This window comes from Onychostoma macrolepis, chromosome 25 (assembly GCF_012432095.1).
Source record: "Onychostoma macrolepis isolate SWU-2019 chromosome 25, ASM1243209v1, whole genome shotgun sequence".
NCBI lineage: Eukaryota > Metazoa > Chordata > Actinopteri > Cypriniformes > Cyprinidae > Onychostoma > Onychostoma macrolepis.
In genome coordinates, this window is record NC_081179.1 from 4,740,422 (window position 1) to 4,812,510 (window position 72,089).

Sequence of the window (72,089 nt, forward strand, 5' to 3'; positions counted from 1 at the left end):
TACATTTATTAATCTTAGTTCATGTTAATTTCATAATAATAACTAATTCAAAGTTAATAACTAATGCATTATTAAAATCAGAGGTTGTGCTTGTTAACATTAGTTAATGCACTGTGAACTAACAATGAACGACTATATTTTCATTAAATAACATTAACAAAAATGAATAAATACTGTAATAAATGTATTGTTCATTGATGTTATTTAATACATTAACTAACATTAACTAATGGAACAGCCATTGTAAAGTGTTACGGTTTGTTTAAATCACTCACTCAATATGAGTCAATTAGACTGAATGCCACTAAAATAGAACGGAACTCTATAAAAGGTTGCAAAAATGCTGTGAAAGCTTGCGCAAGCATTACTTCTGTTTTTAAAAAGTTGCGTGTTGTTGGGAAATGCGGACCTTCTGTATTCATTAATGCTTTTGTAGTGAAAGATGTAGTTTTGATTTGGATTCAGATGTTGTGCCAGGATAAATGTTTTTTTTAATGTAAAAGCAGTGAGTAGAGTGATTGTTTACCTCCTCTCTCTCATTTCCCCAGTAGTCGGTTCAGTGACCGCTGCCAGTTTTCTGATCTTTGCTCTAGTTCTTGGGTTTTTCCTTGAATTTTGTATTGTTTGTGTATTTCTAAGCAGTGCTTTCTCTTTTTCTTAGTGTTTAGCTTTTCCACTTTCTGTTAATTTATAAATAATAATAATAATGAAAAAAATGCTTAAGGAAAATAAAGCCTTTTTTTTTTGGAACCATTAGATTTTTTGCACTTTGGCATTATTTTCATAAAAATTAAATACTTTACTGTTTAAATAATAATGTATTGTTTTTTGCATTACTCAGTGAAGATAATTTGTGGGGAAAATGTGGTTAATTATAATAAAATAATGTCACAACATTATATTCAATAAAATTGAATATGTTATAATTTAAATTAAGGCATCATTATTTTTTTTCTCACATTGCAGTAATGAGAATTTGTGGGAAATGTGGTTAATTATCAAGAAAATAATGACATTATTTTAATTAAAATAATATTTTTTCAATTTAAATAATGTATGTATTTTTTATTGCATTGCAGTAATGATAATTTGAGGGAAATGTGGTTAACTATCAAGCAAATAATGACACATTATTTTAATTAAAAAAACATTTTTTCCATTTAAATAATATAAAAAAATTCTCTCACATTACATTAATGGGAAAAATGTGGTAAATTATCATAAACATTGTCACGATGTTTTCATTAAAATTAAATATATATATTTTTTTATTTTAATAATATAGAATTGTTTTATTCACACATTACCGTAATGAAAATTTGAGGGGAAAAATGTGGTTAATTATCACAAAAATAATGTCACAATGAAAAAGCTTAAATTTCATCATGCAAAATATAATTACATTTTTTTTTTTTGAGATTTACTCGTTCTCTTTCCACTCATTTTTATGTTTGTTAATGGTTGTTATTGTGTTGTGCAACCAGTGATTTACGCCTGAAGTAGAAGAAAAGAGTCAGACCGTTGAAGTGCTATTAGTCATTGAGAGGTAAAAGGTGAAGCTAATATCAGATCAGTAAGATCAGTGAGCTGGTGTCCATAAGTCAGTGTTTGCTCATTTGGCACGCGGCTCGCCTTCCCCGCGTCCTGTGCCAGCGAGTGAGTCAGTGTGTGTGTAGGCTGGGATTACTGTATGTTTGCATATGTGCGTTGGCTGTGTGAGCTCCAACAAGAATCCCAAATAATGCATGTGTGTGTGTGTGTTTGTTTGTTGCGGCAAATCTCAGAAGACTGCCAGCGCTCTGACAGCTGCTGTTCTTTCTACTGTTCTGCCTGTTACACTGCAGTAAAACATCACATGCCACCCGAAGCCATCTTAATGTTTATATGTTCTGTCTAGTGTTTGCATAGAGTGAGAAATTAAGACAAATAAGAAAAATAAATGGACAATTACTTAATAAATAAGTCATAGTAACAAAAATGAACAAAACATTCAATGAAATGAATAGTGTTTCATTATCTTACTAATTTATTTAAATAGTTATATATATATATATTTTTTTTTTTTCTTGAATTTTTTTTTTTTTTTAGTTAGCTGCACTCTGCAATTAAATTCAAAATGAAATTAAATGTCAACGGTAAACTAAACAGTGAATTTAACAAAATGAATGAACGATAATAAACAAGTAGTATTAGCAAAAATACACAAATTGAATTAAATTATTAGTGTTTAATTATCTTTATAATTTATGCATTTTTGTTAAATAGATTGTTTAGCTTAGCTCTACTCTGAATTTTTTTAAATTAAATATTAAATTAAAGTTTAAATTGAATGTGGATAGTAACAATGTATTTAACAAAATAAATAAAAAATAATCACTTAATATGAAAATAAAACATAAAATGAAATACAGTATGTTTAATTATTTTCTTAATTACATGAATATTAATGATGTACACTGAACAATGTATTTAACAAAATGAATAATAATCAACAAGTAATATTAACAAAAATACACATTAAATTAAATTATTACTGTTTAATTATTTTCTTAATTTATTCATTTTTGTTAAATAGATTGTTTTCTTTAATCAGTTACACTCAGCAATTAAATGACAGTCGACTAAGCAAAATATTTAAAAGTGAATAAACAATAAAAAATATTAGCAAAAATACACAAATTAAATTAATAGCATTTAATTATCTACTTAATTTATTCCTTTTTGATAAATAGATTAGTTAGCTGCAATCTGCAAAATATGTACATACCATTTTATAAATATGTTTCTGTATGAAGAGTTTATTTGCAAAAACAGATATTTTTTATTATGTTATCATGTTTTTATTGTGTTTTATTGCATTAGTTGGCTACTATTTTTAGTTATTTTTACCTAATCAAAATAACCCAACTGCAGTTTGATTAAGATTAATTGGAATGCACAATAAAAACATGATTTTTAAAATTTTTAACAGTTATCTGTTTTTGCAAATGAACTCTTCATATATAGTTTGCTAGGCAACTTACAGTGCAAATAGTCTCAAGCAACACATTGAGGAAAATAGCATTAATTAAATAATTAATTCAAAAGGATAAAGATGCAAATAAGACTGTCTCTGTGTCTTGTCTCTCAGCGGTACGTGGACGGTGGCATCAGTGATAATTTGCCACAGTACGAGCTGAAAAACACCATCACGGTGTCTCCGTTCTCAGGAGAAAGTGACATCTGCCCGCGAGACATCAGCTCAACCAACATTCATGAGCTGCGCTTCACCAACACCTCCATTCAGTTCACACTGGCCAACCTCTACAGAGTCTCCAGAGCGCTGTTCCCACCTGACCCGCTGGTAACACACTCACACACACACACACTCACACACCTCATTTAATGCTGTCTGTGTCTGCTGGACGTTCCCTGTTCAAACAACCTAAAAATACACACTGGCTGCTCTTCTTCTCCTCAGGTGATGAAGAACATGTGCAAGCAGGGATACAGAGATGCTTTACACTTCCTGAAGAAGAACGGTGAGCCATTTGTAAATGTTTCAGTGATCAGATTTGTGGGGGGTTTTTACGTCAGGATATTTCACTAAAACAAAACAGTTCATGGCAGGTATTGCAGTTATCACGGGATGTTTATGGAATGGCGTTTATTATCTGCTGGCTTACAGCTGTGCTGCTGAAGATTATTTTTTATCACTGCTGTAGTGAAACGGATAGTTGGGCTGATGCTGAAGAGTTTCACTGGTGTTAGAGAGACCTCTAGTGACCAATACTGATATTAAAGATTTTATATATATATATATATATATATATATGTGTGTGTGTGTGTATGTGTATGTATATATATATATATATATATATATATATATATATATATATATATATATATATATATATATGTAATGTATTTTAGATATTTATAATTAAATATTTATAAATTTAATTTATACACACAATTTTGAAAATATAATAGTATATATGTTTTTCAAAATAATAAATAAATAAATATTCAAATATTCAAAATTATATAAAATATAATACAATATGAAAATTAAATATATTGTACTTATGTGCATATACTATATATATATATATATATATATATATATATATATATATATATAGTATATATTTTATTAGTTTAATTTATACATTTATTGTTTTCAAATATTATTATATAACTTTATGTAATATTAATTAATATAATTGTATATATTTAATTATTTATATTTTTAACTTTGTATATACAATTAATTGTGTAATTTTTTTTATTCATTATAAATTTCATTTATACATTTAATTTTTATATATAACTATATAATATAAATTAAAATAATTCTCTCTCTCTCACTCTATATATATATATATATACATATAGAAAAATACATCATTTATATTTTATTTATTTCTCATTAATTTATAATTATATGTAAATTTTATTATTTATTTATTTATTATTATTATTTTACACACACACACAAATAAATATTTTATGTATGTATTTCTATACTTTTTTTCTAAATAACATTATGCAAATGTTTGACAAAAAGTATGACTCATTTAGTAGAATGTTCCTCTACTTTCACAACTCTTAAGCTCTATAAATGACATAAAGTGCTACAAAAACACAATAAAATCATCCATACAAATTGTGTGTTGTTTGAACCACCGCTTCAAGAGTAATCTCAGATCTCTTCCTCACTGTGTGTATGTGTGTTTCAGGTCTGTTACAGTATCGAGGTCCACACCGTATGCTGGCCGTAGCTGGCGGAGAGGCTGAGGAAGAGTCTGACAGTGAGGATGATGAAGAGTCAGAGAACAGGGTTGACAGAGAAGCACAGGATCACTCCAGCATCGAGGAGCACATCTTTGAACACTTGCCTCCTAAAGTACATAAAGGTACTGACAGATAGCAGGACTATGTTAACTAGTCTGGTATTCACTGAAGCACCGTTGTAATGTGTTAGATGCTCACTGTGTTTTTGTTGTTCTCTCTTCAGCGCTGGTGGAGGCCTGTAGGGAGAGGCGGAGTCTGTTGCAGTCACTAAGCAACATGCTGCCCGTTAGATTGGCATCTGCCGTCCTGTTACCGTACACACTTCCTCTAGAATCAGCTCTGTCACTGAGCATCAGGTACAGACTTCATCACAACTCTGGACATGACCAGAGCAGGTGTTCATGCATTACTCATCTGATATAGAATATAAATGAATTCATGGTATAAATAAAAAATAAAGTATATATATATATATATATATATATATATATTATTATGTGTATTATATTATTTTTCACACTGGTGATTGTCATTACACTTTGAAATCTATTTTCTTGAACTCTCTCTGTCTCAGACTGCTGGAGTGGTTGCCAGACATTCAGGAGGATGTGGGCTGGATGAAGGAGCAGACAGTGAAGCTGTTGCAGAGTGTTTTGTCACACGCGGGGAGGAGTGTGTCACAGCAGGTGTCTGCACGGTGAGAGATGACACACACACACACACACACACAGTCTGACCAGAAGTTCAGTCTCCAAGTCATTTCATATCATGCTAGCAGTATATATCACCATAGTTATTTTTGTTAGAATCCCCCAAATGCAACCATGTAGCAGTGTATAATATTCTACAGTCTAGTGACTTTCAATTGTTTATTTCATATTTTTCTGCTTGCTATCTTTTTTCATAGTTTTGTTCTCAGATAAATATATTTTAAGGATGTTTAATTTTTTACCATTCTTCTTTAAGGATATTTAAATTCCAAGTACCTATTCAGTTAAAATTAAAAATAAACTTTTGTACAATCTAGTGACTATAGAAATGGTAGTGAAGTGTGTGTGTGTGTGTGTGTGTGTGTGTGTGTACGTGCGTGTGTGTGTGTGTATATATATTATTTTTTTAATATAATTTTGTAAGTTATATGTAAATTTTCATAAAATAATATTACAAAAGCTAATGCCTAATCAATTAAAATGTTAACAATATTTAATTTTATAAGTAAATGTTTCATAAGGATCTTAAATTAATCTTAAAGTTAATTAAATATAAACATTAATTCAGTTATGTTTAGTTATATATAATATAATATATAGTTTTTTATATTTATTTTTAATTTCATAAGTTACCTATATATATATATATATATATATATATGTGTGTGTGTGTGTGTGTGTGTGTGTGTGTTTTTCACATATTATAATTTATGTAATATAAATTAAATATAATTATATATATTTATTCATATTTTTAACTTTGTAAATACAATTATGTGTAATTAATTAATTTTTGATTAATTATTAATTTCATTTATCAATTTCAAATATTATCACTTAAACTTTATATAATATAAATTACAAATAATCTACATATTTAATTCTTTTTGTTAACTATATATAAAGATTTACACATTTAATTATATATAATGAATTTTTAATTAATAATTTTTAATTTTATAAAATTAATATATTAAAATATATATATATGTGTGTGTGTGTGTAACTTATGAAATTAAAAATAAATATTAAATAATTAATATATTTAAATATATCATAAGTAAGTTTAAAAAATAAAAATAAATATATATATATATATATTAATCCAATTTCATATGCCTAATCGATTAAAAATAGCATTCATGAATTATAAAGGAGCCTAAAATGCTCAAATCAGCTTACTGTAATACACAACATTCTCACAAATATTAACAAAAATATAACCGGAAGTGTTTATTTTTCTTTCTCTCTCAGCTTTTCATATCAGCTGGAATTGAAACATTCCCAGTCGGTCCCGGCCAGCTTCAGTCCAGCGCATCTGCTGCCTGGCTGGGTCTACGGGGGCAGCTCCACAGTCCTGGACGCCATGCTGCGATTGGACCAGTACCAGCGCCAACTCCTGCCAGGCCTTTTCTGTGTCAATCTGGACCTCAGAGGGTCTTTCACCACCAGCTCCAGCTCCCTGAGCCACCAAGACGCAATAGAGGGTCTCACCATGCGTCCCATTGGAGCCCCAAACACCTGCAAGCTCCCTTAACCACGGGGCCTGAGAGACCATTATATCCCACAATGCACTGCGACAATGCACAGGAACTTTGTGGTGAACATTTCAGTGTCTGATGGTCAGCAGAAAGAAAACAAATGCTTTGCAAATTTTTGTGAGAAGTTTGATTCTGTCGCACAGTTGAAAAAGGAGATTTTGAGAATTACAATTAAGAAAATGTTAAAGAAATGCAAAAAGAAAACACAGCCGGAGAATGTATTTAAAAGATATGCTGCACTTCACTAAATGTTCTTGGTCCAAGACAATCTAAGCATTTTTTACTATAAAGTATACACACACACACACAAACAAACAATTAAAATAAATAAATATATATATTTATATATGTATGTATATAGTCATGTAATCTGGAATCTTCTGCATGACATGCAAGGAAGTCAGAAAGGAATTTTTATTAAGATGGGGCAAAATCCACTTACACATGAATCACGTCAGTAATATTTCATAACCAGAAGTTCATCCACCTAGAAAACAGGTTTCACCTCAAAAACATCCTTTACAGCTTAAATAATAAACTTTTTGATGAATAATTCATGTAAGTGCATTAACAAAAATACATGCTTCACATTTTTTGCTTACTTCAATTTTAAATGCATTACTGTATTTACTAAAGAACAGGACAAAAATTGAGCTAAATCTGTATTGAACCAGAACATTGTTTAAAGGCGGAACAGAAAGAATCTGAATTTCTCTCAGAATGTCCCTGAATGTGTCTTGGTTGATCAGTATTTGTGTTTTGAAGGCACCTCAGCATAGTTTCAAACCTGAAAAAGTCAAGTGATCTGAGGCTGTTTCTGAAGGTTTATGCATGTAGACTGATTCAAAGCAAACCATGTGACCATATGCCCCGGCAATGCAACATCAATGCTACTACTGTACTGTACTGTCATGTGTTTATGTCTAAAGCGTATTTCTTGCTACTTTTTGTACTTCTTGTAATGCACCTTCTTGTTTTTTTTTCTTGTTTGAAATGGTTGCCAGACACAGATTAAGGTTAGTGCTGGACTAAACTAATCTGTTAATCTATTGTAAATGCTTCAAAATCTGGGATTTGGCTTTAAGTGTGTGCCAGACAGTAAAAGACACCTCCTAATCTGCATTTCTGCTCAGTTACAGTATTCTAATGTGAATGTTTAACAGACCTAATAAAGTTTTGACTTAGAATTCAACTGTATTTATTGAATATGTATTCTCTTAAATATATATATATTATTTTGCATTATATCAGCAAAGAACAATCTTATTATGAAGCTTTTCACATGCTAGTATTTTTTTGAACCTTAAAAGGTTCTACAATGCAAAAGTAACGTTAAGAGGTTCTCCTTTGTTGGCCTTTATTTTTAGATGCTCGTTTCTTGTAGTTTTATATTTTCCATTGCTGTTCCAAACTGTAAGTGTCTGGGGAACCTTTGCAAACATCTCTTGAGTTTTACAGTGCTGCTTTAATAGCAAAGCGATCCTCAACCTACTACGCCACAGCACCGTCAAGTTCAAGTGCGTGGGAGTGACTGCGTCATTACGGCCTTGCGTTTCTATTGGCTGATGAAGTTGGGCCCGACTCCAGCGCTCCGCGCGTCTTCTTTTCGCGCCCGGCAGAGGGCGCCTCTCCTCATCTCTCTCCCCTCTGATTCCTTTTAGTGAATCGGTTCATTCGAACGATTCGTTTTAGTGAACACTCCAGTTCTTCTGTTGCGCTATTACTGGGCGTTTTTTTGTTGTAAAATCGCTGTTTTCGATTACTGATAAATGTGACCCTGGACCACAAAACCAGTCATAAGGGTCTTTTTTTTTTTTAAATTGAGATTTATACATCATCTGAAAGCTGAATAAATAAGCTTTCTTAAGATAAATATGGGTTTATTGTAGTACTTGGACTGAACTGAAAAAAAAAATAAGGAAAACACATCAACTAAAACGAAACTGATAATATAGAGTAGCCTATTTGTGACCCTGGAGCACAAAACCAGTCATAAATAGCGCAGGTATATTTGTAGCAATAGCCAACAACACATTGTATGGGTCAAAATGATAAATTTTATGCCAAAAATCATTAGGATATTAAGTGAAGATCATGTTCCATGAAGATAATTAAAAAAATTCCTACCATAAATAATAGGTATATCAAAACTTAATTTTTGATTAGTAATATGCATGGCTAAGAAATTAATTTAGACAAATTTAAAGGCAATTTTCTCAGTAGGTGTATTTTGATTTTTGCACCCTTAGATTCCAGATTTTCAAATAGCTTCAAATGTCCTATCTTAACAAACCATACATCAATGGAAAGCTTATTTATTATTTTTTTTTTTTAAATGACCCTTATGACTGGTTTTGTGGTCCAAGGTCACATTTATATTTTGTCGAACCTTCTCAGCGATTCCCTCCCTCCGTGATTGATTCACAAACCGAATCAGTTCGAATGAATCATTTCAAAGAATCGGTTCAAACGAACGATTCCTACGTGAATCGGACATCACTTGTCTGATACACTGAAACTCCCCGGGAGAAACCGAGGGAGGAAGATGGCGGCCACTGACCGTTCCCGGTCCGAAGCGGCAAAGCAGCGGCGGCAGGATCAGCTGCAGCGGTGGCAGGGCTCGGAGACGGATCGGACCGGGGCGGAGGCGAGGAGCCAGTCCTCCGCTCCCGGAAACCGACGGGCCAGAGTGCGCTTCGCCCAGGGCGCTGTGTTTATGGCCGCCTGCTCCGCCGGGGACCGGGAGGAGGTGGCGGAGCTCCTGCGGCAGGGAGCAGATATCAACCACGCAAATATAGACGGGCTGACGGCGCTGCATCAGGTAACGTATCCGGAGCATGTTTGCTTCTTCACACTGAAGTTTGACTCGGTTTGGAAACTTTTGCCAAAGTTCACAAACTTTTCTCGGCGCCGTTCTCAGCTTGTGGTTCGATGACAAGCAAGGATGTCTAGAATCATGATAAACAGGAGAAAACTCTTAAACATCTAGTTTATATCTGCCAGAAATGCTATCTTTGTGTTCATTTTTTTCATACGTTTAAAAAAAAAAAAAATACCGCTTTATACCAAAAATATGACCTTTAATAATGTCAATGATGGAAGCATCAAGTAAAAAGTAGTGAAATATGCTACTAAATACATGGGTGTGTACACAGTTTATTGTTTTTAACCATATTTGATTCAAATTATAAGTACTTTTTAAAGGTTATTCAATTTGGCCCAAACAAAAGGTGGCTTTTTATAAATAAGTTATAATATGTGATTAAAAACCTAAACTTATAGGGTCTAAAGGGGTCCTCTGTGTTTTAGGGGTTTGTTGTCACATGACAAAAAAGCCTTCATGGATGTTTGTTATGCCACACTGACTTCGATTTGGCGGACGAATGTTTTTCACATATTAATAATATTTTGAATCAAAACTGGTGCTTATTTTTAGTGACGTAACATTAAAAAATAACCCAAACTACTTCATTTAAAGAAATTTTTCGATCATTTACGCTACCTATTGTGACTTTTTACCTCACACTTCTGATTTTCTCACAATTAATATAAAATATATACTCCCAATTCTTAGATGAAAAGTCTGATTTGTGAGATATAAACTCGCAAAAGTCAAAATTGTGAGAGAAAAACTCGTAATTACCTCTTTAATTTAAACATAAAAAAAAAAAAAAAAAAAACAACAGAATTTGGAGATTTAAACTCAGAATTCAGAGAAAAGAATTAGAATTCTGAATTTTTCTGTTTTTTTCCCTCCAGAATTCTGAGTTACGTCTTGTAATTCTGTGTTTAAGTTGCAGTTACCTTATTTTTATTGATTTATTCCCTGGCAGAAACCGGCTTTCTGTACATTTTTGACGTAAAGCTGCACAAAACAAAAAAAATTACTTAAATTCACGAATGAAAACATATTAATTGTAGAAAAGGTGTATTCGAGCAAATTCTTAATGTGTTTTTGATCATAATAGATCCTGACAAAAGAAATTAGCATCACTGATCTCTATACAATATACCAAACATGCTAAAAAGTATTATTTGTTTTAACTGGTTCATTGTAAACATGCGTATTAAAGTGGAGATTTAAACCTAAAGTGACTTTGAAAGTCAGTTGCAAAATGCCCAAAGTCTAGAATCGCATTGGGTGTTTTAGGCCTGAAGTCTGACATTTTGACGTGTGTGTACTATTATAATATCACAAACTGTATTTCCAGGACATATTTAGTTTTGCACTAAGGCCAGTTGCTAGGTTGTCTTGCTGGTGTGGTTTTGCGTTCCTCTGGTGCAGATGAATCTGGACTCTCTGTGTAGTTGTTTGCGTGATGTTTTTGCAGTACCAGGGTTGCTGTTGTTGTTTTAATGCCGCCCAGGGAGTGTCTTGGGCCCGTACCGAGGCTGTCACGTTGAATGTGGCGACTGCCCACTTCTGACTCCGCCGTACCAGCATCCAGACTGAACTGGCATAGCAAGACTTTCCTCATATCTTCTGAGCTGTATCAGAGAATGACTGGAATTCACACCGGCCCTTTTCATTCGCTGTTTGTTTTGTTCTTTTTTTCTTTCTTCCTCTGAGCTGTGTATGTTGTTTTTTTTAATGACATGTTTAGGAGGGGTTATTTTTGGCTTTTGTTGTCTCAGCCTTTTGTTTCGACAATAACGTTTTCTTCAGAAACCAGCTAATCCTGATATAGAGCTTTGAATGAGAAAAGGCCTGTTTTTTGGTTGAAAAATGATAGTATGTTTGAGGTAATTGTTATGTGTCTGCTTGAATCTATTATCACAAGCTTCTGTTGAAGAGAGCCACTTTAAAAAAGCTGCAGAAGGTTTTGCTCAAATCCACTCTAGGCTTGAAAAAATATGAAGTGCACGCTTTTTTTGATTCAGACAGGTGGTCATGTGGTTAGATACGAGAGCAGCTATTGGCTGGCGCTCTGCTGATGTTTGTAGGAAGCTCAGACCGAAGTATTCTGAAGTTCTGAGGAAGTAGCGGCTTTGACGTGAGCTCTTTAAAGTGAGTGTAGTCACCTGTGTACCACGCATTCTCTAATCTTATCGTACAACCAGGAACAAGTCGTATTTATTTGGAAGCCTATTTCTGCCATAGGATATAAGGATATAAAAATAAAAAAGGCAATGATGATTTTTTTTTTTAAGCTCACAATGGGAATAGAATTGTAAGATATATTTTTCTCGCAATTCTGAGTTTGCATCTTGCAGTTTCTGACAATTTTTTCAGAATTATTACTTTATATACTTAAAATTGCAAGGAAAATAAGTCCAAGTTGTAAGATAAAGGTCGCATTCATTCATTCACTCACAAACAAGCTTCCATATATTTCACCACAAAGTAGAACGGAATTACATTTTTCAAATGGTTTGCTATATACAAACAAACACAAATGTTACAAATATACAAGTAAATGTTAAATTATATAAATTGAGTCTTTTTTAGGACCTTTAGGATTTTTAGCATTATATTTTTATGACAGTTAAACACATTTTCCTCTTAAATTTCTCTTTCCATAGTGTAAGAAAAAAAATGGATACATTATTTATGTTATACATTTGTATGATATACATCTTGATAGTCTATATTGTAGTGCATTTAATTTGATATTTAATTTATAAAAATGTTGGAAATGAATTACAATGATTTTAACAATGAACATAATTATAATAATAATTAATGTGTAATCTAAAAATAGGCTATTTATATGTATGTATAAATTAAATTAAGAAATAATGAATTATTAAAAATTAAACATTAAAATAGTTAAGGTTTTTACATTTTATATATATATATCACCCATATATATATATATATATATATATATATATATATATATATATATATATATATATATATATATATATATATATATAATATATATACACACACATTAATAATTACAATTTTATAGATAGATAAATAGGTTTTATCACTACGAGACATATTGAATGTTTAGGTTAGATTTATGAGATACAACAATACACTAGTCACTGTCTGAGTGCGTTTCTGTCAGCGTATCTTAGTGTCTACTGTGTTGCCATGACATGAATATGCAGAATTTCATGAGAGCATAAAATAAAATGAAACCACAGTTTCTTGATTGCTAACTGGGAACACAGCCTGTGTGTGTGTGTGTGTGTGTGTGTGTGTGTTTGGCTCTGGACAGAATCAGTGTCACATCCTGTCAAAGACACTGCTTTGGCCTCTACACACACACACACACACACAAACACGTCCCCTCCGTCACAGATAGTTACAGCAATGGTTTACCTTCCAATGGTCCTAAAGTAAACAGTCGTTCGGTACACAGATGGACAGGCAGGACGGAGGATTGTGAGCAGATCTTCTCTTAAAGGTTCCTCAGAAGAAACACCAGCTTGAGTCAGTCCTTGGCATTTATATATCTTATGTATTTTGTATGTCTCAGCAATGCAATTGTCAATTCAAAATGTATAATAATTTATGGAAATTGTAGCTTTGTAGCTATAAAGAACACTTTATAGCCAATTGAATTACCATATTAATTTTAAATTATACCATTATTAATAAATTTATTATACCGTTATATTTATACCATATTAATATATTTTGGAAAATTTGGACGCTGCTTGTCCTGGCTCATATTCATTTTCATATTTATAAAATGGAGAGTTCTGGTCCTAAATACTGATCGGTTAGTAGTACATCTTTGTAGTTTAATTATGTTGCTTATATTTTATTTAGTTATATTAATTATTATTATTTAGCATTTAATTTTTTTCATATTTAGATTCCTGTTAGCATGAATGCAAAAACATATCAGTTTTGATTGATAAGTAAATAATTATTTTCATGCTATGGCTTCTGACCAATAAGTGGTAGATATGTAAACTTACACTTTTTGTCCAAAATAAATAAAATAAAGGGTTAAATTTATCCTGTAATCTTGTGCTACACCTTTAAAGTTATCGATAGGTGTTAGATAAAGTGATATTAAGTCTTGAGATATATATATATATATATGTATATATGTATTTTTTTTTGTAGTCATATTTGTATTTGCATATATAATTATATTCATATTTTTGGTATTCTTATTTATATTCAGATTGTATTTATGTATTGTACATTCCAGTTTTATTTTAGCCTCATTATAGTGTTCCTTAATATTTTGGATCCATTTTTAGTTTTAGTAATTTTGTTGTATTTTACATTTTTAGTAGTTTTTTAAATATATTTATGTCTATATAGTTTTTATAAATTTGTATCGCAGTTATTTTAGTAAATAAAAATAAAGTTTTTAAAATATTTTATTTCAGTTAACATTTTCATTTTATTTCTAGTAATGAAAATGGTTTTATTTAACTATAATTACCCTATAGTACATTAATATTCATGTTTATATTACGTATTTATTTTATTAATCGTTGCATGTGTGATAATGCTCTGTCGTTGCTCATCCCGATCTTATTCCTGTTGTCCCGTTGTTGCTTGGTAACAGGAATTAAATATAGTCAGTGCTCTTTAAGTTTTTCCATGCCTTCCATCCAAAGGCTTTCTCTCTCTGTCATTCTCCAGTGAGCGCATGGAAAACATTCTTCATACAGTACAAGCGGCTGTTGTCATAGGCAAAGGCCAGTCGCTCTCTGAGAGACACACACACACACACACACACACACACTCATTCAGTGACCCTGTTGAGAACTTCACACCTTCTCCATACAGAAGTTTCCCAGTGTTCCTCAGAAACCCACACAAACACACACAATGAGGAAGGGGTCAGGAACAGAGCGGCCTTCTGTTCTCCTGCACACAGAGAGCAGAGCGAGCACAGCGTACGTGGAGATTTCTATAGGCACTCCTCTGGGAGCCGCTCGCTTTGGCTGTTAAGCCTTTTTCCCCCGTCGTGCCTAAAAACAGTGGTATTTCTCAGTGGTAAACTCACTGTAACGTGGCCTGTCTGCTGTCTGCAGTAGCATAATGTCTGCAGATTCTTAGAGATTTAAAGTAGCTAAACAATGTATAAGCTGCACTACGATGTACTAACAAACAGTGTTTTAGTTATGTAGACATCATTAGATATGATAGCTATATAAATAAAAATATAATTAAAAAGTGGCCTCTTAAATAGCTTGAATGTTGATGGCTTCTTGTTAGTGACTTTATATTTATACACTACCGTTTAAAAGTTTGCGGTTGGTAAGAATTTTTAATGCTTTTTAAAGAAGTCTCTTCTGCTCATTAAGGCTGCATTTATGTGCTCAAAAATAAAAACAGTAATTTTGTGAAATATTCAAAATGATCAAAGCTGAATTTTCAGCATCATTGCTCCAGTCTTCAGTGCCACGTGATCCTTCAGAAATCATTCTGATATGCTGATTTGCTGCTCATGAAACATTTCTGATTAATATAAATGTTGAAAATAGCTGATTAATATTTTTGTGGAAACAGTGATACAGGGTTTTTCCTACCAAAAGAACAGCATTTATTTGAATCTTTTGTAATTTTATGAATGTCTGTACTATCACATTTGATCAATTTAATGAGCCCTTCCTGAGTAAAAGGAAATTTTTAATTAATTAATTAAAAAAAAAAAATCTAACATAATTATATGGTTATATGTATTTCTTTCTTTGTTAATTTACCTTGCATTACTTATTTAACTTACTTTACTTACTAACTCAGGTCAGGTTGACCATTCAGTTACTCACTTTACTTAGTTACTTTACTTACTAACTCGGGTCAGGTTGACCGTTCAGTTATTTACTTTACTAAGGTTACTTTACTTACTAACTCAGGTCAGGTTGACCATTCGGTTACTCACTTTACTTAGTTACTTTACTTACTAACTCAGGTCAGGTTGACCGTTCAGTTATTTACTTTACTTAGTTACTTTACTTACTAACTCATGTCAGGTTGACCATTCGGTTACTCACTTTACTTAGTTACTTTACTTACTAACTCAGGTCAGGTTGACCGTTCAGTTATTTACTTTACTTAGTTACTTTACTTACTAACTCATGTCAGGTTGACCATTCGGTTACTCACTTTACTTGCTTACTTTACTTACTAATTAAGGTCACTTACTTAATTCACTTAATTAGTCACTTACTTGCATTAGTTGCTTTACTTACTAACTCAGGTCAGTTTACCATATAATTACTTAATTTACTTACTTAGTCACTTATTTTACCTTAATTTACTTGGTTATTTTACTTACCTTACTTAGTTACTTGACTTACTAACTCGGGTCTGGTTGGATCTTAGATACGTTCTTACTTTACTTACTAAGGTCAGGTTGACCATTCGATTACTCACTTTACTTGGTTACTTGGGTACTTTACTTACTTTACTACCTCAGGTCAGTTACTTAATTTACTTACTTAGTCACTTATTTTACTCAGTTAGTTTACTTAGTTATTTTCTTTACTTACTAACTCAGGTTAGGTTAACCATTCTATTACTCACGTTACTTAGTTACTTTGCATACTAACTCGGGTCAGTTTACAGTTCAGTTACTTAATTTACTTAGTCACTTACTTTGCTCAGTTAGTTTACTTAGTTATTTTCTTTACTTACTAACTAGAGTCAGTTTATCATTCAGTTACTTAATTTTCTTAGTCACTTACTTTGCTCAGTTAGTTTACTTAGTTATTTTCTTTACTTACTAACTCAGGTTAGGTTAACCATTCAATTACTCACATTACTTAGTTACTTGACTTACTAACTCAGGTCTGTTTAGGTCTTAGATACGTTCTTACTATACTTACTAAGGTCAGGTTGACCATTCGATTACTCACTTTACTTGGTTACTTAGGTATTTTCTTACTTTACTAACTCAGGTCAGTTACTTAATTTACTTACTTAGTCACTTACTTTACTCAGTTTACTTAGTTACTTTCTTTATTTACCTTAGTTAATTTACTTACTAACTAGAGTCAGTTTATCGTTCAATTACTTAATTTTCTTACTTAGTTACTTTACTTACTATCTCAGGTCAGTTTACCGTCCAGTTATCAAACTTGAACAGAAAAATTGGCACTAAATACAACAATCTAAACAACTTGATTTATTTTATAAAACTTTATGTAACTATATTTATAATCAGCAGCAGAGTTGGTGTACTTGGACTCGGACTGCAATTAATCTCGGACTCGGTTGGACTCACTTTTACTCGAACTTTACATGGATTCGGACATTTTGGACTCAAGAGTGCAGATGAATCCACGTCATATGTAACATGAAAGATAAATAAGTAACGACATAAAATTATAATAAAAATACATTAATAAATGTCTCCCACTCATACTCAATTGGTTTAGGACTAGGACTCGATTCGGACTCGACAATGTGAACTCAGACCGAACATTAATCAGCAGGACTTGACTGATGATCAGTATTCATTGTGCATTAAATTATGACTTGAATAAATCAGTGAATCTTTTTTATTATTTCATTGAAATGAACTGTTTTGTTAACTCAGTCAAAACGGACAGGGTCAATCTAAGTGTGTACACTCATTACCTCATTAGCTTTCTTTGATGTTATAAAGTGGTGTTGTAGTGTTCAGTCATGCTACACAGCTGCCGACAAAATAGCTTTTTATTGGAAAAGCTACAGTTTTGTAAAAACACATGCAGTTGAGTTAGTAATGCTGCTGGTTTTAGGATGTTACTCCTCAACACTGATTACAACCTGCACATGTACAGTATGTGTACAGTAACACATCCATCATGTAAACGCTTCGCTGACTAATTATTGTTTTGCCTGCAGCCAGTGGCAGCTGTGTCTGACTGAAACTCTAGGGACATGAAAACACAGATTTCCCATGATGCAACAAAAGACTGGCACCAGCAGTGTCGTAAAGATGATGTCAGCAGGAATGTCATGATGATTTGTCAGTAGAGTTATTCAGACAAGAGCGCTCAGCTGATAAGAGTCATGCATCACTTTGTGTTCATTTTTTACACGCTATGTGTGTGTAATTGAAGGTCAAAGGTAAAGGGCAGTGTCTTATGGTTGAAAAATACATGTACAGACTTAATGATGAATGATTTATTAGTAGGATGCAATAAGGTTATTATACTAAAACAATACAAAAAATAGTATGCTACTTAAAATAAATAACTGAAATTAAATAAAATATAAAAAACCTTTAACATAGCTAGTTGCCATTTTTATTTAGTTTAACTTGATGTACTAAAATAACAAACTAAAATATAAATTAATTAAATTATATAGACATAATTAAAAATAACAAAATATTAAAACTTGAAGTAAATGAAAAAGAAAATGGACAATATAAAAATGAAACATAATGCAAAATATTGTTTTCATTTTAATTTGAGTTAATTTTAGTAGTTTTTTTTAGTAAATTAGTTTTTGCATGTATAGTTTTTATGAAGTTTTAGTTATTTTAATACTTCAACTTGAAGTATGAAATCAGAAATGTTGCCTTAGCAACTAGCTGAAATAAAATAAAGTTTTTTATGTATATATTTTAATTGATTTCAGTGAATGTTTATTTATTTTCAAGTATTGAGAATTGAGTTAGTTTTAGTTTTAGTTAACGACAATAGCCCTGGTCTAAACAATAAACATTTTTAGCATATTGATTATCAGCCATAACTACATTTTTACATTTTCAGAAGAGAATCTGAGTTTTGGTCAGAATGACTATATTAGGAAATTTCTCTTTAAACGCATTTTCTCGTTCTCTCCTCAGGCCTGTATTGATGAAAATGCAGATATGGTTCAGTTTCTGGTTGAGAGCGGCAGTGACGTGAACCGAGGAGACAACGAAGGCTGGACGCCCCTCCACGCCGCGGCCTCCTGCGGCTTCATCCAGATCGCAAAGTCAGTAACTCACTTCCACAGTCTAGTGAGCTGCCTACCTAGACGACATGCTACTGCCTTCTTAGATGCCCTGTGCCTGAAATTCATATTTTCTTCAGAGTACTGATAATTTTAGCTAAGTCTCATTAAAATGCATGAAATATTTGTGTTCTATGTGTTTTTAATCTTGTCAGATTCTATTGGAATCTCCTGTAAGTTGAGTCGCCACTGTTCAAAGTTTACCGTTGCAACATTGTAATGTTTATATTTCTCTCTACCTTTTGCAGGTACTTGATTGAACACGGCGCTCATGTGGGAGCGGTGAACAGTGAGGGTGAACTTCCTCTCGATGTCGCTACTGAGGACGTCATGGGGAGACTGCTTAAAGCAGAGATTAAAAAACAGGGTGAGAGATTCAAACCCTAGAAAAAGAAAAATATGATGGAGTGAAAGAGAGAATTTGAGATTGTAGAAAAACAGAGAGACATCATTGTTATTATTGTTCTCATTGTTAACTAAATCTAAAACGATTAAAAAGGTTTTCAATAAAATAAATATTAATTATTAAAAATAAAAATGATATGAAAAACTTAAACTTGAAGAAGTTAAACCTAAAAAAACATTTTAAAAAATTAAATTAACAAGAAAAAAAAAAAAAATTATGCCTTGGCAAATAACTGAAATAAATATATTAAGTTGAAGTGCTAAAATTACAGAAACTAAAACTGGGGGAAAAAAATAAAGCTAAATAGAAATATGAAAAATAAAATTAAAATGACAAAAGCACATAACAAGATTTCTAAAATTTAAATATTATTAAAATATTAAAATAAATGCTAATGCAAAATATTAATAAATACTATAATGCTATATAGATAATACTAAAATAATAACACTTGTTTGCACATATTATCGGTGCTAAATGTAAGCCTAATTGTTTCCAGAATGTTTTGTGCTTCATTCACTGAAGCTGCTTACAGATGTAGTCAGAAATTCATGTGATCACATTGCATTTTCTGTGTAACCTTAATTTATTCTGGTGCATCAGACACAACAACAGTAAAAGACCACCTACTTGCCTGTCAGTCATTCTTGCTAAACTTTACTGACTGCATAATTGTGTTTATAATAAAATCATTTTCTGATCAAAAAACAAAAAGTCCTTTCCCGAGGACTAGAGATCCTTTCTCTCGCCCACTTCACTTCCTGTCTGATCTTTCCTGTAGCAATAAAGGCAAAAAAATGCCAACAAATAAATCTTTTTAAAAAGTGCTTTAAAATGGACCTAATTTTGTACAAAATATAATTTCTTATTTTTCCTTTCGAACTGCGTCATTTCTTTGCAAGATTCCCATTTGAACAAATACAGGTTCACGTTATCTGTCTTAAACGCTCCATCTGTCTGATTGTGACCTGCTGTGTTCACAATCCTATTAAAACCTTAGTCGACTCAAAAGCGCTCACAGAAGCTCACTGTAGATGTGTGTGTGTGTGTGTGCGTGTGCTTATAGGATGTTTGGCTTTAACAGTAACAGTATGTGAATTTCCCACATCAAGAACTTAATTAAAAACACTGGAGCTGTGCAGGGATTTTATAAACTTCCTCTTGTTGCTTGTTAGATGTGATCGCTTTTGTGAATGTGGGTGTGTCTTTGTGTCCTGAAAAGAATAGTTCACCCAAAAGTGAAAATTTGCTAATAATTTACTCTCCCTCAGGCCATCCGAGATGTAGATGAGTTTGTTTTTTCATCAGATTTGGAGAAATGTAGCATTACATCACATGCTCAGCAATGGATCCTCTGCAGTGAATGCGTGCCGTCAGAATGAGAGTCCAAACAGCTGATAAAAACATCACAATAATCCACACCACTCCAGTCCATCAGTTAACATCTTGTGAAGCAAAAAGCTGTATGTTTATAAGAAACAAATCCATCATTTTAAGGTGCTTTAACTTCAAACTGTTGCTAAAATACAAGTCCTCTATCCATAATATTACTTCCTCCAGTGAAAAAGCCATCTCGTCTGAATCAGGAGAGAAATATGCACAGATTAAGTAGCCAAAACATACATATACATATATATATATTCTAAACAAATATGTCGGTGGATTTTGATGTGAGGCGACAACATAGGATGGACTTTTTACCTGGAGGAAGTGTTTTTATGGATTATGGACTGTTTTTATCAGCTGTTTGGACTCTCATTCTGACGGCACCCATTCACATCCATTGGTGAGCAAGTGATGCAATGCTACATTTCTCCAAATCTGAAGAAGAAATAAACTCATCTACATCTTGTATTGGGCTAAGGGTGAGTACTTTTTCAGCAAATTTTCATTTTTGAGTAAACTAAAACTTCAAGTCCTTAAGAACAAACTGATCTTGAACAACAAAGACTCATGGTTCATTAAATTACCAGTAATATAATAATATGTTATATACTAAATCTGGCCTGTGCTGCCTGAGAAAGCATTATAATTGCTGTTTTTGAATGAACTTTCAGGTATTGATGTGGATCAGGCCAGGAGAGAGGAGGAGAGAGTGATGCTCCAGGATGCCATGGCCGTGTTGGAAGGAAGTGGTTCTCTGGTCCCTCATCTGAACACTCAGGCCACAGCGCTGCATGTCGCTGCTGCTAAAGGATACATTGAGGTGTTAAAGTGAGTGCGAGACACTTCACACTAAATGAGTGTTTTGAGTCTTCAAGAATCATCATGCATCTGTTTTTTTTTTTTTTTCTAACTCTCTTTTTAAAGCATTGTAATCTTTGTGTTTCTCTGCTCGTCAGGGTGCTGTTGAAGTGTGGGATAGACGTGGACAGTCGGGACAGTGATGGCTGGACAGCTTTTCACGCGGCGGCTCACTGGGGACAGGAAGAGGCCTGCATTCTGCTGGCTGAGCACATGTGTGACATGAACGCAGTCAATAATGTGGTACGAGGGTCTGTTATCACCCTAAAGCCCAAAGTATACTTCACTTTTTACGCGTACGCGAGGGACAGCGTACAGTGTGCGTGACGTGAATTTTGTCATCAGATCTCCGCCAGATTTTTGTAACCGCACATGCGCATTTAACTCAGTAATTAGTTTATCCACAAGGTGGCAACCCTGCCGTGGGGGTATCGATTAGCTGAAGAAAAACTGCATAAACTGAACAAAACCGGAATGCGGGGTTAGCTACAGCGACAGTGGAGACCTACGTAGACAAGAGATTGTGCGAAGAGGTTAGAAAATATCCTCATTTGTACAACTGTAGCATGAAAGAATACAAAGATATTTATGTGAGTTTTAACTCGTGGCGAGAGATCACGCAAACACTGGCCCCCGTTAGGCCAGGAGAGGTATTGCAATTTGGCGGAAAGCGCATGCATCAAAGAAGTATACTTTGGCCTTAAATGGGTTTATTTTACAACGACGACAGGCTAAGTGGACATTTATGGTGCCTACATGAAAAAATACTAAAGTAATTTATAGTAAATACTATAGTGTTTTTGAACCATACTATTGTAAAGTGTATTATACTGTATATATTATAGTATTTACAACACTTTAATGAATGCTACAGCATAATGTAGTATTAACTATAGTGAATTGTAATAAATACTATAGTATACTTTAGTTTTTACTACAGTAAACTAGTGTATTGTAGTATAATATACTCTATAGTTATAGAAAACTTAGTAAAGTTTTGGGTAAAGTAATTTGTTTATATTACTAATGTTGTTATATTACCACAGCAACTATATTATTACCACAACAAATCAATTCAAGTACTTTACTATAGTATGGTTCAAAAACACTGTAGTATTTTCAAAATAAGTAAATAAATGGCTATAAATATAAAGTCTTGTAAGTAACCAATTACAATCAAGTATTCATTGTGTATGTGTGTATCATAGGGCCAAACTCCACTCGACGTAGCCGATGAGAACATCGCTGATAACTTGGAAGATCTGCAGAAGAAGCAGAACGCTGTAAGTTTGGCTTGTGTTTATATGTCCGCTATCTTATCACCTCTTTGGTTTATGTTCAAAGAACGCTTTCACTCGGAGCAAATGAGCAGATATCTTTGCTGCATGAATGTTTAAAAACAACAGTGTTTGTGTGGTGTACGGAGCCAAAGTTACCAAACACACCTCCGTTCGTACTTGACAGAACTGCGTGTTCAGTATGAGGATATTTCAAGGAAGTGTGTGCAGTTAAGGTTGAATGCATCAGTGGTATTTTTAATAGGAATTTTACAGGGTTTGTGATGTCAGATTATCAGCATTAATGGCCCTATTAATGCATAAGCTTGTCCTACTTTATTGCAAGTTGCTAGCTTGACAGGTGAGTAATGAGTAATGTAGAGGAATTGAATCTCACAAAGTCACAACTGAGATAAAAATATAAATATTAATAAATACATAAATTGATAAATATATGTACAAATATTTGGGATGTGTATGTATGTGTATATGTATGTATATGTGTGTTGTCAAATAATTAATCACGATTAATCACATCCAAAATAAAAGTTTTTGTTTACATAATATATGTATATGTACAGTCTATATTTATGTGTATATAAATACACACACATGCATGTATATATTTCAGAAAAATTTTATGTTTAGAAATTAAATATATTTATTTATAATATATATTATATGAATATAAATATAGACATGTAAATACATGTAAATATTTTCAAAATATACTGTGTGTGTAAATAAATATACACAGAACACGATTATGCAAACAAACTTTTTTGTATGCGATTTATCTCGATTAATCGTTTGACAGTGCTAATATGTATGTGTATATATATATATATGTATGTATGTGTGTGTGTGTGTGTGTGTGTGTGTGTGTGTGTAAAAAGGCAAATATGCTTAATTTTATTCATGCAGAATATAATTTCTTCTTTTGTTGTAATCTGTATCTTTTTATATGACTAATTATTTATCAAAGTCGTGAATCTCACAAGGTCACAATTGAGGTGTATTTTTAATTTTTTTCCAAATAATATATAATAAATAATAATAATAATAATAATTAATATTAATTAATATATAAATATAAAAAGGCAAATATGCTTCATTTTCGTCATGCGGAATGTAAATTATTTTCTTTTATTTTGTTGTGATATATGACTTACATATTTTTGACACTTCCTGTGAGATTTACCCTTATTTATGGTCAAATAAATTAATCATTGATGAATTGTATTGTGAAAATAAAAAATTAATAATAATCAATTAAATTATAATACTGAAGAAATAAAATACAAACAAGTACTGTAATAAATATTCAGTTATTATTATTATTATTATTATAAAATATTTTTAGTATTCATAAAGAAATGCAAATTTGCTTCAAGCAGAATATAATTTCTTTTTTTTTTATTTTGTGGTGATATATGACATATTCTTGACTCTTTCTGTCAGGTTTACCCTTATTTATGCTAAAATAAAAAGATGAGGGATAGTTATGGTTGAATCATTTGGGAATTGATGTTTTAAATTATTAACAGCTGCTGTTGTTGTTTTTATCTCTTAAAGATGCGTTCAGAGAGACAGAAGATTCAGACGCCCGTCATTGAGACCAGCCCACCTGTTTCCACGGCGCCAACTCGCCCTCGCAGGTAACATCACATACGGTGTCCGATAACGCATCACTTCCTGTGTAACAAAACCCAGATTGATTCACCTTCATTTCATAGTTATTTTTCAGTAATGAAGCAAGTGAGTCGTTGAATAAAAAACTGATTCAATATCGAATATTGTGAATGTTCAGTATATAGTGTTACATCACATGACTTATTCTCAGCTCTCACTGATTGGCTGATTTTCATGTCACCTACAGGACGTCCATCTCTCGTATGAGCAGTAAAGAGAAGATCACCCTGCATGAGCGAGAGAAACATGCTCCGCCCACACTCCAGACTCTGCCCACAGAAGAGGACGAGGACGAGTCGACGCGCACAGCCGGCCAATCCAAACCCTCCAGCAGCTCCAGTTCAGAGGAAGAGAGCGAATCAGAGAGTGACACAGAGTCAGGTGACCAAACCCCGCCCGGTTTTGTTCTGGAAATCAAAAATCACATTAGCTAACTGATGAGTTTTTTTGTATCTCTTCAGAAAAAGCAAAAACTCGAGAACTGATCAACAACTTGAACAACAAACGCAATGCAGCGCCCGGAGCGAGCTCTGTGACCAACACTGCCCTTAACCAGGTTAAAAAGGTGACCAGAGAACTGCTAATGCTAAACTGCTTCAAAGCGTTGAAATTTTTGAAAAGTCGGCTGATTTGCAGAAAATTTGATGTCATTTAGAGCTTGTATATCCAAAACGATCTGGCAAATTTCTGGCTTTCAATGAAATTATTGATTCTGATTTTCTGAATCCAGCCACATTTTCTGTACAGCACAACTGTTTAACAGCTGTTTAACACATTTTCTGTAGTACAAAGTGCTAATATATACTAAAATAGTCACAAATCAATTCAAATGGCCACTAACAGCCAATTCAGCAGCCAAAAATGATTATTTCAATGGCTGATGATAATAAAATTATCACTAAAAAAAAAACAATTATTGCTGTGGCTATATTTGAAAATTGTAATGAATTTATTCGAAAATGAGAAATGTTGCTTTGGCAACTTCCTGAAAAAATATGTTTAGGCTTTGTTTTATTTCAAATAATGAAAAGGGAGAGCTGGTTATGTAGCCTAATGGGTCGCGTTTCAGTCACTATTTCATATTCATTCGGTTGTCTGACAACAGAAACAGTTAAATATATCAATGAAAACAGTTTTATTGAGAATTTAGCTGCATCAAAATACAGTATGTGGGCACAGAGAGGCAAACAAATGTAATAATAAATAATACATGTAGATTTTGCATGTTCAGAAGAAGTGAGCTGCCCTGTCATGCAAAAATGTAAACGGGTTTGTGTAAGTAAATTGCTCAGTGCAAAGAAAGAGAAGTAATGGGAACCTGGTATTATCTTTTTTCGTGTGTCTAATAGACATGAACAAGTTCTTTGGAAAACATCTATGACCTTTGAAACATGTCTAGTCTTCATGCTCTATGTTGACTATGGTTTCAATAATAATAAACATACATTTGCATAAAGCATCCATATTTGTCCATGCCCATGTTGATTAGAGTATTAAAAACTTGAAAAGTATTAATTTAAGGTACATTTAGAACAAATAAAAATGTGCGATTAAGTTGCAATTAATCACGAGTTAACTCATGACAATCATGTGATTAATCGCAATTAAATAAGTTAATCGATTGACAGCCATAGTATTTATATATACACAGTACACAGTTTACATTATGTAAACAAAACTTATTTTGGATACGATTAATCGTTTGACAGCACTAAATAGAATATAATATAATGCATGTAACATTGATCAAAAACAGACCCATCATAACCACCCAGCCCTTATACATATTAATGTGTAAATTAACAATAACGTACAATATTTGAATGTGTTTTTAATAATATAATATAATGTGTGGTGTGCTTGTAGGCTGAACCCGTCCGGGCCCCGGTGACAGAGGCTCCAGGTTCCTGGAGGACGTCTCTGCGTAAAGCAGGAAGTTCTGTGACACTGGGCTCGGCCGGGGCCTCTGATCCAGCCGCTGAGGCCCTCAAGGACACCGAAACTAAACTCGGAATGACACGCTCTGCATCCAGTCCCAGACTGAGCTCGGAATCCGACAATAAGGTAACACACATATACTGTATGTATACTGGATGCACTGTATGGGTGTACACAGTAATTTTATGTCACTGTAATTATATCAATAAATCTAGTTATTTTTAAAATAGAATTTTTTTTTTTTTTTTTTTTTCAGTTGAAAGGTGTTTTATATATTAAATATTTTATATATTAAATAACTGCGTGATGAGGCCTATTGTTGGACAGTCCAGTAAATAAATTTTTTTACAAAGTTAAGATATTTTTTTTTTACAAATTTTTAAGAAATTAATACTGTTATTCATCAAGGATGCATTAAATTGATCAAAAGTGACAGTAAAGACATTTATAATGTTACAGAAGATTTCTATTTGAAATAAATGCTGTTCTTTTTAACTTTCTATTAATTGAAGAATCCTGAAAAAATATTAAAAGTGCTAAAAATTGCAAAAGCATTAAGCTGTTTTCAGCATTGATAACAATAAGAAATGTTAGAAAGACTGGAGTAATGATGCTAAAAATTCAGCTTTGCATCAAAGGAATAAACTTTTTTATTTTATATATTTTAAATGGTAGTAATATTTCACAGTATTACTTTTTATACTGTATTTTTTATACATTTTTGGACCCTTTTTCTTTCAAAAACATTTAAAAGTATAAAAAAATGTAAAAATTATGTAAATGGAACTAATTGCTGTAAAGCAGTAAAACTAATATTGCAAAATAGATAGCTGATATAAATTGTTCAAAAACGGTACCATCATAACCATTATACATATTAATGTGAAAATGTATTATATTATATTATGTTATATTATACATTACCTCAAATTGATGTCATTTCCTGTGTTCAGGAGCCCAGGTTGGCCCGTGTTCAGCCCACTCCGTCCAGACGCCTTTTCAGCATCAGTGACACCAGCACCAACCCCGACAACCCCAGCAGGTGAGAGACACAGGAAACACTAAGACTATTTCCTGAGACTGAGAGTCTTCCAAGCTCATCCATCCTCTGTGTGTGTGTAGCTTGTTGAGCCGCAGCTCTTCGTACACGCGCCGATTGAACAGCCAGTCCAGCGCTGAAGTGTCAGCTCCGAACCCCTCGTTACCTCGCAGCTCGTCTTATGGAAGGAAACTTGATGACCCTTCAGTGACCTCTGTAACCACGGCAACCTCTGGACTGAGTCGCCTCAGTAATCTAGTGGCTCAGAGGTGCGTGTGTCTCCGATCGTGTGTGATTTGACTGTGTCTTTGTTGTATTTGTACGATCTGGTGTGTCTCTCGCAGGTCAGCTCAAGAAGAGGCCGAAAAGAAGGAACCAGTCTCGAATTCTGTAACCACGACAACCACATCAGGCGAGCCAGAGACCAAACAGAGACGCAAGTGAGTGTGTGACGACTTACACACGACAGAGTGCTAATAAACCTCTATTCTGCTGGAAAAAACACCTCACACTAGCCTGAAGTGACTTTTGACCCATTTACTTCCTTAAAACACTGTGAATGATGGATGTGTAGACATACATACACATACACATACACACACACACACACACATACATATATATATATATATGTATATGTGACATGTGACATGTGACCCTGGACCACAAAACCAGTCTTAAGTGTCAATTTTTCGAAATTTAGATTTATACATATAAATAAATAAGCTTTCCATCGATGTATGGTTTGATAGGATCGGACAATATTGAAAAATCTGGAATCTGAGGGTGCAAAAAAATCTAAATACAGAGAAAATCACCTTTTAAAGTTGTCCAAATGATGTTCTTGGCAATGCATATTACTAATCAAAAATGAAGTTTTGATATATTTACAGTAAGAAATTTACAAAATATCTTCATGGAACATGATCTTTACTTAATATCCTAATGATTTTTGGCATAAAAGACAAATTTATAATTTTGACCCATACAATGTGTCTTTGGCTATTGCTACAAATATACTCCAGCGACTTAAGACTGGTTTTGTGGTCCAGGGTCACATATAAAATTCGATCATTTACATTTTTTTGATATTTTTGATACATTTTCTCTCTCTCTCTCTCTATAAAATAATAAATTACATAATTTACTTCAGATTAATTTTAGTGCTGTCAAATCAATTAATTGCGATTGATCGCATCCAAAATAAAAGATTTTGTTTACATAATATATATGCGTGACACATACATGTATATATTTACGTGTGTGTGTGTGTGTGTGTGTGTATATATATATATATATATATATATATATATATATGTCTATATATATATATATATATATATATATATATATATATATATATATATATATATATATATATATATATATATATATATATATATATATATATATATATATATTCATTTATGTTATCATTTTATATATTACATATATTTCTTAAATATAGGCTTGTCTTTTATTTTGGATGTGATTAATCATGATTAATTGATTTGAAAGCACTAATTAATTTATATTATATTTTTATATCTATGTTTACATGTAGAATTTTTTTATATATTAAATAATATTAATTCAATTTATAAATATTTATCATTTATTTTTATATTTAATAGTATTTGCATACAGTTTGATTTCATTTTAATTAAAATTAAATAAAAGTTATTTATATTTAATACTAATTTATAATAATATAATCAGTTTATATATAATAATGTATATATGTAATATAATAAAATAATAATACATTTAATTTATAATATAACATGTAATAATCAGTTTATTGTTGGTACAAGATGGTCTACCAGCTCTAAACAGCTTGATCAAGGTCCAGCAGCTGGTTGTCTAACCCATCTAGACCAGTTTGGTCCAGCTACAAGCTAGTTTTAGCTGTGTTTTCATTGTTTTAATCATCTGAAGCTTGCGTTTATGTATGTGTAGGTCCTATCTGACTCCAGTGCGTGATGAGGAAGCAGAAGCTCAGAGAAAAGCCCGTTCCAGACATGCCCGTCAGTCCAGACGCTCCACGCAGGTCAGTCTGGCATTATGACTGTTAAAAATCATTTTCATTGATTGAAATAAAATAAAAAAAATATTAGTTTGGCAACTAATTTAAATAGAAATAGAAATACTGAAAAAAATATTGGAAAAAAGGAAAATATTAACTCGCATGCAGTAATTACTAAAACAAAATATAGTTGTATTTTGTTATTTATTTTTGAAATATGTAAAAAAAAAAAAAAAAAGTAATAAATTCTATAATAGTATATCAATAATAAAGTAACACTGCTTTTCACATTGAAACACCCATTTTGACTGGAAAATTGACCAAGATTGATCTTTTTGACAAGCAAATCAACCAACTCTGTTTGTTTTTATGTAACATTTATTGACGGGTAAATCAGAAACCAGTGGTATCACAATGATAGATCTATCTATTGGTGCTTTCTCAGAAGTGCTGGAAAACAGGGAGATTTTCATGTGGAATATGCATTAAACAGTCAGTGGGCGGTGCATCTAAGACTGTATGACCTTTAACCCTGAGCTCTGACCTTAACACAGGGCAAAAGTGTGTGGAGTGGTTTTGTGTTTGTGCGCAGCTGGAGTCCAGACATCTCCGTGTGACCGTTGTGTTTGCTCTTCAGGGTGTTACTCTCACAGACCTGCAGGAAGCGGAGAAGACAATGAAGACGGAAAACAAGGGGAAGGAGAAGAAGAAAGAAGAGGAGGAGAAAGAAGCGAAGCAAAAGAAGGGAGAGGAAGGGGTGAGAAAGGTCGAGTTTAATCCAAATATCTGCATTTGTTCTGCACTCAGAGAGATAAACCAGTCAGAAATATTAAAGGGTAAAGGTCAAGTGTGTCTTTTTTTTTTGAAGTTATAGTACTTTCTAAAACTAAACAACTTAATTGATGTCTGAAAAATAGCAGAGGAAGAGAATGTTTGAGAAACCTGTTTGGAAACAGTTATTACCTGTGTGTTTGTGTGTAAATATATGCATAATAATACATACATATACATATACATACACTGCCGCTCAAAAGTTTGGGATCAGTAAGATTTGTAATGTTTTTTTAAAGAAGTTTCTTCTGCTCATCAAGGCTGTATCTGTTTGATCAAAAATACAGAATAAACTGTTATTTTGTGAAATATTATTGCAATTTAAACAGTTTTCTATTTTAATATACTTTAAAATATCATTTATTTCTGTGATCAAAGCTGAACTTTCAGCTGAACTTTCAGCTGAACTTTCATTACTCCAGTCTTCAGTGTCACATGATCCTTCAGAAATCATTCTAATATGCTGATTTATAATCAATGTTGGAAACACTCATAACAACACTCATAATAAATCAGCATATTAGAATGATTTCTGAAGGATCATGTGACACTGAAGATGCTGAAAATTCAGTGCTGTGTCACAGAAATAAATTATATTTTAAAGTATATTAAAATAGGAAACCAATATTAGAAATTGCAATAAGATTTCACAATATTACTGTTTTTTTCTGTATTTTTGATCGAATAAATACAGTCTTGATAAGCAGAAGAGACTCCCTTAAAAAACATTAAAAATCTTACTGATCCCAAACTTTTGAGCGGCAGTGTGTATTTATATGTGTGTGTGTGTATACACTGTGTGTGTGTGTGTGTATATATATATATATATATATGTAATGTTTACTTATATGAAACATAATTTATGTAGATTTATTTAGATCAACATTTATACATGTAAGAAATAAAACTGATTATATAAATTATATATATTATTAATCATTATTATTTACATATGTTAAATTAATAATTTATTTATTTTTGCGCAGGAAGTGAGCTGGCGGTCTCGTATCGCTAACCTGCAGAAGTCAGATTTGCTGGGACTCACACACCCTCCTGGAGCTCCACGTCCTGACAGACAGGGTGACCTTTCACCTTTGACCCTTATCACTGGATTTCATGATACCACACTGATGTGTTTAGTCGTGTCATTGTCCGTAACACTGTTTCTGACTTATGTGTCAGATGCAGACAGCGCAGTCGCAGACATTGAGGAGCGAGCGAGGGAGCGCAGGAGAGCCAGAGCTCGGAGGAGAGGAAAAACAGGAGAGGTGAGGAAGATGAGGACACGTGATTGAAGCAGGAGCTCAGAAATACAGATTTAAACATTTACTTTTGTGTTTTCAGAGCGATGACAACGACCCCAGTGGAGAGGAGGAGAGTAGCAGTGGGCGGGACCCACAGGTCTGGCCAATCGGCATGCACTTTTTAATTGATTGACAGTGATAGGACTTTATGAGGGGGAATATATATATTTATTTATTTATTTATTATTTTATTTATTATATGTGATAATTATGTATATAATACAATACATTTTAAAAACAGATATTTTTAATGTCAAAATGTGTGTTAATGTTTTTAAATATTTGCGTATAATTTATTCTGATTAGTGTAATTTAAGTTTTTGCATGTGTTTATGGTTTCTTGCTGACGTGAAATTTTGTTTTCCTCATGCAGACAGACAGACACACGAGCAGCAGGTACGAGTCTGACCTTTGACCTTTCAGGTTGTTTGGCGACGTCTGCATCCTTCTCATTCTCTCTCTTTCCTTCCTCTCAGGTCTGATTCGGTCTTGAATGACTGTATTCTCTCGAGGGGATCAGAGTCCAGGGACTTTAAGAAGGTCAGCAGGGGTGTGTGGTTTGGCTGATTGGTTTGGCTAATTGTGTTGGCAGGAGGTGTGTGTGTGTGTGTGTGTGTGTGTGTGTGTGTGTGTTTTACGTCTGTATCCGTGTGTGTGTTTCAGTTGTTTGACGAGATGTCCAGGGAGAACCGCCGTCTGCAGTCACAGTTATCAGACACACAGAGAACCATTTCACTGACCCGGGTGGAGCTGGAAAAGGCCACACAGGTACACACACACACACACACACACTCACACATCACAGCTGCACACGTGTGTTGGATTACTATGATAGCAGTTTCAGAAATACTTTACTTGCACATATACTTTTTTGTTTTCTAATATGAAAATTATTATTTTTGATCAAGCATATAAAAACATATCCTGACATTCATTTGTCTTTTTTTTAAAGGGGTGGTTGATTGCGATTTCACTTTTTTTAACGTTAGTTAGTGTGTAATGTTGCTGTTTGAGCATAAACAATATCTGCAAAGTTACGACACTGAAAGTTCAATGCAAACAGAGATATCTTTTAAAATTCTGGCAGTTTAATGCCAACAAAATGGCTCGTAGGGACTACAACGAGCTACTTCCCGGGTCTGATACGTCACTGACCCAGATAAACCCCGCCCTCAGGAACATGCAGCAAAGGAGGTGAGGCCATGCTGCGCTGCTTTAGAGAAGAGGAAGAGAAAGCTAGGGGTGCACGTAAAAATCTATTCATATATGAATCGCAATTCTGTCTTCTAACGATTCTAATGAATTCACAAGTTTCAAAATTAATGTTCTATAGCAGTGGTTCCTAATCATGTTCCTCGCGTCGCCCTGCTCTGCACACGCTCTGCATCTCTCTCTCTCAGATCATCAGCTCAGCTCCAACAATGAACTGTTCCATTTATACACTTATTTTCACATAGCTATGAGAAGCGTTAAACATGGACGCGCGTGCGGTTGCCGCACTGTATTAAAGCTTTAATCAGAATAAAACCATGTATTAAAAGCTAACAGAAGCAGTAGCATTTAAAAATAACAGCGTATCTAAAAGAGCCGTGCTTCTGCGTGATCCTCTTCACTAATATTCTCTGGGTCTCAATCAGGCTCAAACTGATAAGCAATATTGACGACGCCATTGTTTACAATACAACCGGAGCACATGCCGCTGAGGAGAGGGGCGGGATGTTTAGACTCGCGCTAGAGTCGGTTTAGCCAATCACAACACACTGGACCAGGTAACCAATCTCAGCCCATCGCGTATTTCTGAGGGAGGAACTTCATAAAAGCAGGAAATGATCAGCGCATTTATAGGAGAAGAGACAGAGCAGTGTGAAATAAAGGTAAATTATGTGGAAAAATAATCAGTTTTTTAAAAAACTAAGCATTAACACGTTAGACTGCACCCCATAAACACAATCAAGCCTAGAGAAACCAGTCACCCACCCCTTTAAGCAGAAAATCAAAGAATTCAGTACTAGCAGTATCAAATATTAATGTATGCGCTGAGAAATTAAGAAAAAATTCTAATGTAATCAAATGTAAAATAAAACGAGTGAAGTAGCTAGACATTTCAGTGCTGCTTTTAGTACTATTTTATATAATATTATTATTATTATATATAATACAACTTTGTCAAAGTTAAAGAATTGAATCATTTTTATGTTTCAAGTTTATTATATTTCTTGTAACAAAATAAATATTAGTAAATAAATACACATTCATGTGTATATTTATATCTCAGGGTTATTATAACTAAAACTACCAAAATCATAAACATTTTACATTTTCGTTACTAGAAATAAAATAAACCTCAACTAAAATAAAATATTGTAAAACACTTAAACTTATTTTATTTTATGTAAATTTCTTATTTTCATTTAGTTTAATATGATATACTAAAATAACAAAGTAAAACTGAAATAAAAATGAATAAAACTATACTTATAAACTGATATAGACACATTTTAGAGAAAAATATGCTATATATTAAAGTAATGTGTCTGTGTAATGTGTCTATACATATATGTCTGTGTGTGTGTGTGTATATATATATATATATATATATATATATATATATATATATATATATATATATATATATATATATATATATATATATATATATATATATATATATATATATATTAGTGCTAATATTAAAAATTTAATCGCGTTAATCACAGTCATCATGATTAATCACAAATTTCAAATACTAGGATTTACCTGTAAATGTGTTGAAATAAAGAAATGCATGACAAACTAGTTTAAGGAAACGGAACCTTTCACACTTCCGCCAGGTATGAGACATAATCCTTATTATTCTTTTATCATTATTATTTTGATTTTATTCAGCCATTATCAGCCTTTAAACTGGCAATAAAACGTTTACCAAGCCACATCGCTTCAATCCCAGTATACATTTACCCAACTATTATCAAAAGTATTTCTAAATAAACACAACAAAACATTTTCTTGCGACCTTACATGAAGTATTATGACAAAATGCATTATGAAGAAGAATTGGACCTGTTCTGCAGCTGCATTAGAGCTAACATTAGCATCATGCTAAATAAGACAATTTATGAGATTAATAGTACACTTTTCCTCAGAACTCACTTCAAACCACCATCGAGTGTTTGTAATAACTTCCTTTTGCGATCACGTGGAATTTGGTCCTTTACTGTTGTTAAAATATGTTATTTATAGCCTTTTATATCGCTGCACAAATTAGCATTTCAGATGTACACATCATCTCAAGAAAATCACATACAGACCATATCTATCCAATCGTGTGTTTATTATCTTATATAATCTATAGTGGCTGTTGTCATGTTTATTTCAGCTGTGTAAAAGCCTTAACATGTATGCTCTGCTGAAACTCACATTGTTTGATGTTACAACCGCCTCTCCATTCTTAAGTTGCCAGGGATACATTCCGAGTATAATACACATTAGTAAAAGGATCTATTTTCATTTTTATCTGTCTATCTACACCCTGGGGAGGCCGTGGTACATTATAAAAGTAGCCCAAAAAACCGCAGCCCATGGCTTTTTATTTTCAAAATAGCCCACTTGTGCCGTTACCCTGGCAACACTGGTGCTGTACCCTCATCACACAATGATAGATGACCTTCCGCGCTGCGATGACGGGAAGAAGTTGGGGTCGAACCTTATCAAACGATTAATTTGTGTTAAAAAAATATTAACGCGTTAATTTTTTTTTGGGATTAATCGCATGCTTAACGTTGACACCCCTAATATATATATATATATATATATATATATATATATATATATATATTCTTTTGATCTTTTATTTAAAAATTTTCAAAAATCTAACCTTTCATTGGATAGTAAGAATTTAAAATGGAAGGAAATCTCATTACGAAATAAATGTTTTTCTCTAATATACATTGGCCACAATTAATCATACCCTTTTATTCAATACTCTTTGCAACCTCCATTTGCCAGTTTAACTGCTCTAAATGTTCTCCTATAATGCCTGATGAGGTTAGAGAACACCTGACAAGAGATCAGAGACCATTCCTTCATCCAGAATCACTCCAGACCCTTTTGATTCCCAGCTCCATGTTGGTGCTTCTTCTCTTCAGTTTACTCATTTTCTACAGGGTTCAGGTCAGAGGACTGGAATGGCCAGCAGAAGCTTGGTTTTGTGCTCAGTGACCCATTTTTGTTTTGGTTTTGAGGTTTGTTTGTGGATCATTGTCCTGTTGGATGATCCAAACATGGCCCATTATAAGATTTCTGCATGGACAGTCTGTTTTGATTTTTTTATCTGTTGGTATTTGATAGAATCCATGATGCCGTGTGTCTAAACAAGATGTCCAGGACCTCCAGCAGAAATATAGGCCCACAACATCAAAAATACAGCAGTATATTTCATTGTACACATGGGGTACTTTTTATTCCTGTGTTCACCAAACCCATCTTGAGTGTTTGCTGCTAAAAAGCTCATTTTTTAGTTTCATCTGACCATAGAAGCCAGTCCCATTTGAAGCTCCAGTCGTGTCTGATAACTGAATATGCTGGAGATTATTTTTGGATGAGCGAGGAGAATTTTTCTTGAAACCCTCCCAAACAACATGTGCTGATGTGGGTGCTGTTTGACTTTTTTTTTTTTTCTTAAGTTTTCTGACCCCGAGACTCAACTATTTTCTGCAATTCTCCAGCTGTGGTCCTTGGAGAGTCTTTAGCCACTCAAACTCTCCTTCTCACCGTGCATTAGGATGATATAGACACACGTCCTCTTCCAGGCAGTTTCATAACATTTTATGTTGATTGGAAATTCTTAATTATTGCTCTGATGGTGGAAATGGGCATTTTCAGTGATTTAGCGCGTTTCTTACAGCCACTTTCTAAATTTGTGAAGTTCAACAATCTTTTGCTGCACATCAGAAATATATTCTTTGATTTTACTCCTTGTGATCAATGATTAAGGCAATTTGGCCTTGGTGTTCCTCATATACTTGGTGTTATAATCGCGTGAAACAGGAAGCCAAGGCTGGACAATTTCATGTTCCTAGTCACCCTGGTGTGATAAAAATGCAAATATGAATGGGAATATACTTCAGAGATATTTTAATCATAAGAATTTCTAGGGGTACCAATAATTGTGGTCATTGTGTACTAGAGAAAAATATTTATTTCCTGATTCCTTTTTTTTTTTTACATTTTTGAATGAAATATCAAATGGATAAACAATGCAGACTTATTTTCACAACCTTCTTTGACCATATTTACCAAGGATATAAATAATTTTGAACACAACTGTGTGTGTGTGTGTGTGTATGTGTATATATATATATATATATATGAATTTCTGAAGACTTCTGTAATTTTCATAATGAATGCGCACAGATATTTTCATACATGAATGACTGTAGAAACACTGATATTGGTAGATTTTTCTTTCAATATCAGTGTGATACCAAATAACAATATATTTGACTCCTGTGTTTGTGTTTTTAACAGAGGCAGGAGAGATTCACGGACTGCACGGCTCTGTTGGAAATGGAAAAGAAGGTGAGTTTACAGAACACACAATTCTGCTGAAGTAATGAAAAGCACATGGAATTTTCCCTGTTTAGACGTTTTCAATCTGATGTCACTCCACATGCTTGTTTTCTCTTCGTTTCAGGAGAAAAAGATGTTAGAGAGGCGTGCTGCTGAGTTGGAAGAGGAGTTGAAGGTGAGAGAATGTGATCACGGAAGACTTGTTCTGATTGGCTCTTTCACTCAGTTCTGGATGCTGATTGGCTGAGAGGCTACTGAAGCATTTTCCACTGAAATGTTGTGAATGCATATGTTAATACTTTATCCCTGAGAGCAATTCAGCCAACACGAGTACAACCAGTTTAACGAGGCATTTGTCTTGCACACTAATCAGGCATGACAAATATGATTAATCACACTTCTGCCATGTTAATGTGAGTTTAGTCACCTGGTTTCTATTTCTAGCTTTTCCCACAGTGAAATCTGATTGCTTCTGCTTCAGTATATTAGTCATCAGCTTCTATGTTCTGGCTGTGAGTTTGTAGCACTGCACTGCATTTTTACTCTTATTGAGGACAGAAAAATAACTTGAAACTGGAAACTTGTCATGTCATGCCTGGTTAGGAGTGGTAAAGTGATAAAAATGTAAATTCTGGCATCATTTACTCAACCTCATGTTGCTCCAAACCTGTATGACTTTCCTCTGTAGAATGTGAGGTTTGTAGGCTTGAAATCAGTGAGAAAAGTAATTAACCGATTTGGGTTTTTTGCATATCAGTGATAACGGATGACATGCGCAAATATTGTATGTATTAATTATTAGGGCTGCCCCCTAATAGTTGACTAAACGTTAGTTGACCAGAAGAGGCTTGGTCGACCAAAATTTTATTAGTCGCAGAAAAAAATTTAAAAATAATAAAAATCCAGAGGCGAAGTCACGCAGTCCGTGACAGGCAGATCGTTAACGGCTGGTCTATGTGGTAGGCTAGTACATCAGGCAGGACATCCAAACGCTCACCTATCATTCATCGACCTCAAATATGGCTTATCATCTGAAATATGTAAATATTAGAAACTTTACATGGCCACTATATCTAATGTTAACCTAGAGAAATGTGCGCTATTCAGTGTCTGTGCGGAGAGTGGAAGCAGGACAGATGAAGGTGCCGGTGCGCTCACTTGCTCTTAAAATACTCCCGTCATTTTTGGTCATACAGATAAAAATCTGTATAGATTCCAAAGACAGATAAGGATCTTCCTAATCTGTAAAGAATCTATGTTTATTTGTGTGCACTCCTAATAACAACAAAACACTGTGCTTTTGTAAACTAATGAAAGCAAACACAATGCACTTTCTGCCGTCTCGGTCTCTGTGAACCTGAGCACGAAAGTCTGTGTATACTTGCCCTACAGATATGAAAACATATCTATAGAAAGCGAAATGTCTACTTTCAAATGAACCACTTCAAATGGAAAACAAATATTCTCAGATTAGGCTATATAATTTGTATGAACATCCACTACTACGAAGATGACGAGTCAGTGTCTCCGACTTCATCTCTTAAGCTAAAACCAAAGAAAGCACTAGTGTATCTATGAATTATTAAAATGGTAATGCAGCCTCCTTACTGTTGTTCCCAGACACATTCATAATCATCACTTCTGCGGTGCGCTGTGGCAAGCTTTATGCATGTGCTTGAGTGCTTATAAGGCTTTGTAGGCAATTAAAGGCTCATTATAATGATTTAAATGGTTTATTAATAAATGTACGATTAGTCGACTAATGCTTAAATTGAATGACTACTAGTCGACCGGAGAAATCTTTAGTCCAGGGAAGCCCTATTTATTATTATTGTTAATATTAATTTTATCAATTTTTAATATGTAATAGACATAACTAACAGTCCCTGGTCAGTGGCCAATCAAACTAAAATGTAAAACTAAAATAATTACATTTAAAAAATGTATGTATTTGAGTATGAATTATTTTGTTATTAATAGTAGTAATAATAATAACTATTATTATTATTATTATTATTATTATTAAAATGTTTATTAATAATAATTATTATTAATAATAATATAATTTTAATAATACATCATTTACAGTCCTTGGTCAGTGGTAAAATAAAAGCACTATATTAAGACATTTTTGTAAATTGTTATTAATATTGATTTTATTGATTAATTACATTTAATAATTGATAGTGCTTGTCAGTGGACAATCAAACTAAAATGTAAAACAGAAATAATTACATTTAAAAAAATGTATGTATGAGTATGAAATTTGATGATGTTAATAATAATAATTATTAAATATAATAATATAATATAATGAATTGTATATGGACTACTTTTGGTCACTGTATTCTTACATTATAAACAGCTGAAAACAGCTGCTTGAACATTTTTCAAAACATCATCTTTTGTATTTCCTGTTTCCTGGGTTTGGAATGACATGGGGGCATGTAAATGATGTCGGTTTTTATACTTTACTGTGAACTGTCCCTTTAAATGACTCCTCTGACAGCTGTAAAGAACTGGTGTGTGTCTGTCGCACAGGTTTTAGGAGATCTGAGAGCCGACAACCAGAGGCTGAAGGACGAGAACGGTGCGCTCATCAGAGTCATCAGCAAACTCTCCAAATAGAGCAAGAGGACGAGCAGAAGACCGAGAGAGAGAGAAAGAGAAACCGACCACCCCTTCCCACCATCCTTCTCCAGAGCCAAAGAAGGGAAAGAGGAGGAGAGGAACAATGTCACTGTTTTATGGCGGCCCACAGTTAGCCGTGATCTTTTACCTTCCTGTGCGTGTGGCGTGTTTGAACTTCATCCAACTTCATCAACGGAGCTTCAGATTTCCCTATTTCTCTCTCGCTCTCTTTCTCTCTCTCTCACACACACACACACACACACATACACACTCTCGCACTCGTATAGGGACGCATGCACCATGCACATTCCCATAAGCGTGAGCGCACACACTCCACACACATTCCACGAGTCTCAGGCAGCTGAAGTCTGCAGTATTTTTGCATCTTTGCACAAACACACACACAAAATTGAGAGGTTCAACCCTAAACTCCACTAAAGGTGGCCTGAACATGTCACTCCAATCCATCAACTCCAGAAACCAGCGCGACAATCATTCGTTGAAAACACGCCAGGCTGTCGTTTCGCAGCCAGTTATGCTATGCATCTTTTTTTTTTAAAGCGACACTTGCGGCGAGCCATGAGGAAATGTCTATTTTTGTGGTTTTTACCCTTGTTTGAATCATCCGTGCTCTCTGCATCTTCTGAAGCGAGGGCAACAACTTTTGTTTATTGTGTAAATGTACAAATATTATGCATTTGAACTCATAACGCTATAAACTGTAACTTGATATTGGCTTCATTTTCTCCACGTGTTGTTTTTCTAATATATTGAATGAATGTTGGCACTTAATAAAATATGTGTGTTTGTAGACTAGTGCCCGTTTTGTTTTGTTTTTGTTTGTTGACATTTTACGTTTTTTCTGCTGAGGTTTATTGATTTGTAAGATGGCAGTTTGTGTTTTATTTTAGTATTAACTGACATAACTGACAGTCCCTGGTCAGTGGCCAATCAAACTAAAATGTAAAAGAAATATTGTTAATTTAAATTGACAAACAAAAAAATAAAAACAAAAAAAATAAAAACAAAATGCATATATATAATACTAAAAGCTAAAATATAAAACAGAAATAATAACTTTAATATTAATAATATAACTAACATAATTGAACTCCCCTGATCAGTGGTCAAACTAAATAAAATGTAAAACAAACTAATTTTTTTTTTATTAATTATTATTTTTCAGCAAGTTGTTTGAGCTCAGGTCAGTGCACTAAACAACACAACCAAAGTTTTCATATTCAGAATTTTTAGGCATCATGTACATTTGTTTCAAACTGTTCAAGAGCATTCAATCGAGTCTCAACATTTCTGTCAATAAAACATGTTCAAATGTTTGTATTTAACATTTCTGGACATTATTGACTATGTACATTTCAAAATTAAATTTTGCATTTTTGACCATATGTGTGTTTAAATTTATAAGTTTCAAAGTTTTATTTATAGATTCAATTCAACATTTTTGAGCATCATATGTGCAAGTTTAAAAGTTTTATTTGAAGATTCATCATGGGCGCATGCAAATGTTTAATTCAAATGTTCTCTTTATCACTTTTAGACATCATACACACATTTATTTATACATTTATGTTCAGTGCGGGGTAGTAACTGATTACATGTAATCTGGATTATGTAATCAGACTCCGAAAATTACTTGCAAATACTTGTAATTAGATTATACTACATTCTAAAATACTTGTAATCAGACTACAGTTACTTTTTTATTGATTACATGATTACATACTATTAACACAATAGTAATAAATTATTAAAAATTCATTGATTCTCTATAATCTTTCTTTTTCATCTTTTAAATTTTTCTTTCTAAAATCGCCTGTAAACATTCAGAAATCTTCCAATTTCGTGGACAAGTCACTAGTATGATGACTATAAATTTTGACCACTGGATTTATGAACATGTTCACAGTTCTCTGAAGTTGGTTAATTAAATATTCCAAGTTTTTTAATAAGCATTTGATTGCTGTTATTTTAAAATTATTCTTATTTAGTTTTTTTAGTTTTTTTTTTTTTATTTACATTTTTATGATTAATTATTAGCTTTACATTAATCTCATGCAATTCCTTCACGAAGTCCGGTTTGGAAAATCTTGACGTAATGTTTAATGCACTTCATGTCGTTAATAACAACAAATGGAATATATTTTCATTCTCTTTGTATTTTTATTAGTGCTGTCCAACAATTAATCGCGATTAATCGCATCCAAAATAAATGTTTTTATTCACATGATATATGTGTGTGTGTGTGTGTGTGTGTACTTTGTAATATTTATTATGTATATATAAATACACACACACACACAGTATATATTTTGAAAATATTTCCATGTGTACATTTATATTCATATAATTTATATTTTGTATGAATATGCTTAATATATAAACGTAACATATTCTTCTTAAATATATACATGCATGTGTGTGTATTTATATATACATAATAAATATACACAGTACACACACATATATTATGTAAACAAAAACTTTTATTTTGGATGCAATTAATCGCGATTAATCGTTTGGCAGCACTCATTTTTATATCAATATGGCACAAGATTATCCTATTTAAATCAATGTGATGAATGAGTTGGGTCAAAAGTAGTCAAAAAGTAGTATATTATCTAAAATGTGTAATCTGTTACTAACTGCAATTTTTCTCATGTAATGTTTGGAATCAGTACCAGCTACCCAGCGCTGTTCATATTCATCCTTTCTGTCTACTTTTAATTGAAACTTCTTCGGTGCAACTTCAGCAGTGTGGTGCATAATCTATGCAAGTTTGAAAGTTTAATTTCCAGATTTGATTCAGTATTTTTGGGCATCATGTTCAAACACTAGCAGTATTAAGTCATCAGGACAGCCAGTCTGTCTCTGTCTTTCTCTCGTTCTCATTCACCAGTTCTCCTAATGCTGTGTGCATGTCTACCAGATGTCCCTCATCATCAGATAGCAGGGGAAAAAAACAGAAGAACAGCTGGAATAATGGATGCAACATTCCCACAGAGAGAAGGACAGGAAGTTACAGTAAAACCGGACAGTGTGAGAGCGAACGGCAAAATAAATGATTCATTCAGCGGCTAGTTCTTCTCGACTGACACCGTGTTTAGAAGGTCAAGAGAACAATAAGAGGATGAGAGAAAAACCTGAGGGCGAGAGAAAGTTAAAAAGCCACTTCTGAATGGGATTCTGACACGTCAGATCAGACATTTGCCTCTCGTTACCTTTGGCAAAAAAAAAAAACTAGGCCTACATGACCCTTGAGAATGAATGCCATCCTCTCATCTGTTTGTCTCATCTACATATACACTGACAACAAGGACAGCTCCTAATAAGGTACGCTGAGCCAGTCTTGCTGTAAATATCCCTGTGGCCTGAGAGAGAGAGCGGGAGAGGGAGAGGAAGGGAGGGTGGAGAGGAAAAGTCTGGGGGAAAACGGAGCGGATGGATTGCGGCCTTATAAGGGTAAAGCTGCTCTTTTCCCAGGGTCTGGATCCCAATCTCCGGCGTGCTGCCAAAGCGAAGCAGAACAGCGTTTGCTGCCATCTAGAGCCAGAATAGAGTCTTGACCACAGTGTTGCCCACTAACCTTCAGAGAAAGTTGCTAAATGAAGGTCGATTTGTCAAGACGTTGTGATGTCATTGCGCGATGACGTCATTGCGCAATCACGACGCAAAATTGTGTCAAAATTTTTTATTTTTTTTTGTAAAATAATATGCATAATATAATATTAAAATATACAGAACTGTATTTTTAAATACATTGAATTATTGAACACTTACACATTTTTGAATGATTACAGTTTAAGTTTTTTTTTTAATAGCTAGTAAACTAGTAATATTAATACACATTCTCAACAATTATGTTTTAAGCAGTAGTTACTGCAGTTAGTGTGCTACACTCTAAGAAAAGTCTGTAAAAATAGGGCACATGTTTTTCATAATGTTAATATGAAAGATTTTTCCGTATTGTTTTTTTTAAAACAATACGCATTTTAAATTGCGCATTGTGTTTTCGGGTTACAGGGTTACAATGGATAATGGATAATATCCTGGAAAATTAGCTATCTTTTTTCCATTTTTCTTAGTGTACTAACTGATCAACAATTGCAGGTACAAGCTACTGTGTATCATAAATGAACAATTATGATTATTTTTTAATTAAACAATTGCAAATAGCTGCTAACTCAGTTCACGTGATGTGTGTACTGCTTTGGTTTGCTCTTTTTGTGTAATTTGAAGGGAAAATGTGTGCCTTTTTATTGTCTGAGTCACTTATCAAAAGTTGCTAAAAGTTGCCAAATAAACTTGAAAAATTGCTACATTTGTTTCTAGGTGCTTTTGGAAGAAGTCGCTAGGGTTAAGGTAGACTGAAAAATGGCTAAATTGGCAACACTGCATGATTGAGATTTGCACTTCCTGAAGGAAATTCCAGTGCTTCCAAGACTTTGAGAAGTTTTGTGATCAATTGATCCTGTTTAGTCATGACGAAGATTTCTAGGCCAACCTGGAAGCCTGGTGTGATTCATATTTACTTGAAGCAACTTTCCATTTTGTTCTACAACATAAATAACGATCATATGAATTTTAAAATCGTTGTGTGTCACCAAGTTATAAACGCTCATTGTGCCCTTATGAAATTTTAAAACAAACAAACAAAAATAACATCAACAAAAAAACATGGTTATTGTAATTAAACCATGGTAACCACAAATTAACCATGGTTTTGTTACACTAACCATGGTATTTGTAGTAAAGCTGTGGTTATACAAATGGTAATCAATCAGCCAAAAAACATGGTTACTACACTTTTACTATAATAAAACCATGGTTAATTTTCCATGGTTTAATTAGCCTAGCTGTATTCCTTATGCAGCATTTTGTTAGCAACTTACATTTTACAGCACACACATATCATTCAGAATTCATGTTTGAGGAATTCCTCGTTATGTTAAAGATAAATCATAATCAGTCACATGGAAGCCCATTTTTATCGCACAAAATTACATTTTTTCTCTCAATTCTAGGTTTATTTCTCACAATTCTGACTTTTTTCTCGCAATTTATATTTATTTATTTTTAAATATTAATTTTTATATTAATATATTTAATATAATATATTAAAATATTTTATATTAATATATTTAATATATTTGCTTTAACAAAAAAAGCAAAACATAATTTTAGAGAAAAAAAGCCACATTTTGGAGAAAAAAAATAAAAATCACCCACTGACTTTCAAAGCTGCTACATAGTAACGAGTTTCTACTTCGAGGACCTTGATAGAAATGTAGTGGAGTGAAAAGCACAATATTTGTCTTTCAAATGTAGTGAAGTTAAAGCCATAAGTTTCTATAAAAAATAATACTCAAGTACAGATACTCGAAAAGTGTACTCAAGTACATTACTCAAGTAAATGTACTTAGTTACTGTCCGCATCTGGAAACAAATCACCTTTTTATATTATAACGCAGGATTCTTTGGAGACATTTGCTCACTAGAAAGCATAAATCTTGTTTAAATCTAGTAGGGTGCGTACCTGCATAGAAATAATTCTATGAAATAATTCAATACAAATTCTGAACCAGTGATCACAATCGATTTTGATTTACCATCCTGAGAAAAGTAATCATTATCACGTGTCATCGCTGTATATGTCCCGTTTCAATAGCAAAAACTTGACAACACTTTTTAAACTTTTTATTTCAAAATAGGTGAATTCTGTAGACCAACCTACCTGACCAATCAGAGACGGTGTTTGGCTGTTCGCCCCGCCCACTACAGTCACTTGACTGTAGCTCCGCCTCTTTTACGTCCGCTTTGTTGTATGAGAAAAGCAGAAACTTTTCTGCATTCATCAGGAACTCAACGAGTGCTCGACACATCAGTAAGTATTAACGTTTTATTATAAAACTGGCTTTAGGAAATGTGTAACATCATTCATTTGACTGTTAGTCAAAGTGAGTAAACTCTCAGCTCATTGGTAAAGCTTTGATTTTGTTTACGATGGTCAAAGTATAATTGTCAAGGGTTTAAAGGACACATACATTAGGCTACATGAAAAAATACTATACTATAGTAAAGTGTATTATATATTATAGTATTTACAACGCTTTGTTAATGAATGCTACAGCATACTGTAATTAACTATAGTGAACTGATAAACTGGAATAAATACTGTACTATACTTTAGTTTTTACTACAGTAAACTGTAGTGTATTGTAGTAGAATATAGTTGTAGAAAACTTAGTACAGTATTGGGTAAAGTAGTTTGTTTATATTACTATAGTTGTTTGTTTTATTACCACAGCAACTAATAATTCAAGTACTGCAAATAATTCAAGTACTTTACTATAGTATGGTTCAAAAACACTATAGTATTTACTATGAATTACTATAGTATTTTTTCATGTGGTATAGGGGTGAAACTCACAAAAACATAATTTTCATGACTAAAAACACAGAATTGTTGACATTTTTGCAGATTTACTAAAAAAGAAAAACTGAAATATAACATGGTCCTAAGTATTCAGACCCTTTGCTCAGTATTTATTAGAAGCACCCTTTTGATCTAATACAGCCATGAGTCTTTTTGGGAAAGATGCAACAAGTTTTTCACACCTGGATTTGGGGATCCTCTGCCATTCCTCCTTGCAGATCCTCTCCAGTTCTGTCAGGTTGGATGGTAAACGTTGGTGGACAGCCATTTTTAGGTCTCTCCAGAGATGCTCAATTGGGTTTAAGTCAGGGCTCTGGCTGGGCCATTCAAGAACAGTCACAGAGTTGTTGTGAAGCCACTCCTTCGTTATTTTAGCTGTGTGCTTAGGGTCATTGTCTTGTTGGAAGGTAAACCTTCGGCCCAGTCTGAGGTCCTGAGCACTCTGGAGAAGGTTTTCGTCCAGGATATCCCTGTACTTGGCTGCATTCATCTTTCCCTCGATTGCAACCAGTCGTCCTGTCCCTGCAGCTGAAAAACACCCCCACAGCATGATGCTGCCACCACCATGCTTCACTGTTGGGACTGTATTGGACAGGTGATGAGCAGTGCCTGGTTTTCTCCACACATACCGCTTAGAATTAAGGCCAAAAAGTTCTATCTTGGTCTCATCAGACCAGAGAATCTTATTCAGGTGTTTTTTAGCAAACTCCATGCGAGCTTTCATGTGTCTTGCACTGAAGAGAGGCTTCCGTCGGGCCACTCTGCCATAAAGCCCCGACTGGTGGAGGGCTGCAGTGATGGTTGACTTTCTACTACTTTCTCCCATCTCCCGACTGCATCTCTGGAGCTCAGCCACAGTGATCTTTGGGTTCTTCTTTACCTCTCTCACCAAGGCTCTTCTCCCCCGATAGCTCAGTTTGGCCGGACGGCCAGCTCTAGGAAGGGTTCTGGTCGTCCCAAACATCTTCCATTTAAGGATTATGAAGGCCACTGTGCTCTTAGCAACCTTAAGTGCAGCAGAAATTTTTTTGTAACCGTGGCCAGATCTGTGCCTTGCCACAATTCTGTCTCTGAGCTCTTCAGGCAGTTCCTTTGACCTCATGATTCTCGTTTGCTCTGACATGCACTGTGAGCTGTAAGGTCTTATATAGACAGGTGTGTGGCTTTCCTAATCAAGTCCAATCAGTATAATCAAACACAGCTGGACTCAAATGAAGGTGTAGAACCATCTCAAGGATGATCAGAAGAAATGGACCTGAGTTAAATATATGAGTGTCACAGCAAAGGGTCTGAATACTTAGGACCATGTGATATTTCAGTTTTTCTATTTTAATAAATCTGCAAAAATGTCAACAATTCTGTGTTTTTCTGTCAATATGGGGTGCTGTGTGTACATTAATGAGGAAAAAAAAATTAACTTAAATGATTTTAGCAAATGGCTGCAATATAACAAAGAGTGAAAAATTTAAGGGGGTCTGAATACTTTCCGTACCCACTGTATGTATGTGAATGAAAATGAACATGAATAATGAGAATATTTTACATAGTCATATTTTACATAGTTTACATATTTGACATAGTCAGGAGGTCTGTCTGTGATATAATCTAGGTTGCACATCCCATCTTTCCTCATGTTGTCCATGTTTTTCTTTCAGCTGAAGGCAGATTTCCCCAAAAATGACCTCTGACCCTGTCGACCCGTACATCTTCACCTCTGACTCTCTACCGTCCGACCCTCGCTACATGCCACCGCTGACCAACGGCCTGCTGGGATGGAGAGTGTTTGATCCAATTATGCATATGGGTGGGGTTTATAACGGTGAAGGCGGGGCTTGTCACCGTGGCAACATTCCTTGTCCTCTGGCGGTTCAAATGAAGACGGCAGAAGTGGGACAACACACGTACAAGTTAGACATGCACACAGGTTAGAATGCACACACACACACACACACAATTTGTATAGAGTATAATACTGCATTTGGTCTTACAGTACAAGACTCTCTTTCTGTGTATCAGGTGTTTTCTCTCACTCCGTGGTCACACCTGGTTTTGAGGCCACTCAGGTTTTGTACACTCACCGGCAGCAGACGAACCTCCTGGTCATGGAGGTTCTCCTCAAACGCTCTGAAACCAGCGCTGAACCAGTCACCATTCAGCTAGAAAGTTCTTTCAAACCCCAAAGTGATGATATTGTTTTCCAGAATGCACCGGACTACAAGGGTGGGAGGTACTTCTGTTCATATGATATTTGCATTCTGGAATGAAATTTACAAGTGTTTATAGTGCCACGCAAAATAAATAAATAAACCTAAGTTTGCAAGAATAAAGTGATAATATTTTGAGAATAAAGTACATTTTACCAGAATAAAGTCATTGCAATATGAGATTAAAGTCGCAACATTTTGAGAGTGAAGTCAAGATTACAAGAACACAGTTGTAGCAATATGAGATTAAAGTCATAACATTTAGTCAGAATATGAAATTATTCATAAATATTAAATATAAATATTATTCTCAAAATACTATGACTTTAATTCATAATGCTATGACTTTATTCTGAAAATATTGTAACTTTAATCTTATACTGCTATGACTTTGTTCTTGTAATTTTTACTTTATTCTTAAAATATTATGACTTTTAACTCTTAGATTTTTACATTGCGCTAAAATGCTGCTGAATAAATTGGACTTCATTCTTGTATTCATTTGCATACTGAATTTCAATTATTACTACATGTATCAGGTGTAGCGATGGCAAAATATTTTGTATTTGTATTCAAATAAAACCAAATGTAGGTGGGGCTTAAACCAGAAGTTTGTCTAAACTACATGAAAAACCCACTTTAAATGTAATTTTGTTCTCTTCATAGTTAACATATAACACGTATACCTTGCATAATCATGAAATTATTTATTATTCTTTATTATGAAATTTCTTTAATTATCTTTTAATAATTAAACACAACATTAAGCATTTAAATATTGTTTTAGTAATTAAAAAATATTATATTAAGTACTAAGTAACATAAAAATTATAAAAAATGTTATTTATAAATGTAGGTGGGGCTTAAACCAGACGTTTGTCAAAACTACATGAAAAACCCACTATAAATGTAATTTTGTTCCCTTTGTAGTTAACATATACCTTGCATAATTCATAAAATTATTTATTATTCTTTATTACAAAATTTCTGTGAATATCTTTTAATAACAAAACAAAACAATAAGCATTTAAATATGTTTAATAATTATATTATATTAATATTTATTATCTACAAAATATGAGGTAGAGGTATTAAGTAACATTAATATTATAAAAATATGATTTATATACTATTAATAATAATAAATGGTAAATAAAAGGAAAAGGTGTTTTAGTAGTGTATGTTTGCTTGTTTCTCAGAAGTGACCTTTGTTCCTCTTCAGGCATATTTTTGGACAGACCGTCTCTTCAGAGGTTCCTGGAGGAATCCGTCCATTTGTGCACCTGATCTGGACGCCCATCACATCCACTCTTACCCTCCCACCCAGCCAGAGCCAGTCCAGCTGGGTTTTCCTGGTTGCCGTTGCCGGTAGCGATGAGAGCGTCCAGTCGTGTTATGATACTGGTTTGGGGCTTATTGATACTGGCGACCTACGCCCCTCGCACCTGAGAAGCTGGGCGGAGCTTTGGAAGGACAGCAGCATAGAGGTGGAGGGAGCAGAGAGCCTGAACCGAGCTCTGATTGGCAGCATGTTTTATCTCCTCAGTTCATTCTCGTCTTTAAGTGAGGAGGCAAACGCACCGTACGAGTTTGGAGGCCTCAGTCCTGGGGGTTTGTCAAACGGGAGTAATGGGGAGGATTACTATGGCCATGTGTTCTGGGATCAGGTGAGTTTAACACAATTCATCTGGTACAGCATACTTTAAGAAGTTATTCATAAACAGAGTAATTTATTATTTTTCTTATTCAACAAAATATTTATTTTTTTATAATTGTTTTATTATTTTTCAATATTAATTTCAAATATTGGAATATAAAATATATCAAAATACTTAAAATATAAAATGTAATAAATAAATGAATATCTTCTTTTTGTGGAAACCATGATACAATTTTTTTTACTATATATATACTTATACTGGAATATATTACATTTACAGGAATAAATTATATGTTAATATACAGTGGGGCAAAAAAGTATTTAGTCAGCCACCAATTGTGCAAGTTCTCCCACTTAAAAAGATGAGAGAGGCCTGTAATTTTCATCATAGGTATACCTCAACTATGAGAGACAAAATGAGAAAAAAAAATCCAGAAAATCACATTGTAGGATTTTTAAAGAATTAATTGGTAAATTCCTCTGTAAAACAAGTATTTGGTCACCTACAAACAAGCAAGATTTCTGGCTCTCACAGACCTGTAACTTCTTCTTTAAGAGGCTCCTCTGTCCTCCACTCGTTACCTGTATTAATGGCATCTGTTTGAACTTGTTATCAGTATAAAAGACACCTGTCCACAACCTCAAACAGTCCAACTCCAAACTCCACCATGGCCAAGACCAAAGAGCTGTCAAAGGACACCAGAAACAAAATTGTAGACCTGCACCAGGCTGGGAAGACTGAATCTGCAATAGGTAAGCAGCTTGGTGTGAAGAAATCAACTGTGGGAGCAATTATTAGAAAATGGAAGACATACAAGACCACTGATAATCTCCCTCGATCTGGGGCTCCACGCAAGATCTCACCCGTGGGGTCAAAATGATCACAAGAACTGTGAGCAAAATCCCAGAACCACACGGGGACCTAGTGAATGACCTGCAGAGAGCTGGGACCAAAGTAACAAAGGCCTCAAATCTTGCAGTGCCAGACGTGTCCCCCTGCTTAAGCCAGTACATGTCCGGCCCGTCTGAAGTTTGCTAGAGAGCATTGGGAGAATGTCATATGGTCAGATGAAACCAAAATAGAACTTTTTGGTAAAAACTCAACTTGTCGTGTTTGAAGGAGAAAGAATGCTGAGTTGCATCCAAAGAACACCATACCTACTGTGAAGCATGGGGGTGGAAACATCATGCTTTGGGGCTAGTTTTCTGCAAAGGGACCAGGACGACTGATCCGTGTAAACGAAAGAATGAATGGGGCCATGTATCGTGAGATTTTGAGTGAAAACCTCCTTCCATCAGCAAGGGCATTGAAGATGAAACGTGGCTGGGTCTTTCAGCATGACAATGATCCCAAACACACCGCCCGGGCAACGAAGGAGTGGCTTCGTAAGAAGCATTTCAAGGTCCTGGAGTGGCCTAGCCAGTCTCCAGATCTCAACCCCATCGAAAATCTTTGGAGGGAGTTGAAAGTCCATGTTGCCCAGCGACAGCCTCAAAACATTACTGCTCTAGAGGAGATCTGCATGGAGGAATGGGCCAAAATACCAGCAACAGTGTGTGAAAACCTTGTGAAGACTTACAGAAAACGTTTGACCTCTGTCATTGCCAGCAAAGGGTATGTAACAAAGTATTGAGATGAAATTTTGTTATTGACCAAATACTTATTTTCCACCATAATTTGCAATATTTTTTCTCATTTTGTCTCTCATAGTTGAGGTATACCTATGATGAAAATTACAGGCCTCTCTCATCTTTTTAAGTGGGAGAACTTGCACAATTGGTGGCTGACTAAATAATTTTTTGCCCCACTGTATATTCAAATAGAAGACTGTTACTTTAAATTATAATAGTTTTATATATTATTACAGTTTTATTATATTTTGGTATTTAATAAATACAGCCAAATATACTTCTTCCAAACATAAAGAAAAAATCTTAAAAATAGGAGTTTCTCTCTCTCTCTCTCTCTCTCTCTCTCTCTCTCTCTATATATATATATATATATATATATATATATATATGAGTGCTGTCAAATGATTAATCGCGATTAATCGCAGCCAAAATAAAAGTATTTGTTTACATAATATATGTGTGTATTGTGTATATTTATTATGTAAATGTGAAGAATATGCTATGTTTATATATTGAATATATTTATATATAATATAAATTATATGAATATAAATATATTCATGTATGTGTGTGTATTTATATATACATAATAAATATACACAGTACACACACATATATTATGTAAACAAAAACTTTTATTTTGGATGCAATTAATCACGATTAATCGTTTGACAGCACTAATATATATATATATATATATATGTATATATATATACATAAAATAAATAAATATAAATATATACATAATAATAATAATATATATATATATATATATATATATATAAATAAAATAAATAAATATTATGTAAAAGGAAAATATTAAGTATGAGTATTAAGTAATATACTGTATATAATATATATATATAGCTAGTCTGAAAACCCCTGTTAGATTTGTATTTACTATGTGTCTCTCTGTCTCTCCCCACAGGACACATGGATGTACCCCAGTGTTGCCCTCTTCTGTCCCAGACTGGCCAGGTCCATGCTGCAATACCGTGTAGGAACGATAGAAGGTGCTCGAGCAAACGCCGAGCAGATGGGCTACAAGGTACAGTGAGGAATTATTCTTGAATTATCTGCAGCTTTATATACTCTTATATTATTCACAGTTCTTCCACCCATTTTATCAGGGACTGAAGTTTGCATGGGAGAGCGCGGTGACGGGCCAAGACGTTTGTCCAGAGGACATTTACGCAGAGCAGGAGCTGCACATCAATGGAGACGTGGCGCTGGCTTTCCAGCAGTACTTTTACCTCACACAGGTACAGACGATACACATATAAAGACTGTACACATGTGCCAGAAGAAATGCACCAGAGCATCATCGGTGTCTCATCCATCACACAGGACCTGGAGATGCTCAGAGAAGGACGGGGCAGTGAGGTTGTGTGGGGCATCGCTGACTACTGGGCTTCACGGGTAACATGGGACCCTACTGAGCAGCAGTACCATATCAAAAGTAAGTGACACCAGGGTGACTGTCGTTAACTAAATCTATTACTATTTTGGCAACTGAAATAAAGCTATACTAAAATAAAATAAAAAAATTTTAGATGAAAAAACCTAAACTAAACGAAATTAGAAATTCTGTCTTGGTAACTTATGATTTATAATTTTTTAATGATCTTGGCAACTAACTGAAATAAGTACAAAGATAAATAAAATACAAAAATTAAATTAAATGAAAATAAAGGTACTGGAAATAAATAAAAACTAAAACTGAAATAAAAATAAATTAAATGTAAATAGTAATACTTAAAAATAACAAAAATTAATAAAACTGACAAAAGCACATAACAATATTACTAAAAATTAAATGTAATTACTTCACATAATTACAAAAAAATTTAAAAGTAAAAGAATAATAAAAAAATCCAATAAAAAATTACAAATTTTTTTAACTGGAATAAGTTTAAATAGAAGCACTAAAATAACTGGAAATAAATAAAAACGTAAAACTAATAAAAATAAATTTAACCTAAAAAAAAAAAAAACCTGACAAAAACATAACAAAAAATTAAAATGAAAACTGAAAAAGAAGGGCAGGGCAGTGAGGTGGTGTATATAAAACAAAATATTAATAAAAACTAATATAGTAGTAAATAATAGTAAATAAATTATACTAAAATAACATCATGCATGCATTTTAATACTTGAAATAATGGTTTAAGTAACATAGAGCTGTTTTGAATTTACAGAGTATTACATCATATTAGTTTTTAATGATTCATAATGTTTTGTGTTGCATTCAGGGCTGGAAAAACAACAAATGAAATTCAAAGTGAAATGCTGCATTAGAACCAGTTGAAATACTTGCCTAGTGTCTTGTTTTAAAGTGGTGTACAGTACATAAGCTTTTTTTGTGAGGTTTTGTGTTGTGTGTCCATTAGGTGTGACTCCTCCTGATGAGTATTACTTCACTGTTGACAACTCAGTGTTCACCAATGCTGTCGCCCAACGCAGGTGTGTGTTTGTGTGGAATCACTCATAATTAGGGTCATTGATTTGAACAAACCCCTAACACTAAGTAGTAAACATCAGTGCATGCATTTTCCTGAACCGTTAGTACAAAACCTACGTTTTTCACCTGGTGCATGATAAAACAGCCAAAAATCCCTGATTGAATATTGAGAGTATTTTTCAGAACTAGCAGATAAGATATAATTTTTCATTTGTTTTCTTGTTTAGCCTTCAGTTTGCCATGGAGTTGTCCGGTCTGTTAGGACACAGGCCTCCTCCCGCTTGGCAGGACGTTGCTGATAAGATCAAAATCCCCTTTGACCCGGAACTGAAGTATCACCCAGAGTTTGACGGCTACAAGCGAGGTGAGACGCTTCATTAATCATTATATATATATTCCCTAATTCATCTTTCTAAACAAAGTCTGTGGATGTTTTGAGACGGTTTTTTGGTTAAATGCCTGAAATAAGGTCTGTGGTAAACACAAACTAAAGATATTTTCATCTTTTATTCTACTACATAAAATACTTCAGCAATATATACCACTCAGGACTTTTTAAGCTTTTACATGTCTGGAAAAAGGCAGACTACTAAATGAGACTACAGAGGTTGCCAGGGACAACAGCAACAAAAAAAATCATTAATTATTTTATATTCTACATAAATAAAATACTAAAATTAAATTAATTTAGTGCTGTCAAACGATTAATCGCGATTAATCACATCCAAAAATAAAATAAAAGTTTTGTTTACATAATATATGAGTGTGTGTGTACTATATATATTTATTATATATATATATAAATGCACACACATGCATGTATATATTTTAGAAAAATATGTCATGTTTATATATTAAATATATTTATATATAATATAAATTATATGAATATAAATAAATACATGTAAATATTTTCAAAATATATACTGTATGTGTGTGTTTTATATATACATAATAAATATACACAGTACACACATACATATATTGAGTAAACAAAAACTTTTATTTTGGATGCGATTAATCGCAATTAATTGTTTGACAGCACTAAATTAAATTAAAATAAAGTACTGGAAATAAATAAAAACTGAAATAAAAATAAAATTAAATGTAAAAAGTAATACTTAAAAATAACAAAAACTAATAAAACTGACAAAAGCACATAACAATTAAACGTATAATAAAAATTAAACGTAATTGCTTCACATAATTACTTAATTTCTAAACATTAAAAAAGTAAAAGAATAAAAGTATAAAAATCTAATTTTAATAAAACTATAATAGTAAATAAATAACACTAAAAAACAATAAAAAATTACAACAACAGCAACAAAAAATTAATGAATTATATTATATCCTATGCTTAGCTTTTTACTTCTGGTGATTGTATTTAAGCTTCAAAATTCTAAATTGGCTTGTACTATTGCATTATTTATTCCACAGGAAATCAAGTCAAGCAGGCAGACGTAGTATTGCTCGGATATCCACTGGCCATGTCCATGACCCCAGAGATCAGACGCAACGATCTGGAAACATATGAGGCTGTCACTGATCCGCTCGGACCGGCCATGACATGGGTAAGTCACACACTATGCCTGTCACGTGTCTGCCTGTCTGAGTTCCCGTCTGTCCTTATTTGGTTTAGTTCCATTCCTTGTTAGTTAATTATCGTTTCATTGTCCCCACCTGAGTTTCATTACGTTGTTTGCTCTTTTGTTCCTGTTCTTATAAATGTCCTCAGTTCTCCCTGTGAATTTGTCCGTTCTATAAGTTCATAAAGTGGGAAAAGTGAGTTGATGCCGTTTCGTTCTCTTCTCTTTCATTTATATTTCTTTTATTTAAACTACAACCACACAACCCGTAACAGAAGAACGGACCGTAACCGGAAAAATTCTCAATGACGGCAGAAAACAGGCTGTGGGGTTTGCGGCAGGCCGGTCGGAGATTGGAGCGGTATGTGGAGGAATTCTGCGAGCTAGCCAATCAACTGAACTGGCGCGACGCTGCTCTTGGTGCATGCTTTCTGCGGGGGCTGGACGATGACACTATTCGTTGCGATCTTCCAACCTCGGAGTTTCCCCTGAAAGAACTTATTAATCTTGTACTGTTTCTGAATAATTCCAACTTCGAAATCCACGAAGTAAAAAACCTTTGGAAGTCTCGTCGTCCAGCCCACTCAGAAGCATGCCGCATCGCGCCAGCTCACCTTATGCCCGGAACCCCCACATATCGCGCCAATCGCTCGAACCGCCTGCCCGACCCCAAATACCCCCGAGTCCTCCTCAACACCTCCCTCGTTCTCTGCTCTAGTAGCCTTCCGCCGCCAAGGAATATGGCAAGCCCGCCGCCAAGGAATATGGCAAGCCCGCTGCCAAGGAATATGGCAAGCCCGCCGACACGGAATATGGCAAGCCCGCCGCCAAAACGATGTATGGCAAGCTCTCCTGTGCCTCCGCTGGTCCTGTCCAGCTCTCCTGTGCCTCCGCTGGTCCCATCCAGCTCATCTGTGCCTCCGCTGGTTCTGTCCAGCTCCGTGCTTCCAGAGCACCACCCAGTGCCTGCGCCACGAAGGTGCCTCCCTACCTCCGCGCTACCCGAGCGCCTCCAAGAGTCCGCGCTTCCAGAGCACCTCCAAGAGTCTGCGCTTCAAGAGCGCCCCCCTGTGCCTGCGCCACGAAGGCGCCTCCCTAGCTCTGCGCTGTCCGAGCGCATCCAAGAGTCCGTGCTTCAAGAGCGCCCCCCAGTGCCTGCGCCACGAAGGAGTCTCCCTGTCTCCGCGCTTCCAGACGCATCCAAGTACCCGCGCTGTCAGAGCTCCCTCAAGAGTCTCCGCTGGTTCCGTCCAGCTCCGCTCTGCCCGAGCGCCCCCAAGAGTTCGCGCAAAGACTGAAAGCCCCTAACTTCATCAAAAAAATTTTGGGGGGGGCTATATACCCGTGATCCTGTTAGCCATAGTGGCCACGATCAGGACTTTGGTCAGGGCCACTATGGCTCCCCTGTCAAGGCCTTCCAAGCCTCCTGACCCGACATGGCCGCCGGAGTCCCCTGACCCGCCATGGTCTCTAAGAGTCTCCTGTTCCGCCCTGGATGCCTCCTCTGTATCCCTGTCCTACACCGGCGTCCAGGGCGCCCACCCCCCCTCCCAGGTGGTACTGTTACGGCGCGGGACACGCCTACCGGGAGGGGGAGGTACTGTCACGTGTCTGCCTGTCTGAGTTCCCGTCTGTCCTTATTTGGTTTAGTTCCGTTCCTTGTTAGTTAATTATCATTTCATTGTCCCCACCTGAGTTTCATTACGTTGTTTGCTCTTTTGTTCCTGTTCTTATAAATGTCCTCAGTTCTCCCTGTGAATTTGTCCGTTCTATAAGTTCATAAAGTGGGAAAAGTGAGTTGATGCCGTTTCGTTCTCTTCTCTTTCATTTATATTTCTTTTATTTAAACTACAACCACACAACCCGTAACAATGCCTCAACCATCATGCTCTGTGTGGGTTTTTCACACTATATTTTCATGTAAAATGTTTAAATAAGTCTGTATGCGTGTCTGTTTGTAGGGCATGTTTGCTTTGGGTTGGCTTGAACTTGGAGATGCTGAAAGAGCCCAAACGCTTCTGAAGAAATGCTTCAAAAATATCCAGAAACCATTTCAGGTATTTTTTGCAGTATATGTTACAATATGTGTAGAAAATATTCATTTTGAAGTAGAATTTTATTTTTAATTAGTATTTTCTTGTAAAACATATTACAGTAAGTAAAAAATTTTTTTTTAAATTAATGGAAAATAAGTATGCAAGCAAAGCACAGATACCATATCGCACAATGCAATGCAAAACTTGACCTTCTTCAAGTGTTAAATGAACTCGAAACTATATAAAATTATTTTTACATTTAAAAATTTCTAAAAACGACATTGTTTCCACCACAGGATAAACTTTTTTATCTCATAATTCACCCTTTTTGTTCTTGCAATTTATGTTATATCTCACAAGCTCTGTCATTTTTCCTCGTAATTTTAAATTGTGAGATATAAACTTGCAATTGCTAGAAAAAGGCCAGAATTGTGAGATAAAAAGTTACAATTACCGAACTGCGAGATGTAAACTCAGAATTCAGAGGCAAGAAAGTCAGAATTGCGAAATATAAACTCGGGATCATGATCATTTTTTTGTTTATATCTTGCAATTTAGATTTTTTTCTTAGTATTGCAGATTTATATCTTGCAATTCAGAGTTTATTTCTCGAAATAGTGTCTGAATTGTGAGATAAAAGGTTGCAATTACATTTGTATTGCTTTATCTCTTGGCAGAAAAAGGCTTCCGTATTCAACAACTAGAAAATATATAAATTCTGCACACTACTTGATTAAATTTACATTTAAAAAAACTTGAAACTGCATAATAACTACCAGTATATGCAACATAATTAAGTCGTGACAACAATAAAACATACATATTGCTCATATGTGACCCTGGACCACAAAACCAGTCATAAGGGTAAATTTGAAAATCTGGAATCTGAGGGTGCAGAAAATCTAAATATTGAGAAAATCACCTTTAAAGTTGTCCAAATGAAGTCCTTAGCAATGCATATTACTAATCAAAAAGTAATATGCATTGCAAAAAGTTTTGATGTATTTACAGTAGGAAATTTACAAAATATTTTCATGGAACATGGTCTTTGCTTAATATCCTATTGATTTTTGGCATAAAAGAAAAATTGATCATTTTGACCCATACAATGTACTTTTTGCTATTGCTACAAATATACCTGTGCTACTTATGACTGCTTTTGTGCTCCAGGGTCACATATGTCAATATTTAAAGCAGTATACCGTACACATTACACACTATATTAATACCCTAGTATTTCATGTCAAATATCTCTATCATCTGTATTTTCCTATTCTGTGTGTAGGTGTGGAGTGAGTCGGCTGATGGCTCTGGGTGTGTGAACTTCCTCACCGGTATGGGCGGCTTTCTGCAGGCGGTGCTGTTTGGCTACACTGGCTTCAGGTGACAAAATCACTGCCATCTTGGAGAGTCAGTCGCTTGATCACATCCAGACGTCATTGTGTGTCTCGTTCCTGTCCTGTGTTGTTCAGGGTGCAGAAGGAGGATCTTGCCTTCGCTCCGTTGCTACCACAGGAAGTTGATGCGCTCAGTGTGAAAGGTGTGAGTTACCTTGGCAACAAGATGGACTGGTTGATAAAGAGTGCGGAAGTGAGCGTTTCAGTGAGGAAGCCTGCAGAGATGTCTGGGAGTCAGGAGCCTACCGCTCTTCAAGTTGTCTTGAATACTGGAACTACAATGCCACTTATTCCAGGTAATAAATTACGAACAGCAGTAAACCAACAGTGATTGATAGTAATTAGTAGTGTTTGCTATGGCGGTTTTATTTCTCTAGAATAAATTCATTGGTTTAATTCATTGTTGTCCACAGGACAGTCAGTGACTTTTCCTCGGCAGCCTGGTCAGATCCGTAAATTGGATGCCGGTTTCTCCTGCTGGCCTGTCTGATGATCCACATTTCTACTTCATACCTTTCATATTTCAGTATACTACATTTTACTGTAATAATGTACTCTAATAATGCCAAATATATAAATTATTATTATTAAATGAACATGAATCACAGTATACTCTGGAAAAACAATTTACAATAAAAGATTTTAATATTTTTATTTTTGAATTTTGAAAATTGACACAAATCAATGCGTTTGATGAAACTCAAGCCTTCGTTTGGTATGTTGACCAATGCTATCATTGTATGTTTTTTATTTTGGTAATTTCTGTTTTTACAATGCCAAAAAAAAGAAAATCCACAATAATATTTGAATAATTATTCATTTTTAAGTAATTAAAAAAAAAAAAAAAAAAAATATATATATATATATATGTATATACACAGTCATTGCCAAAAATATCGGCACCCTTGGTAAATATGATCAAAGAAGGCTGTGAAAATTAATCTGCATTGTTAATCCTTTTGATCTTTTATTAAAAAAATTCACAAAAAGCTAACCTTTCATTGGACAATAAGAATTTAAAATGGGGGGAAATATCATTATGAAATAAATGTTTTTCTCAAATACACATTGAACACAATTATTGGCACCCCTAGAAATTCTTATGAGTAAAATATCTCTGAAGTATATTCCCATTCATATTCACAATTTTGAGCACTCCAGGGTGATTATGAACATGAAATTATCCAGCCATGGCTTCCTGTTTCACAGAAATATAAATATGAGGGAAAACAAAGCCCAAATTCCCTTAATCATCCATCACAATGAGAAAAACCAGAGAATATATTTCTGATGTGCAGCAAAAGATAATTGAGCTTCACAAATTAGTGAAGTGGCTTTAAGAAAAGAGCTAGATCAGTGAAAATTCCCATTTCCACCTTCAGAGCAATAATTAAGAATTTCCAATCAACATAAAATGTTATGAAACTGCCTGGAAGAGGACGTGTGTCTATATCATCCTAATGCACGGTGAGAAGGAGAGTTTGAGTGGCTAAAGACTCTCCAAGGACCACAGCTGGAGAATTGCAGAAAATAGTTGAGTCTCGGGGTCAGAAAACCTTAAAAAAATTGTCAAACAGCACCTACATCAGCACATGTTGTTTGGGATGGTTTCAAGAAAAATTCTCCTCGCTCATCCAAAAATAATCTCCATCATATTCAGTTATCAGACATGACTGGAGCTCCAAATGGGACTGGCTTCTATGGTCAGATGAAACTAAAAAATGAGCTTTTTAGCTGCAAACACTCAAGATGGGTTTGGTGAACACAGGAATAAAAAGTATCCCATGTGTACAATGAAATATACTGCTGTATTTTTGATGTTGTGGGCCTATATTTCTGCTGGAGGTCCTGGACATCTTGTTTAGACACACGGCATCATGGATTCTATCAAATACCAACAGATAAAAAATCAATAAGTGAATGACTCTGTTAGAAATCTTATAATGGGCCATGTTTGGATCTTCCAACCGTACAATAATCCAAACACAAACCTCAAAAACAACACAAAAATGGGTCACTGAGCACAAAACCAAGCTTCTGCTGGCCATTCCAGTCCTCTGACCTGAACCCTGTAGAAAATGAGTGAACTGAAGAGAAGAAGCACCAACATGGAGCTGGGAATCAAAAGGGTCTGGAGTGATTCTGGATGAAGGAATGGTCTCTGATCTCTTGTCAGGTGTTCTCTAACCTCATCAGACATTATAGGAGAACATTAGAGCTGTTAAACTGGCAAAAGGAGGTTTCAAAAAGTATTGGGAGAAAGCCCCTTCTCCCAGTAGATTCACTGCTGGGGTTAACAGAGGAGGTAGCAGTGGGTGGCACTGTGGAAGACTGGGCCAGTGAACATCAGCAACATTTGACAACAATTTATCTCAAAGCACGAACTCAGCTGGAAGCAGCGGCTGCTGATCTGGTCAGGGCGGGTCATTAGAGGATGTTGTTCCAGGGAGTGAAGAGGATCATGTTCAAGATAGAGTCACACGACGGACTACAAGGATAACAGCAGGTCAGCATTCCAACCCTTTTCACCTGCCTAGGAACAGAGCAGGAAGGGAATGCAACTTGCCCCACAATTAACAGGCTGAATGTATTGTTTAGGCCCTGGAATTGATGGTTTTGTCACCGGGATGGGCCAGGTTCTAGATGGTGATTTTGTTGGCTCACCATGGAAATTTAATGCATCCACTGTCCATTCTACGCTTATTGGCCAGTGCCCAGTGATTAAGTACCCTAACCCAAGTCGCTAGGGTTAGGGTAGTCTGAAAAATCGCTAAATTGGCAACACTGCATGATCGAGATTTGCACTTCCTGAAGGAAATTCCAGTGCTTCCAAGACTTTGAGAAGTTTTGTGATCAATTGATCCTGTTTAGTCATGACGAAGATTTCTAGGCCAACCTGGAAGCCTGGTGTGATTCACATTTACTTGAAGCAACTTTCACGTTTTGTTCTACAACATAAATAACGACATAAATGCGCTGCAATATTTGACTGGAATGATAAAAATGACGGTTATTTTCATCTGTATTACTATTCAAGTGTAAAAGTATGTTATTATGGTTACCAATGTTTATAGGAAGCGCATTAATATAGAACGTGATTAAACTGACCTGGAACTACCTGTGCTGTTAAACAAATTTAATCCACACCTGCCAGCCAATCAGAATCGAGCATTCAGACAGACCATGGCATAAACTAATTTAATCAACACCTGCCAGCCAATCAGAATCGAGTATTCAGGCAGACCATGGCATAAAAGAAAATAAAACACACTGTATCATAAAACTATGATATCTGACCCACTTAGAAACAAACAGAGGCGGACAAAGTACACAACTCGATTACTTGAGTGAAAGTACAGATACATTACTCTATTACAAGTGAAAGTTGTAAAGACAGATCTTTACTTAAGTAAAAGAACAGAAGTATATTGCTTCTAAAAGTACTTAAGTACGAAAAGTAAATTTCCTTTTTTATGTCAATGCTCTGTTTTATTATTGTTGTACGTGTGACACACAGGAAAGTAGGTCAGGTGGGCAGCGTTAGTAAATAGTTTTTAGTTGAGTTGTCCATGCGAACCTGGTGACGTAAATTAGAAGGCGACTAGCTATTTGTACGAGCGAATGCCGCATGTTGATGGAGTGCCGTTAGCACAACATTTCAGTACAGCGCAGGGGAATGAAAAATGCAAAGCACCATTGTGTGAAGCCGTCCGCATTTAAAGAAAACTAATCGTTTTGAAAAAAACTGTTTGATTATATAAATTATATTTGCATTTTTGTTTGTTTGGTTCCTGATAATAACAACTATATATTTTTTATAGTTTTTTATGGTCTAATGGCCTTGGGCAATGTGCAATAATTCCCTTTAAAATTTCACAGAAGTGTGTTGATAGCAGTGTATCACGTGAAGGTGATTGATTTATGTGCGGTGTGATCTTCTGTTTGTGTATTGGAGTATTGTGTGTATTGGGTTTTGTATTTAAAGGGTTTATGACCTGCCTTGCCTGTGTGCATCACATCATATTCTTTCTTTTAATTGGTCTTGTTGTTAAATAAATATCTTAGCAGCTATATATATATATATGTATATGCAAGAGTAATGAGAAATAAAGTTATGTATTTTTGTACACTAACACCTGCCTTTTTCCTTTAATTAGGATATGTATGAATATTTCAATGGTGTATTAAAGGTATCTATATTGCCCCTGTTGCTGATAGTTTAGTCTGGCCCTTTGTTTACTCCAGGGTACGGTAAGGCACGTGAAGGCCACATTTGGCGTAGTCGGCAGGGTAGCAGGTGGCTGGTGTTGTTATTTTTCATTTTATATGTATATATATATATATTTTTCTTTTCTTCTCTCTTTCTTCCCCCTAAGTATTATTATTATTGTATGTTGTGAGTTGGTGAATGGCTGACTGTTGTGGAGGTGAAAAATAAGTAAAAAGAGGAAAACAGTGGCTAGCAAGAGGACGTCATGGGAGCATTTTCACATCATGATTGACGTTGGGCTTCGAGGTCAAGATTATTGTATTTGTATTATTGTACCTATCTTGCTTGTGTCTTTGTTTTTCATACCTAGACTATGTCTGAGGGGGTGGAAGACCAGATTAGAGCCTTGACAGAACAGCTTCAGCAGTGTAAGGATGAAAGAACCTGAGATACTTTGATCTCCTGAGAAACAGACAATACAATCATGCACGGGCATCTTCGAGACACCCCACAGAGTGGAAGTGCAGGAAACTTCCTTCCCTTCTGTCCATTTGTTTCTTCTTAAATCCCTTCACCCATCCTTCCTTCTACTCAGTCTCCTCAAAATGGTCAATAGTAGATTGTAATGTTCTACATGAATGTAAGTGATAGTTACAGTCATGTTTGGTGTCATTTGAATTGTCTCAGGGCGACTGGTACAATGGTCTCATTCTTATAAGAAGTAAACTAAAAGGTAATACAGATCCTAAGAGTTTAGAGATATTTTGCACACTGTAGAGGTGTAATCATTTCCCAGTGTCTTTCATGCAAATTACCTTCTGTCCCAAAAGTTATTAACTTGGTCAATGCAAATTCCAATTGTTAGCTCTTGTCTCCATCTCGGGGATGTTGGTCTTGGTCTGAGGTACTTAAGGAAATGTTGCAAAAGGATCAGGGCCTTCTGTAGCCGAATGAGCCCGTGATATGAAGTGTGTTGCACGCTTCATATTATGTATTTTTCTCAAGTCAGGTATGCATCTTACTCTTAGATTCATCTTTGAGATTGAGTGATTTGATATCTTTGAATTGGCTGTATAATTGGCATAATACATATTTACTTGACTGATAATAAATTGTTACATTTGATTTTAATTCTGATTTACTCTGTAATTATTGACTCTAGTAGATTACGTTGTATCCTTGTTACCGCATTTCCTGCTTCAGGTTAGTAACGGACTCAGATTCAGTTGAGATGGAGCATAGAGCACACCAACTGTATCTTTAGAGATCCGGCTAACACTTGGTATTAGTTCAAGTGTACTTAGATTGTAAGGGCTAAAAGGGAATTTCCGTCTAGGTCAACTGAATGTTGTTCGACCAACCTAGATAGGGTGGGCCTAACCTCTGTTTATTGTAATATTATTCTAGCTAAGTGTACATGGGAAACCATGGCATGCCCATACTAAAGCTACTATCAGGGAAAGTAATGTTGGTTGGCTTATATCTGTAGTAGTGGTCGTGACCTCTGACTAGAAATAATGTTGCTTTATTCAAGTGTATACAAATCTATGGGGGTAATTAAAGGTACTTTTAGAATGAGCAAGCATAGGAGCGACCTTCTAAAGTATTAGCCAATTACCTCTGTCTAATAACCAAGACTGATGAGAATGTGACCGTAACATACGCTAACAGCTGAAGCGATATCTTTGAGCAACATGAGCACCCGAATGAACGAGTACAGTAATGGTAAAGAGTTAACTAGAATAATCAAATGTCATAATAATAATAATAATTAGAAATGAACAAATAATTAATTGGCATTTCAATCTAAATTAGAGGTCATAATAAAATGGAGATTAGATTAGTTAATAAAATGGAGTCAGATTTGAAGTTAACCTAAATTTAATAACTTTGGGCGCTGAAAAGACCGAACATGCAGGAAACCTTCATCCACGATTGGATACCGTCCTTGGACCAAATTCGTGGACCTGACAGCAGCTACAAGCTGATAATGTCAAGCTTCGGCAGGAAGCGGCAGCCCAGCAGAATGCAGTGGAAGGACAGGGAGGGGTAGTAAATAGTCATGATGATGGTCTTACTGGCTCGAGGTATGTCTTCCTTCCCCGTGAGTGAAAATGTCCAAGGTTTTCAGGCAGTATGGGTGTGGGATGCCTTGGGGTAGAGGAATGGTAGAGCAAGCTCGTAGATGCCTGAATTCTAGATATATGACTGTAACTGAGCAAGCTTTGTTCTTGTATGATCATTTGGAGGGGGAGGCCAGGTCTAAAATTAGATTTCGTCCTGCTTCAGACAGGAATGACCCTGAACAAATTTTATCTATTTTGCTTGAAACATTTGGGTGCTCACAATCATATATAGAAGCACAGAAACAGTTTTTCCAACGACGTCAGCGGGATGGGGAGACGCTGCGAGAGTTTTTTTACTCATTAATGGCTTCAATGGAAGTAGTTAAGCGTAAGAATCCAACAAATATGCAAGATTCTGATATAATAATACGAGACCATTTTGCAGAGCATGTTCGTGATGGTATGCTTCGCCGAGAGTTGAAACGTCTTATTAGACAACAACCTTCTATAGCTTTTATTGACATTCGTAGTGAAGCAGTACGTTGGGCTGATGATGGAGAGCGGTGTAGTGCCCCCCAGACTAGAACTTACTCTTGTGATACCTATAGTGATGTAGCAGATTTTGAAGTAAAGACTAGTGCTGTGGTGGTTGAGCCTAGTAAAGAAATTAATGAATTGAAAGAGACACTGCGCAAGCAGCAAGCACAATTGGACACTATTCTACAGCGGTTGTCTACTCCCGTCTGGTATGTTCCATCTAATGGCCCAAATAATCAGCCCCAACGCTATCGATTTGATTCAGAAGGCCATCCTATTTGCATGCGCTGAGGGCAATCAGGGCATATTGCTAGACGTTGTAATAATCAAGGGGGACGTATGAGCCATGGGGGTAATGGTCAGTCCACTGGGCTGCAGGGAAACTAGCCGCATCTAGTGCTCAGAGCCAGGTTCTAGATGGCGATTTTGTTGGCTCACCATGGAAATTTAATGCATCCACTGTCCATTCTACGCTTATTGGCCAGTGCCCAGTGATTAAGTACCCTAACCCAAGTCGCTAGGGATAGGGTAGTCTGAAAAATTGCTAAATTGGCAACACTGCATGATCGAGATTTGCACTTCCTGAAGGAAATTCCAGTGCTTCCAAGACTTTGAGAAGTTTTGTGATCAATTGATCCTGTTTAGTCATGACGAAGATTTCTAGGCCAACCTGGAAGCCTGGTGTGATTCACATTTACTTGAAGCAACTTTCACGTTTTGTTCTACAACATAAATAACGACATAAATGCGCTGCAATATTTGACTGGAATGATAAAAATGACGGTTATTTTCGTCTGTATTACTATTCAAGTGTAAAAGTATGTTATTATGGTTACCAATGTTTATAGGAAGCGCATTAATATAGAACGTGATTAAACTGACCTGGAACTACCTGTGCTGTTAAACAAATTTAATCAACACCTGCCAGCCAATCAGAATCGAGCATTCAGACAGACCATGGCATAAACTAATTTAATCAACACCTGCCAGCCAATCAGAATCGAGTATTCAGGCAGACCATGGCATAAAAGAAAATACACTGTATCATAAAACTATGATATCTGAGCCACTTAGAAACAAACAGAGGTGGACAAAGTACACAACTCGATTACTTGAGTGAAAGTACAGATACATTACTCTATTACAAGTGAAAGTTGTAAAGACAGATCTTTACTTAAGTAAAAGTACAGAAGTATATTGCTTCTAAAAGTACTTAAGTACGAAAAGTAAATTTCCTTTTTTATGTCAATGCTCTGTTTTATTATTGTTGTACGTGTGACACACAGGAAAGTAGGTCAGGTGGGCAGTGTGGCTATCTGAATACTCGATTCTGTGGCTAGTTACAATTTAAAGCTGCAAATGGATTAGATATCCCCTATAGGGGCTACTTAGAATTAGATGTAATGATTCTGGGTAAAAATTTGCCTAGTATGGGCATATTGGTTGTACAGGATTCTCCTGATGTATTTACACAGAAAAAGAAATGTATTATTCCTGGTTTGTTAGGGATGAATATTTTACAAAGTTGTTACCAAGAGTTGTTTAGCCAACATGGTGCTGCATTGTTTCATTCCTGTTACTGAGTTAATTGGGACTGTATTGCACTGGTTTAGGGTAGTTGCATTCGCACTGGTGCGTCGGTCAGAACACAGGAGGCATGAATAAGCATCAACAGTCTTTAATTGAAGTTCAGCAAATGATCAGCACGAAACAGCACAGCCAGACAACAGGGCATTAATTGGTATAATCTTCATAGTGATATGTGAGGTAACTGTAAGCTTGTGTGTGGTCTGAAACAATTAATAATAAACAACAATTAGAAACATCAACAACTTCAGAATAATAACTGGCATTCATACTATTAACTAACTGCCCATTGTAAATATTAATTCTCTGCCGTAATACCACTTTTTATTTAGGCGCTCATAAATGGAATTATTTGCTGCGTCATCACACAATCCGTTAACTACAACTTATAATCAGGAATAACTACAGAACGGAAATAAACAACATTAAATCTACATCTATACACAATGGAAATATCAATCAGTTATGCTAATTTGAATACTGAATCCAAGTATAGTAATAAATATAGTGAATAAAGGGCTTAGGCAAGACGCTGTTTAGCGTCGTCACTTATGTTTCCGAACGAACTCACAATATCTTATTAATTATGTATCATAAGACACCTTCAGTGAAGGACAATCATAAATGAACTTACATGTTGTCATTAACGCACAACTTGGACACATATATCTCCAACCAAGCAAAGTTAAATTCAGTCTGTATTCTGGAGAACACTATGCGATACCTCGTGCAGTCGGCTCAACCGGAACTGAAAGTTACTGACGTAATTGGTCATTCCTTCTCAACAATTCCCCTCCAGCTGCAGATTTACCTGAGCCTTTGAAATATGCCTTGACTAAATGCCAGATTTTTAACCTTTAGTTGATTCTGAATTTATTGGTAGTGTTTCAGTTCAAGTCAAGTCAAGTCAAGTTGAGCTTTATTGTCATTCTGCTACATGCGGGGGCATACAGTGGAATGAAATGTCGTGCCTCACAGGACCACGGTGCTACATAAATACAGGCATACAGCAATGAAGTAAAACAATATAAACCTATACACAACTATCCTACTGATAGATTTGACTATAAATATGCAAATTTTTTTACCTATACATAAACTAAAAAATACAAACTATACAAACTATACGAGTGCTTCAGATAAATACTGTACATGTGCGAAGAGAACATTGTGAATCAGCATCTGGCTGGGGAACAGCGCAGGATGATTTGTAGTGCATGAGCATGTAAACATACGTACAGTATATTACTGAGTCTTTTTGTGGGATTTGTATACACACAGCAGTGTGTGTGAAAAGTGACTAGTGCGCATAGAGGAGGAGAGTGTGCTGCTACAGGTGGTTTGTACAGGCCCACTCACCTGTGTGTAGCACACTTCGATTGCACAAAAAAAGTTCCATAAGTTTCAGATGGTCCATGTTTCAGGAGGTAGGGGGTTTGTATGGGGTTTCAGAGAGGGACGGGGTGATTTGAGTTCAGGGCTCTCACAGCCTGGGGGAAAAAGCTGTTGAGCAGTCTGGCAGAGCGGGCTCTGATGCTCCGGTACCGTCTTCCTGATGGTAGGAGCTGGAAGAGACTGTGGGAGGGGTGTGTGGAGTCCTTCACGATACTATTAGCTTTGCTGGAGCATCGTGTGAGGAAAATGTCCAGGATGGAGGGGAGAGGGGCACCGATGGTCCTTGCAGCTGTGTTCACTGTCCGCTGGAGGGTCTTGTGGTCTGCTGCAGTACAGTTCCCGTACCAGACAGTGATGCAGCTGGTCAGCACATTCTCAATGGTGCCCCTGTAGAAAGTGGTGAGGATGGGTGGAGGGAGACTTGCTCTTTTCAGCCGGCGGAGAAAGTGTAGGTTTCATCATTGTTGCTGATGAGACCTACCACTGTTGTGTCATCAGTGAACTTGATGATGTGGTTGGAGCTGGACTTGGCAGTGCAGTCATGGGTCAGCAGCGTGAAGAGCAGCAGGCTGAGCACACAGCCTTGTGGGGCACCTGTGCTCAGTGTGGTAGTGCTCGAGGTGTTGTGGCCGACACGGACTGACTGAGGTTTTTTCCGGTTAGAAAGTCCAGAATCCAATTACAGAGGGAGTTGTTAACGCCCAGCAGGTTTAGTTTATTTATGAGCTGTTGTGGGATTATTGTGTTGAATGCTGAGCTGAAGTCAATGAACAGCATTCTAACATAAGAGTCTTTGTTTTCTAGGTGGTTAAGAGCCAGGTGAAGGGTGGAGGAGATTGCATCGTCTGTAGAGCGGTTTGGACGGTATGCAAACTGGAGCGGGTCGAGTGTGTTGGGGAGGCTGGTTTTGATGTTGTGCATGACTAACCTCTCAAAGCACTTCATTATGATTGGAGTCAGTGCTATGGGACGGTAGTCATTTAGACAGGACACAGGTGATTTCTTTGGTACCGGTATGATTGTTGTGGATTTGAGACATGTGGGGATGACTGCCTGGCTCAGCGAGGTGTTGAAGATATCTGTTAGGACATCTGTCAGCTGTACAGCACAGTCTTTCAGTACACGACCAGGTATGTTGTCGGGACCCGCAGCCTTGCGTGGGTTGATCCTAGATAGGGTCTTCCTTACGTCGGCTGGAGACAGACAGAGCGCCTGGTCGTTGGGAGGTGTGGGCAGTTTTTGTGCAGGTGTGTCATTCTGCATTTCAAACCGTGAATAAAAGTGGTTGAGTGTATCTGGGAGGGATGTGTCATCATCACAGGCCTGTGGCGGGGGCTTGTAGTCTGTGATGGTCTGAATGGCTTGCCACAGACTCCGTGTGTCTCTGCTGTCTGTGAAGTGATTGTTGATTTTTTGAGCATATGACCGTTTTCCATTTTTGTTGCTGCGGGACAGATTGGATTCATCTCTGGTCTTTAGCAGCCCGCGAACCTCTGCTGTCATCCATGGCTTCTGGTTGGCGCGTGTGGTGATGGTCTTGGTGACTGTCACATCATCAGTGCACTTTTTGATGTAAGCAGTCACATTTTCAGTGTACTCCTGCAGGTCTGTGTGGTTGTTTTAGGTGGCCGCCTCTTTAAACATGTTCCAGTTTGTGTCCTGGAAGCAGTCCTGCAGTGCTGAGGTGGCATTTTCTGGCCATACCGATATCTGTTTTAGAACCGGTTTGGCAAGTTTGAGAAGTGGTCTGTATGCTGGGATTAGCATAACAGAGATGTGGTCAGAGTACCCGAGGTGGGGGGCGGGGTTCAGCTTTGTATGCATTCTTTTCTGTTTTGTAAACAAAGTCCAGTGTGTTATTTCTCCTTGTTGCAAAGTTCACATGTTGGTAGAACTTTGGCAAAACTGTCTTTAAGTTTGCGTGGTTGAAGTCACCGCCTATGATGAAAAAGCCGTCGGGGTTATTTGTTTGTTGTTCGCTGATGGCGCTGTACAGTTCACGAAGCACGTCCTTAGCGTTTGCACACGGGGGAATGTAACCCGCGACAATAACAATGGCCGTGAACTCCCGCGGCAGATAGAACGGTCGACACTTTACAACCATAAACTCCACCAGCGACGAACAGTGTTTTGATACTAACGCAGCATTGTTACACCAGTCTTCCTGTTTGCATTCTAGCTGGATCTTTTAAGCTAGTTCGAGCTTTTTGCATTTTATTTATAGAGCCCCCTGTTGCAGGTGACTGGCAACTACCAGCAGACCTCCTGATCCCGTGTGCCATTGTAGCTCTGGGAGATGGAATTGTACATGTACCCTTAGTTAATATAGGGAATCAGGATAGATGGTTACAACCTCGCACATTTTTGGGTAGACTTCAGATGGTGAGCTTATGTCCCAGTAATCGACCTGTGAGTTTTTGTGAGGAAGAGATTGTTCCAGGCTCCACTGTATTTATTCAGTCAGCCGAGGCAGGGAACCATACTGTCCCAGGATTGGATGAGTTATTATGGTCAAATTTGTCATGTTCAGAACAAGAGGAAGCTAAGGCTTTATTACAGAAGTACAGTGTAGTTTTTAGCCGGAATGATGGTGATTTGGGGTGTACCAATTTGACAAAGCATGAAATTCCTTTATTAGATGATACACCGAATCGTCAGCGCTATAGACGGCTCCCCCCATCACAGTATGATCTTGTTAAAGCTCATATTCAAGAGTTGTTGGAGCAGGGAGTGGTGCGGGCGAGTTGCAGTCCTTTCTCATCACCTATCGTTGTGGTTAAGAAGAAAGATGGGTCCATCCGTTTGTGTGTTGATTATCGTCAGCTAAATTCAAGAACAAGAAAAGATGCATTTCCCCTTCCATGTATAGAGGAGTCTTTAGATGCTTTTACTGGCGCATGCATGTTCTCGACACTGAACTTGGCTAGCGGCTACAACCAAGTACCGGTAGCGGAAAAAGATCGAGCCAAGACTGCATTCTGTACACCCTTTGGCCTTTTTGAGTTTCAGCGGATACCT

The 72,089-nt window shown here is 35.2% G+C and overlaps 3 protein-coding genes across 4 annotated transcripts in view; all 3 read left to right on the top strand.

Annotated features, from left to right (window-relative positions):
- pnpla2 (patatin-like phospholipase domain containing 2) overlaps positions 1-8,214 on the top strand; it is an 11,411-nt gene extending 3,197 nt beyond the window's left edge. Inside the window, exons 4-9 of the mRNA XM_058768027.1 lie at positions 3,131-3,343; positions 3,461-3,521; positions 4,722-4,898; positions 5,000-5,132; positions 5,351-5,473; positions 6,741-8,214. Of these exons, the coding sequence (XP_058624010.1) occupies positions 3,131-3,343; positions 3,461-3,521; positions 4,722-4,898; positions 5,000-5,132; positions 5,351-5,473; positions 6,741-7,023 (990 nt within the window). The 3' untranslated portion in view covers positions 7,024-8,214. The remainder of the gene's footprint in view (positions 1-3,130; positions 3,344-3,460; positions 3,522-4,721; positions 4,899-4,999; positions 5,133-5,350; positions 5,474-6,740) is intronic.
- Positions 8,215-9,496: 1,282 nt separating this feature from the next.
- On the top strand, positions 9,497-40,659 carry zmp:0000001167 (protein phosphatase 1 regulatory subunit 12A). Of its 2 annotated transcripts, none has more exons than XM_058767020.1 (24): positions 9,497-9,848; positions 18,739-18,869; positions 19,136-19,254; positions 21,351-21,507; positions 21,636-21,780; positions 22,746-22,820; positions 24,390-24,472; positions 24,694-24,887; positions 24,968-25,071; positions 26,373-26,570; positions 27,398-27,486; positions 27,567-27,752; positions 27,828-27,923; positions 29,443-29,533; positions 30,147-30,266; positions 31,327-31,420; positions 31,523-31,608; positions 31,685-31,741; positions 32,018-32,040; positions 32,121-32,184; positions 32,308-32,412; positions 37,171-37,221; positions 37,337-37,387; positions 39,754-40,659. In XM_058767020.1, exons 1-24 carry the CDS (start codon positions 9,573-9,575, stop codon positions 39,838-39,840), a joined length of 2,682 nt encoding a protein of 893 aa, XP_058623003.1. In that variant the 5' UTR covers positions 9,497-9,572; the 3' UTR covers positions 39,841-40,659. The 2 variants fall into 2 exon arrangements, with proteins under 2 accessions (XP_058623003.1, XP_058623004.1); XM_058767021.1 differs by having other exon boundaries at positions 31,529-31,608.
- A 5,014-nt stretch (positions 40,660-45,673) lies between these two features.
- On the top strand, positions 45,674-61,450 carry LOC131534788 (protein-glucosylgalactosylhydroxylysine glucosidase-like). The gene is made up of 14 exons (XM_058767816.1): positions 45,674-45,745; positions 47,953-48,221; positions 48,314-48,524; positions 49,724-50,168; positions 52,722-52,841; positions 52,924-53,055; positions 53,141-53,252; positions 54,184-54,256; positions 54,482-54,618; positions 55,695-55,828; positions 57,805-57,900; positions 59,165-59,262; positions 59,352-59,572; positions 59,690-61,450. Exons 2-14 carry the CDS (start codon positions 47,975-47,977, stop codon positions 59,764-59,766), a joined length of 2,103 nt encoding a protein of 700 aa, XP_058623799.1. The 5' UTR covers positions 45,674-45,745; positions 47,953-47,974; the 3' UTR covers positions 59,767-61,450.
- Positions 61,451-72,089: the final 10,639 nt, after the last annotated feature.

Bases quoted from the DNA above. Each gene is read 5' to 3' on its own strand.
- zmp:0000001167 (XM_058767020.1), top strand. From the start codon at position 9,573: ATGGCGGCCACTGACCGTTCCCGGTCCGAAGCGGCAAAGCAGCGGCGG. The intron at 22,821-24,389 runs GTAAGTTTGGCT...TATCTCTTAAAG, and splicing joins TGCAGAAGAAGCAGAACGCT to ATGCGTTCAGAGAGACAGAA. The intron at 37,222-37,336 runs GTGAGTTTACAG...TCTTCGTTTCAG, and splicing joins TGTTGGAAATGGAAAAGAAG to GAGAAAAAGATGTTAGAGAG.
- LOC131534788 (XM_058767816.1), top strand. From the start codon at position 47,975: ATGACCTCTGACCCTGTCGACCCGTACATCTTCACCTCTGACTCTCTA. The intron at 50,169-52,721 runs GTGAGTTTAACA...CTCTCCCCACAG, and splicing joins GCCATGTGTTCTGGGATCAG to GACACATGGATGTACCCCAG. The intron at 55,829-57,804 runs GTAAGTCACACA...GTCTGTTTGTAG, and splicing joins TCGGACCGGCCATGACATGG to GGCATGTTTGCTTTGGGTTG.